A 72,089-nucleotide genomic window follows, 5' to 3' on the forward strand; every position below is an offset into this window, starting at 1 on the left:
AGAGCCATAAGATTGCTGCCCACTGCCCTTGGGGGACCTTCTGTACTTTACAGGCCCCGTCCAAGGCAGTTATCCATTTGTGGATGTCATCCCCACTCTGGTAGGAAGGGACAATCTCACTTAGGTTTCTATGGTCATAAGACCTCTGCCTATCTCTAGGGAAATGTTTGCCACCAAGGGACTCTAGTCTCTCCTTTTTGCTAGCTCTGTAGAGCTCTAGGGCTTCCCTATCTGGGGCCATCTGCTGCTTTCTGAGGTTAAACATATCTTGCTCATACTTCAGCAGTCGCTCTCTCCTCTCCTGGGAGGTTCCCCTCCCTCTGTGAGAAGAAACAGAGGTCCCTACAGATGAGCTAGACTGAACAGACTCCCTTGAGAGAGATCTATTCTTCTAACCCTACTTTCAACTCTTTCTGGATGAACAAAGAGGGGAGCATTGGGCTCTTCCTCATCATCCTCATCCAGTTGAGATGTGGTCACCAGATCCTGATCATTGTCATCAGTCTGGTCATCAGCAGAGTTTGGGCCAGGGGGAGTTCCACCCCCAGATCCACTCTCAACTGCTGCTCCACCCACTCTGCCTACCCCGTCAGGCCCACTAGGCCCTGAGAGATCATCCAGCCTGAGTATCTGTAAAAGATGCTGGGTGGTTGGGCTTTTGCCTGTCTTCAGCTTCCTAATGGAACATAAGGCCCTAAGCTGTGCAAAGGTGAGATCCTCATATTTATAGGGGAGAAGCCCACTGGCAGGGACCCACTGGTTCCTGGCTGATTAGACATTACTAGTATAGTGTGGTGTATTGCACTACCTACAGTAGTGTGGCCTACTAAACTCTCTTGAGTTGTAGAAAGGGTGTGCTATCCCTTAACACACAACTCTAAGTTCAGTAGAACTTACTGTATACTAAACTTGATATTATATGTACCTAAGGTACCTTTAGTGGTTTTCAGTTGATCAATTCAATTGAGATTATCTGGTAAAACAAAAGCAAGCTGGAATCCCACACGCTGCACACCAATGTGAGAAGTTGGCCTGATATATGCTTTCCACTAGTTATAGTGGGCACCTTGTATCAGTCCAAACAACCCCTTATGGCGATAGGTTAAAGACAACCTTTATTGAAAGCTATCCTAGTGGTAGCTATGGAGAGCAGCCTTCAGACTAAGTCTTGAAGGAATGTAAAGCAGCTTGTTTTACCAGACTATAATCTCTTGAATGACCAAATGAAAGGACAACCACACCAGGTATATATTTAAAATATATGTTTTTATGATAAAACACACCCCTCTAGTCTCTTTATGAGACTGGAGTTCAAAGTACGTAAGTTACAAGTCAGTATTCAACATTAAAAGCACAAATACACGTTTGGGCCCTAGGGGCGTACCAAACCATATACCAAAAAAGTGGTATAAGAACCACGACTGAACTAGATGCAAGGCCTTGAGCCTGTGGAAGTGCTTGGACCAAAATGAACCATCCAAGGTAGTGACACAGGAGAAATGAAATGAAAACAGATTTCTAAAGCGCATGGCTGCCCTTGAGCGTCCCAGCGCTGAGTAATACACTGAGCCACTATCCCAGAACATCAGAAGGAACCTACAGAGGGAAAAGAAGGGTCTTCAGTGTTTTACGGAATTTTGTCAGGTTGGGTTTGTTACGCAGAGCCGTTGGTAAGGTATTCCAAAGTAGACCCGCATTAATGGAAAAACGACGTCCACCCGTTTTCACCTTTTTTGCTCTGGGTATCACTACAAGGTTCCCAGCTTCAGAGCGAAGGGCACGAGAGGGTTTATAGGGGCGGATCAAATCTCTAAGAATGGGGGGGGCGGATCCTTGTAGAGCCTTAAACACCATGCAGAGGGATTTGAATTTGATGCATGATCTAATTGGTAGCCAGTGCAAGGCCTCCAAGGCAGGCCGAGCTGAAGAGCTTTTGGCTGTACCAGTGAGCATCCGCGCAGCTGCATTCTGTGCTCTTTGAAGAACATTCAAAGTCGATTCAGATGCCGCCAGGAAGAGGGCATTGCTATAATCCAGCCTCGAGAGCACCAATCTCTGGATCAGAAGTCTCCTAGAATTATCAGGAAGGAGCGGCAGGATTTTTCGGACTGACCGGAGCAGCCCGTAGCACGTCCCTGCCACTCGCTTGGCTTGAGTGATCAAAGACAACTCAGGTTCCAGCCATACCCCAAGACTTTTTATAGCGCCCTTGGGGGCCGGAAGGGCTCCCATACTGGCCGGCCACATACATTTGGGCAGTGACGAGCACAGATTGCCAAGAAGCATTAGCTCCGTTTTCGACCCATTAAGTTTTAGCCGGGAGTCCGCCATCCATGCCACGATGTTAGTGAGGCAAGCAGCGAACTTCACCCCCTGACTTTCCGAAAGAGACAGGGAAACAATCAATTGAGTGTCGTCTGCATAGGTTGCCATTGTCACTCCAAAGGGTGCCACGGGGGACGTGTGTAGTGTGAGAACATAGCCGCGAATCGCCGTTAACTTCTATGGGGAAAGTCGCGGTTGGAAATTAAGAGTTTAAGGACACTTAGGGGATGACTACGAGCGAACTCTTTTGGACTTAGAGGTGTCTAGGGCCAACACCCACAGGAGCACCGGAGTACTCGAGTTACCTCACCCAGGGAAGCCGGGTGCATAGGTGTCAAATGGTGTCGGGTCACGTCGCTATTTTCAATGGAAGCTGGCAAAGAAGTACTGCTGCAGTGGAGAGGAGAAGTGTCCGAAGAGATCCAAGCCTGGATCTAGGATGGAAGGAACCTGAAAGCAGAGGGAACCGAGTCTGGGTCACTTACCAGTGACCAGGGGCACAATAGTCCAATGGCCACGGATGTCGGGTGCTTCAGGTGAGTTGACGGGAGTCTTGATTCTTCAGCCATGAGGTCCAGGAGGCGTCGATGGCAACCAGGAGCTGGATTCGAGCTGTCCCATAAAGTCTGTCGAGTGTTGTGGTGTCGGGAACTAGATTGGCAACAGCAAGTCACTTGGAAATAGAAAAAGGATGTCGGTGCAGACCAGCAAGGTCTAGGGGACTCACCCAGCAAGGGTAAGTTGGGGCACGTCTGGAGCAACCAGGAAAGCCCAATCAGAAGAGGAGTTGCCTTCATAGGGACCTACTAGCCAATGGGCTAGCGATCACAAAGGAGCCTCGAGCGGTAACACTTTAAACTGGCCCACGGGTCACTCGTGGAGTGAAGGCCAGAGATCTTTGGTGCAGGAGGTGCTCAAGGCTGGGGCTACTCGGAGCCCAAAGCACAACTTCAAGGAAGACCAGGAAGATGATGGATCAGCAAAAGATCACGGTGTCTAGGGGTCACAGTTCCACATCACCCACAATAGCCACAGGCCTAAGCTTTGCTGTGGACTCAGGGTGGCCTCAGGGAAGTCTGGAAATCCACCTCTGGGGATGCAGAGACTTTGGCGTCCGGCGGGAGCTTCAGAATTGCAGACTGGACAGTTTCTTCTTTGGCGCCTGCCAAGCAGGGGAGTCACTCATTGACCCCAAGGGATATTTCTTCAGTCTTCTGGTTGAAATAGAACATTGAAGGTCCAGGATATATGTTGCAGAGTTTCGTCCAGGGTAATCTAAAGTCGCAAGGACTGCGTTCCCATACTTATACTAAGTTTGGGAGTTGGACATACTCTAGGGACCCACCTATGGGAGGGTTTGGAAAAAGGGGTGGTTACACCCATTTCCTTTGTACAGTTTTGCGCCAGAACAGGGGCAGATAGCCCCTGCAACCTGTTTGAACTGGACTATGCACAGGGACACCAAGTGTGCCCCCAGTGCAGGACTTCAAAGCACCAGAGAGTGCTCCCGCCCAGCCCCAATACACATCTGCCTGTCTGGGGAGGTGGTTACACCTCTCTGGGACAGGAAACCTATTGTCTAGGCCTCACCTGCCAGAATTTTGGTCAGCAGCAGGAGGCCAGACCCGTGTCTGTAGCAGGGGCATCCATTTTGTGATGCCAGGACTGTAGAAAGTCCTACCGGGTTAGACCAGTGTGAACATGTCTCTCCCTCTAGAAGGGTGGAATCCTACCCCCGCCGCCAGAACTGGCGGGGGTAGTATTCCAAAGCGTTTGACACCAAACACGACATGTTTCCGTGCAGCCATCCCAAAGTTAATGTTAATGTTAATGTTATCGTGATTTCTAAAGCGCACTGTTACCCTGGGGTGTCCTGGCGCTATGCGCTACCTATCTAAGAAAGCAGAGGGCCGAGAATTCACGAGAAGAGCCAGGTTTTGAGGCCCTTTCTAAATGGGAGTAATCCAGGGGAGTTCCTGAGATTGATGGGAAGGCTATTCCAAGCCTTAACGGCACAGTGGCAGAAACTTCTGCCGCCCCATCTGAGTTTGTGATAACGGGGGAGAATAGCGCGTTTGGATGTCAGAGATCTCAGAGTTCTCCCTGGCACATACCACTGGATAGAATGTTTGAGGAATTCAGGGCCGATGCCATTAAGGGCCTTGAAGACTAAACATAGGGCTTTGAATTGAATTCGAGCTGCCACCGGTAACCAGTGTAGGGATCTAAGCCCTGCCCTTACTGATGTAAACCTGGGTATACCGGTGAGTAATCTGGCTGCGGCATTTTGCACAGTCTGAAGTCTCGATAACTGTTTTGTTTGAATATTGATATAGAGACTGTTGCAGTAATCCAACCGTGATAGGATTAATGCCGTTACTGCGATTTTTAGGCAGTCGTCTGGAAGGAGGGATCTAATTTTGCGTAAGAGCTTCAGGGTGAAGGCGCAGGAAGATACAACCCTACTGATCTGATCTTCGTACGAAAGTTTAGCATCAATGAGCACCCCAAGATTTTTTGCCTTTGAGACTGGGATGGGAGGTCTGCCCATAGAAGACGGCCACCAGTCTGTCGTCCACAGATTGGTCGTATTACCAAAAAGAATGACCTCGGTCTTTCCAGCGTTTAACTTAAGGCAGTTAGCTGCCATCCAGGCAGCTATCGCCTTCATGCAGTCATGACACTTAGAGGCTGTTTCTGCCTCTGCCCCCTTTTTGATCGACAGCACAATTTGAGTGTCGTCGGCGTAAGAGGACAGTTGAAAGCCGAAAGATCTGACCAGGGTGGACAGTGGGGTAACATAGACATTGAACAAAGTGGGGCTAAGCGACGACCCCTGAGGAACCCCACATGGCAGAACAAAGGGCTTAGAACTGTTCCTACCTAGATCAACCGTTTGTGATCTATTGCTCAGAAAGGATTTTAGGAGATCCCAGGCCTTATCTCCGACCCCGACCGCTGTGAGACGGTCCATCAGAACATCATGATGGACCGTATCAAATGCGGCCGAGAGGTCCAGAAGGATAAGGATGGCAGCGCCTCCCTGATCCAAGGCCTCCCTGATCTCTTCAGTGGATTTTAAGTTAGCATTTACCGCGAGGTTATAATGCACTTAAGAGTATATGGTCAGGCTGCACCACAAACAGCATCAGAGGAGGTACTCCGAACGCTGCTGAGGGGCTCTGCTAATGCAGGGGCATATAAAAACCAAGCACTCTGCCTTCAGGATTGTCAAGGCCTGCCATAGGAGTGACTTATAGGTTTTATATGTGTGTGCAATGGTAGTGATATAGGTAGCCTATACCACTGTAAGGGGTGCATGCACCACCTTACCCAGGCTGCAGTAGCAGACCTGTGGCGTCATTTTGGAGTGCTTCCCAGGGGTGGCACAATACATGCTTCAGCCACTGGTAGGCCTCTGAGGTACCTATGCCCTAGGTACATAGTATACCATATACTAGGAGCTTATAAGGCACTCCAGAATCCAATTAGAATTGTACCTAATGTACATGGAGCCATTTTAGAGAGGAATCAGCTAGGCTGGGGTCCTGATTAGCAGGGCCACTGCCAGACTAAGGTCTAAAAACAGTGAAACACCAGCAAAAAGTGGGGGTACCCATGTGAAGCAGATCCTACTCTCCTACTCCCAAAACATCTTCAATTCTGGGCAAGTAACGAACATATGCAGCAGCTTTGTAGCCATCCGTCCACGTTTAGGGCCTTTATTCCTCTCTCCTCTGCCCATCACCTCAGTCCACCTTGCTATTCTATCAGGAGTATAATATAACATACAGACAGTTCTAAATTGCTGTAATTTTAAACGTATAGAATGTGTGACTTCTCCATTGTAAGATTAAATACAAAATAAGACCTTTAATATCCTCTCAGCTCAGATGATGTTTTTTTCTTTCACATCCTTCTCTCTGTCCTGTCCCCTCCTTCCTATTTTCTGTAGTCTTGCAGTACCTCAAGGAAGCCTTTGGTTTGCGTGTGCACTATATGAACATCCACAATGCTACAATGTGTGCTTTCCTCTCCCTTTCTTCTGTCTCGCCCGATCCTGTGTCTGTTCCACTATAGCGCTTTTACCCATCCATTGGATGTATCATCAGTGCTATATAAATAACTAACATGCTCTATTAAAATGCATTAATCGTCTCCTTTCATTCTAGTTTTCTCCTTCCCCTTTTCCTGTCCCATTTGTATTGCTTTTGCCTCATAGAGCAAAGAAGCATGCTTAAGGTAGACTAAGCGCTATACAAGTGACCTGTTAATGGCTGGACCGGAGTTGATTTCCCAGTCCAAATATTAAAACAGTTGCATATTTCCTGTGCAAGTTCTGAATTTGTAGGTTTGTTGTTCAGCAGGTGTCTTTATTTTTTCATAATTTAGAGATGGGAAAACAAAGTACTGCTTTGGTTTCTTTTTACAAGTGGGGGGAGTCAAATACTTCATGCTAAAAGAATATAGTTGTTTACATCACTGCGTTTACAACGCATGGGATTACAACGCGGTCATTACAACGACCGCGTTGTTACATTGCGGTACCACTACAATGAAAGTCATTACAAAGACTTGCTCTAGAGGGCGCTCTAGACTTCGGAAATAGTATACTTTACTATTCCAACTCAAGTGTGCGCAACAGTAGGGAAGGTGTTGGAAGACTACATTATACTATTTCTTAGTTTAGAGCGACCCTTAGAGTGAGTCGTTGTAAAGACTTATGTCGTAATTATTTTTTTTGTTGCATATTTATATAGCGCAAACTCGACCCAAAGGTATTAGAGCGCTTTACATGAGCACCGTATTTACATTACACATTCAGGCACGGGGAGATTAAGTGATTTGCCCAGAATCACAGGATGTGGACGCGACCCCGAGGCTCGAACCCTGGTTTACAGTACCAAAGTCGGCAGTCTAGCCGACGGACCACATCCTCTCCCCATGGTACTGCGATGTAACAATGCGGTTGTTCTAATGATCGGTGTTGTAATTGCATGTGTTATAACGCATGATATGTGGTGGCTGTTTCCCATGATAAATATCTCATATTTGCCATGAAAAGACCTTCGTCCGGTCCTGATTTAATGCACTAGCGGCCGGCATGATTTCACTTGTAGGCCCACTCTTATACTGGGGAAGTGAAACCAAATGGTTCTTTATGTTTGCTAACTGGCCTGAAAGTCACCTTTAAGGTTTTGGACCAGCTTATGGCTATGCTCATTGGAGAGGCTTTATCCGAGAAGCAGATATTGTTTGAGTTTGTCTGAGGCCAATTCCATGAGCTTCAAAAGAATCAATAACCCAGGTATTTTCAAATTGTGTATATCTAAAGCAATGGGGTAACCCAGTATCCCTCAGAACCTGGGCATGTATGATACATATGACAATCGGTTCTGTCGGGTTCAAAGCAATTTCTTTGTAATTTTAAATACACAATACAGTTAACACGTGCACTTGAACACAATAGAGAAAAAAGAAGAGGACATTAATCTCATTATTTCTTTTCTAATGGGATTAATTTCCTCTTCTTTAATGAGATTAATTTCCTCTTCTTCTTTTTTCTCTATTGTGTTGAAGTGCATGTGTTAACTGTATTGTGTATTTTAAACTACAAAGAAATTACTTTAAACCCGACAGAACCGATTGTCATATGTATTTTCAAATTGTGGTCAGCTGTAGCAAACTTTAGGTCCAAAAGAGCCGGGTCCAAGCTACTTCTTTTAACTATTGTGGAAATATGGCATCGATCTGTTCATCACGGAGCTACACTGGACGCCCCTGCCCTAAGGTGATGATCAAGGCCTACACACTTATACCGTTCTGGCTTTTTGACATGGATGAACACTTTTTAACTAACCCTATGCCTATTTTGGTAGGGTCACCAATCAGCTGACACAACTCAAGTACATTTTCATGAAGTTACAAACTTCTGCTATTCTTCCATTGTACAAACTGTATATGTACCATTACTGTATCTCTGCACTGCAGGTGGTACTAGAGTAAAATGTCCATGCCGTCATTGCCATGCTGTGTGGCCATTTTAATTTGTGGTGCAATTACGTTAGAAGATTTGCCTCAAATTGAGTATTGCATGTAGCAAAATTGAATCATAATGGAATTGTTGGAGTTGTAAATAGAGCACATTTTAGAGCCCGTGCTCCTTTGCATAGAGGGTTGCTGCATATTTTCACACACGTAGCCTTTGCTGTGGTGCACAGAGACCTTTCATTTGTACAGATAAAGGAAATAACTTGCAGATATTTTGACCATGAATCACACCAGGCTCACAATAGCAGTGCTACATATTGGAAACATGGGCGCAGCCATTTTACGAGGCTGTAAAAAAGGAACAACCTGTGGAATTTTACAAGAACAGATGGAAATTCTCACAGGGCCCCTCTGTGTTACCAAACAGAGCATGCCTTGTGTGCAACAACACCTACATTTGCTTTATTTCATATAATAGTGGTAGTTCACATAATTGTTGTGGTTGATAAGCTTGCATGAAATAGACAAGCAAGTACAGCACCATGTAGCCTAAGCAAGTAAGTCTAGTTGACATCAGAGTGATTTTATTGGTTTCCCCTCAAGCAAATACAAAGAACTGTGGATATTTTACATTACAATTTCCTAAACACATTCCCAACACATATTATTTACAGAAAACCCTGAGGGGGAACTCATGAACTATTCTCATATTTCAGGGTATGACACACATGAGAAGATTCCCTGGAGCCCAGAAACATGTATTTGCTCATCAAAAAGATATTGGCCAAGGAAAGACAGCGGACGTATAGGATAAAAAAATAATCTTGCAGCACTAAAGCAGGGCCAGATGCTGTGTGTCAACATTCCACCACAATAAAAAATACTAATCTTAACACATATGCCAGTTCAAATAACACCAGTTTGAATGAATGTGCAAAGAAAAGGGATTTGTTTTCTCTAATTTCTGGAATAGGGTTCTGGGTCAACTCGCACAGGTGCTGGACTGGCCTGTCCCCAGGGAACCGAATCTCATCTTCTTACATATCACTGACAACTTACTGGGGAATCGGTATCAGAGGGTGCTACTTAGGCTGGGAATTATAATTGCCATGCCAGACATTGCGAGAGCCTGGAAGGATACTAAGGCTCCCTCTGTAGAGGCATGGGCTAAGAGCATGAATTACCGCATGGGGTTGGAACACCCAATTTACCTAGCAAGGGGGTGTCCCCAGAAGCATTATCAAGTATGGAAAGAATAGGTCAGGTACAGGGGCATTCAGCTGGAGCCCTACCCAGACAGACCTTGGTCCAATTTGGGAAGTGCTCACTACCGCAGCCTCGACCCTATCGGTCTATAATCAGGCTGTGAGATCCAAGTTCTGCTGCATTAGTCAATGAAATTATGACATATTTCATGCCAGTATTGTTTTACTGCGCTGCTGTTGGGCTTTGGATAATGATGTGAACCGTGCTGCTGCAGCGAACACAATGTCGCCTATTATTTTGTTTGTAAAATCAATAAAGATTGAAAAAAAAAAGAATGAGATCTGTTTCTCCGACACTTGAGGGTTGTAAGTGTACTTCTTCAGTGCTGGGATGCATGTGATGCTGCACACATTTTAGTAGAATGGAACAGGAGTTAAAGTGGTATGAAGTTTCTTACAGAGTGTGCCCTCCTACCTTGTCTGGTGCTTACGTTGAGACAGGCAGGCTTGGGCAGGATTCAGTGCCAGCGTGTGCAATGAAAATTCACTGTTTGGACAAAATATTGAGCTTTTAATATTGTGATACCATAATATAATAGCAAGAATATTTTTAATAATAAAATGTTTTTCCTCTTGAAATGCATTCTACCTATGCGTTGTGTTATTTTTGGTCATTAAAATACTATATATACATAATTATACTGTTTATAATCTATTAAAATTGTAAGGTTGGTTATTAATTATATATTTTAATATATTAATTACAATTAAAAGTTACTTTTTTAAACAATACAGATTTTATTCAAACATAATGCAAAAACACAAAATTATTATAAATGTAAAATTTGTTTGTGTTTAGTTTTTAAATTTAATTTATTTATATTTATATTTACTTTGTATTTAATCTTTTTTAAGCATGCAATTGTTTGATATGTGTAATATTTAGGGAAATTATATAAGTTGTTAGGTTGAATATTGTAAGTAATGTTTTTACTTATATTTTGGAGTGAGAATATTAAATATGTCGCCTTTAATAGGTTAAACGTCTATAAAATGGTTTAGAGTCTAGTGGAAATAGTACATTAGATCCCTCTAATGTGTAACACCTTCCTTAAAATGGTTAACATTGGTGTGGCAATAGTTAATATCACCGCTTCTATGTCAACACTTTCTCAAAAGTAGTTTATATTTGAGCTGGAATACTTAATTTTTACCCCTTCAGTGTCCAATTCATTACTTAAAGTGTTAAAATTGGATTGGGAATAGTACATCTGACCTCTTAGTGTCCAGCACCTTCCCCTAAATGGTTTGAAAGGCAACTGGAGAAGTAAATCTGACCTCTTAAAGGTTCAACACTCTCCACAAAGTAGTTTAGATTGGAGTGGAAATAGTAAATCTGAACCCTTCAATGTCCAACACCATCTTCAAAATGATTTGGATTGGAGTGGGAATAGTAGATTTTACTCTTCCAGTGTCCAAAATATTCCCCAAAATGGTTTAGATTGGAGTAGGAATGGTAAGTCTGACCTCTTCAGTGTCCAACATCTTCCTCAAAGTAGTTTAGGTAGAAGTGGGAAGAGTAAATGTTTCCAAAATATTTTTTTTATAATGGGTTCACTATATATTAACATTTTAATGTCTAATTTGAATCTAGACATAGAACTTTGAAAATCGAGATACCCTTTTGAAGGGGGATAAAGATATCGAAGTAATGCATTCAAGATAGTTCTATTTGTATTCATAAGTGAGACATCTTCAATTGGAAGATCAAATTATTGAGCAGAGTGACTAATTACTTCAGAATCTGATCTGTGAGCCCTAAAAAGCAATTATTTGCAAAACAGATGTTGGCGGTTATCAATTACTCTGTATGAGGAATCATGGTTGTCCTGCAACATTTTGTATGCAGAATTGGTCAAATTGGACATTAATGTGTGACAATAAAAAAAAGTCTCAAATTGAACATTCATCGGTGACAATAAAAATAAATTTCAATGAACTATCCACAGGATAAGGACTTTATATTTTCTCTCAGTTAATTAGTAATATATTTTTCTTGGTTACATAAAGCTTTGCCACTGGAAGGTACCCAGAAATCTGAGAGTTTAGCATCGGGTGAGATTTCTGGTACCTATTGAATGCGAAAGATGGGAAAGGACAACTTTTCATCAGAACTAAACTCACCAAATACAAACAACAAAGGAACCTACACTCTACAATGACATCCGACTCACAGAAAAAACATTGCATCCAAATTATGGAATTCATTATCCACAAACATAAAATCCACTGCCAATCATCTAAGCTTCAGATTAGTCAGCTGGTTCTTGTTTACATGACTACTGTACTCACAACATATTAGTGTACCCCAATGGTCTGTACAAGACATATAAAACATCTGCTGTGTGTGTATTTGTGTGTGTTTGTATGTGTGTGCAAAATGCACAAGTGTTTGCACCCTTTGCACCCTATCATGTATATATAGATATTTATCAATTGAGACATCATTATGGGTATGTACATATATGGAGATATTGGTCTAAAATTTGAATAGGAATGGCACTGTTATCAGTATTTATATGTACATCCAAACAAACCCCTGCTCCAAATGGAAGAAGGCATGCACACGAAGAATGCTGGGTTTTGAGGCATTTATTGTTCCATAGGGCCTTCTCCGACCCGGCAAGACAAGAGAGCCGCGTTTCGGCTGTCACAGCAGCCTTCCTCAATCTAGTGAGCGCAATTTTACTTAAAACATGTACACTCAATCATATTCATAAACATAGAAAACATTTCTAAGTTGCACTTTAAAAAGACATAAACCATGAAAAGGGTGCACACCAATTTGTTCACGTATAATACAATGAATAACAAATAACGTGGTCAAATTTGAAAACGTAATATCCCATAAAAATATAAATGCATAATGCATTAACGTATGCCCTTTAACTGCACAATACATCGTCTAACCACTGTAATATACATGCTCTGTATACACTTCGTCCTTATACCACAGATGTATCTTGTATAACTATGCTAGTACATATATAAAATTATCGCATATTCAAATGAATAGCGCTTACTGTGACTCGTTAAAAAATAATGAAACATGCTGCGTGAACAAAAATGTGCCCAGGAGATCAAATTCCAAACAGCTGATTCACTGGTTGCCCTGGAGACCTCTTGAAGCTATGCCAGTGAAATTCACCCATAGTGGAGATAAAATTAACAAACAAGACTAGTAAATGCCGAGTTAAATGACAGTCATGAACACACTTGGAGCAGGAAATCATTAACGCGTCAGCCCAAACGTTGAAAAGTAACACATCGTGTGTATACGTGGCTCTAATGTCGACATGGAAACAGCCTGTTGAAATAAACGGAACTACTAGTCCCATACTGCCCCATCGTGATCACATGAAAAACTGATACACAGGCCCACAAGTCCAAGACATTAATGGCGTATATGTCAGCCAAATATCCCACTACCGCATAGCCTGTAAAGTTTAACTGGTGCTTGGAAAGGTTCATTGCCTGGCGAGAGAGTAATAATCCTTCCGCCACTTCACCATTGAATTCAGGATATAGGCTCCAAATATAGGCTCCATATGGATTCTGTGAGTGGAAGCAAACATCCCAATAATGTTTATGACAAACTGCCTCCACTGTGAGTAAAACACACAGTTTATGCATATTGATCGTTGTGCAGGGTCGGGGGAGATCATTGCTTAAAAATCCACAAGCCTAGCAAACTTCACCAATACAGCATTGGCTGACTAGGTGCCCAGTCACCAGTAAGCAGCCAGTCTGATGAGGGAGGCATTTCGAGTCTGGGGAAAGCACAAACCCCGGACTGAATGCCAAAAGACCTCCTCGCGTCAGGCTCTCCACCTCCCACTCTGCTGTCATCCTCTCTTCCTCCTTTTGTCGGACTCCCTGTGGGATAATCAGTATAGCAGTCGCCATGCTCCTTACTCCAATTTAATATATATTCACTGAAAAAAACAGGTCTCAGGGACATTATAGTTAGGCTGACATTTCACTCGTACAAAACCAGAGAAATTCAGCCATTATAGTTAGCTGAGCTAACTATAACTCGCGCCCCCACAATGCATGCTGATGGCGTCACATATTACATCACTCATGACATGGTCAGTGACAACATTGATGACATCACTGATGACATCTCAAATGACATCACTGATGACCTCACTGATGAAATCATCCACTTAGTATCTAATGCACCTCTTCATACCCTAATATAGCCTTTCATGCACCCACTCTAAAATACAGACTAACATTCTTGAAACCATAGACACACCAATACCAGTTAGAACATATCCACTCACTGATTCATAGGTGTACACACATCCACCCACTCACCCATACAGTCACTGATTCATGTAGTCACTCATCTATACATTCACTGATATAAGCAATCATATACCCATACAGACACTCACACTCTGCTACTCATCCATAGAGTTACACACACACCTAGTCAGTCACCCAAAGAATCACTCACACTGACATTTACTCACCTATACAGTTATACACATATCACCTCACTTATTCATGCAGATACTAAGACATTCGTACTCTCTTATACAATCACTGACACAAGCACACACTTATCCATACAGCCTGCAATCACTCACTCTTACATATAGTCACTTATATACTCCAACACTCACATATACTGCCTTTCAGATATGTAGTTACTCACACATATACCACTGAGACATCTATTCACTCACCAACACAGCCATACACACATTCACTCACCCATTGAGCACCTCTCAGATGCACTCATGAACCCATACACCCAGTGAATCACCTACTCACACATCCATGCAGAGAGTCAAACACCCCCTCACCCATCCACACAGACACTCAGGTACCCATACAGGTACTCAGACAACCAATCATTATCCCAAATAGATACTCATGTAGCTACTTACCAACCCATGCAGCCACTTACAAACCAACTGACAGATTGATACATACATTTGCACAGATTAGTCATTCTACCATGCATTTACTAAGACACGTTTAATCACTCACTCATACAGTCAGTGACGCACCTAGTTAATCATCCATTCAGACACCCACAGAAACACTTAGTCGCTGGATAATGTCATCAGTGATGTCACTGACAATGTCATGAGTGATGTAATATGTGAGGTCATCAGCAATGCATTGCGGGGTGCGAGTTATAGTTAGCGCAGCTAATTAAACCTGCTGACAATCTCTTTTTTGTATAAGTGAAATGTCAGCCTAACTATAACGTCCCTGAAACCTGTGTTTTTTTCAGTGAATTGCTAAGGTTTTTTTAAATGCTAATTTCTAACTTTGCCTACATAGGTAGGACATGTGCAGAAAGAGGAAGGAAGGCACAGAAAAAAGCAAGAGAAGTACAGAAAGAGGCAGTTGAGGTATGCAAAGAGGGAAGAAGGGTGCAGAAAGAGGCAAGAGGGGTGCAGAAAGAAGCAAGTGAGGTGTAGAAAGAGGCAACAGAGGTACAGAAACAGGCTAGAGAGGTGCCGAAACAGGCAAGAGAAGTGCAGAAAGAGGCAAGAGAAGTGCTGAAAGAAGCAGCAGAGTTGTAGAAAGAGAAGTGATGAAAAAGACAAGAGAGTAGGAGAAAGAAACAAGAGACTTGCAGAAAAAAGCAAAACAGGTGCAGAAAGAGGCATTTGAGGTGCAGAAAAAGGGAAGCGAGGTACAGAAAGAGACAAGAGGGGTGCAGAAAGAAGCAATGGGGTAGAGAAAGAGGCTAGAGGGGTGCAGAAAGAGGCTAGAGAAGTGCAGAAAGAGACAAAAGAAGTGCAGAAAGAGGTACCAGAGTTGCAGAAACATGCAAAAGAAGTGCAGAACGAGGGAACAGGGGTGCAGACAGAGGCAAGAGAGGTGCAGAAAGAGGGAAGAGGGATGCAGAAAGAAGCAATGGGGTACAGAAAAAGGCTAGAGGGGTGCAGAAAGAGGCTAGAGAAGTGCAGAAAGAGACAAAAGAAGTGCAGAAAGAGGTACCAGAGTTGCAGAAACATGCAAAAGAAGTGCAGAAAGAGGGAACAGGGGTGCAGACAGAGGCAAGAGAGGTGCAGAAAGAGGGAAGAGGGATGCAGAAAGAAGCAATGGGGTGCAGAAAAAGGCTAGAGGGGTGAAGAAAGAGGCAAGAGAAGTGCAGAAAGAGGCAAAAGAAGTGCAGAAAGAGGAACCAGGGTTGCAGAAATGTGCAATAGAAGTGCAGAAAGAGGGAACAGGGGTGCAGACAGAGGCAAGAGAAGTGCAGAAAGAGGGACGAGGGATGCAGAAAGAGGCAATAGGGGTGCATAAATATGCAAGAGAAGTGCAAAAAAAAGCAAAAGAGCTGCACAAAGAGGGAAGAGGTTGCAGAAAGGGGCGAGAGCTGCAGGAAGAAGTAAGAGAAGTGCAGAAAAAGGGAAGAGGTGTGCAGAAAGAGGCAAGAGAGGTACAGAAAGAAAGAACAGGGGTGCAGAAATAGGCAAGAGAGGTACAGAAAGAGGGAAGATGTGTGCAGAAAGAGGCAAGAGGGGTGCAGTAAGAAGCAAGTGAGGTGTAGAAAGAGGCAACAAAGGTGCAAAGACAGGCAAGAGAGGTGTTGAAACAAGAAAAATAAGTGCATAAAGAGGCAAGAGAAGTGCTGAAAGAAGCAACAGTGGTGTAGAAAGAATACAGAGTAGTGATGAAAGAAACAAGAAAGTTGCAGAAAGAAACAAGAGACATGCAGAAAAAAACAAAAGAGGTGCAGAAAGAGGCACGTGAGGTGCAGAAAGAAGAAAGAGAGGTATAGAACGAGGCAAGAGAGGTGCAGAAAGAAGCAATATGGGTGCAGAAAGAGGCTAAAGGTGTGCAGAAATAGGCAAAAGAAGTACAAAAGAGGAAACAAAGTTGCAGAGACATGCTAAAGAGGTGCATAAAGAGGGAAGAGGGGTACAGAAATGAGCAATAGGGGTTCAGAAATATGAAAGAGAGGTTCACAAAGAAGCAAGAGCATAAGCAATTGCAGAAAGAACAAACAGAGGTGCAGAAAGAGGCAAGAGGGGCCCAGAAAGAGGCAAGATAAGTGCAGAAAGAGGCAATAGAGCTGCACAAAAAGGGAAGAAGGGTGCAGAAATGAGCAATAGGGGTTCAGAAATATGAAAGAGAGGTTCACAAAGAAGCAAGAGCATAAGCAATTGCAGAAAGAACAAACAGAGGTGCAGAAAGAGGCAAGAGGGCAGCAGAAAGAGGCAAGAGAAGTGCAGAAAGAGGCAATAGAGCTGCAAAAAGAGGGAAGAAGGGTGCAGAAAGAGGCAAGAGAAGTGCAGAGAGTAGCAACAGGGGTGCAGAAAGGCGAGAGGGGAACATAAAGAGGCAAGAGAAGTGAATAAAGAAACAACAGATGTGCATAAAGAGGTAAGAGAAGTGCAGAAAGAGGCAAGAGAGGTGCAGAAATAGGAAGTAGATGTGCAGAAAGAGGAAACAGGGGTGAAAAAAGAGGCAAGAGAGGTGCATAAAGAGGGAAGAATGGTGCAGAAAGAAGTAAGACGGGTGCAGAAAGGAGCAAGTGAGGTGTAGAAAGAGGCAACATAAGTGCAGAAACAGGCTCATAGAAGGGCTAAACTGGTAAGAGAAGTGCAGAAAGAGGCAAAAGAAGGGCTGAAAGTTCTAGAGTTCTAGAGTTCTAGAAACATGCAAAAGAGGTGCAGAAAGAACAAACAGGGGTGCAGACAGAGGCAAGAGAGGTACAGAAAGAGGGAAAGGGGTTCAGAAAGTGGCAAAAGGACTGCAGAAACATGCAAGAGAGGTGCACAAATAAGCAAGAGCAGTGCAGAAAGAACAAACAAAGGTGCATAAAGAGGCAAAAGGGTTGTAGAAAGAAGCAAAAGAGGTGCAGGAAGAGGCAAGAGGGGCGCAGAAAGAGGCAAAAGAGGTGCAGAAAGAGGCAAGAGAGCTGCTCAAAGAGGAAAGAATGATGCAGAAAGAAGCAAGAGGGTTGCAAAAAGAAGCAAGAGAGGTGCATGAAGAAGCAATGAAAGTGAAAGAAAGAAGGACGAGAGGTGCAGAAAGAGGCAGGAAGGGTGCAGAAAGAGGCAATAGAAGTGCAGAAAGAGGGAACAGACATTCAGAAAGAGGCAAGAGAAGTGCAGAAACAGGCAAGAGAGGTACAGAAACAGGCAGTAGAAGTGCAGAAAGAGGGAAGAAGGGTGCAGAAAGAGGAAAGAGGGGTGCAGAAAGTAGTAAGTGAGGTGCAGAAAGAAGCAACAGTGGTGCAGAAACAGGCAACATAGGTGCAGAAACAGGCAAGAGACATGATGAAAGAGGCAAGAGGTGTGCTGAAAGAAGCAACAGAGGTGTAGAAAGAAGTAAGGGAAGTGATGTAAGAGACAAAAGAGTTGCAGAAAGAAACAAGAGAGGTACAGAAAAAATCAAGAGAAGTGCAGAATGAGGCAAGTGAGGCACAGAAAGAGCCAAGAGAATTGCAGAAAGAGGCAAGAGAGGTGCAGAAACAAGCAACAGAGGTGCAGAAAGATGGGAGAGGGTGCAGAAAGGAGTAAGAGAGGTGCAGAAAGAGGCAAGAGAAGTGCAGAAAGAAGCAAGCGAGGTACAGAAAGAGGCAAGAGGGTTGTAGAAAGAGGCAAAATAGGTGCAAGAAGAGGCAAGAGGGGTGCAGAAAAAGGCAAGAGAGGTGCAGAAAGAGAGCTGCACAAAGAGGAAAGAAGGGTGCAGAAAGAAGCAAGAGGGTTGCAGAAAGAAGCAAGAGAGGTGCATGAAGAAGCAATGGAAGTGCAGAAAGAATGAACAGAGGTGCAGAAAGAGGCAGGAGGGGTGCAGAAAGAGGCAAGAGAAGTGCAGAAACAGGCAGTAGAAGTGCAGAAAGAGAGAAGAAGGGTGCAGAAAAAAGAAAGAGGGGTGCAGAAAGAAGCAAGCGAGTGTGAGGAGTTGGCCTGGTATATGCTGGTCACTAGTTAAAGTGGCCACCTTGCACCAGTACAATTTGACTCTTATGGTAGATCGGTTTCACCCCTTCAGTGCCCATGACGAGCTGGACTCGTCATGGGCTGCGGTGGCGCTGTGCCCATGACGAGTCCAGCTCGTCATGAACTCCGCCCGCTAATGGAAGGCGCGGCACTGGGCGGGGAAAGGGGCGGGCATGCAAGGGGTTAAGACAACCTTTTAAAGAAAGCTATCCTAGTGGTAGCTGTGTAGAGCAGCCTTCAGGCTAAGTCTTTAGAGGAATGTAAAGCAGCTTGTTTTACCTTATAATCTCTTAAATCACTAAATGAAAGGACACCACACAGTTATATATATAAAATATATATGTAGTTATTTCTAACACACTCTACTAATCTCTTTATGAGATTAGAAGTCAAGGACATATGAACAAATCAACATTTCACAACAAGTTAAGCTCAAATATGGCTGGGGCCCTAGGGGCGTACCAGACCATATACTAAAAAAGAGGTTGAAGAATATCAACTTAAGAAGAGACAAGGCCTAGGGCCTTCAGAAGCGCTGAGGCCTCACTAATCCACCCAAGGCAGATAAGTAAAGGACCCATGGGAGACGCCTGCAGTGTGAGAACACAGCCGTGGATCCCAATGGACTTCAACGGAGCAAGTCACGGTTGGAATTTTAAAGGTATGGCTACTTCGGGAGAGTCTACAAGCGAGTCACTTACAGGGTAAGTAGTTCTACCCACAGGAGCACTGTAGTGCTGGAGTTACCTCAAACAGGGAAGCCGGGTGCATAGGTGTCTTTTGGTGTCGGGTAAGTGAAGAAAGTCAGCGGTGCCGACCAGCAAAGTCTGAGGGACTAATCCAGCAAGGGTAAATCAGGGCAGGCCTGGAGCAACCAGGGGAGCTCTTTGGTTCTGTAGAAAAGTCTTCTGGGGACCCACAAGCCAACCGGCAAGGGATCGCAAAGATGCCTCGGGAGGAATCACTCACCAGGAGCCCACGGTCACTCGGGATGAGGTAGGCCTCTGATCTTCGGAGGAAATTGTGCAGGAGGCTTAAACCACATGTGGTCGAATTCACTAGTTCGAACAAGATTGAGAAGGGGTTGCACTTGACAATAGTGCATAGTACCCGGGTATTGCTGTTCCTCGTCACTCGTGGGGTCCACTTGCCTCAGAGTCACAGGAGACTCACAACGGCCTTGGAGAAGTCAGGAAATCTACTTCCGGGGCTGCAGGGACTTCAGATTCCGACGGGAGTGGGAAAGTTTGCGACTGTTGATACAAAGTTTTGGTGCCTGCCAAGCAGGGGAGTCACTCCTTGACTCCAAGGGAGATTCTTCAGTCTTCCAAATGTAATGGAACATCAAAGGTCTAGGATTCTTCTTCAGAGCGTCGTCCAGGGATATCTAGTTTGCAATGGCAAGGGTTCCCTAACTTATACTAGAAGGAAAGGAGGGACTAGCTCTATGACCCCACCTATGGGAGGGTCAGGGGAGTGGGTGGATACACCCACTTCCCTTTGTCCAGTTTCATGCCAGAGCAGGGGCTGGTAGCCCCTGAACCGGTTTGAGCTGGCATATGCATAGAGGAGCCTACTGCTCCCTCAGTGCAGGACTTCAAAACACTCTAGGAGTGCACCCACCCAGCCCCAATACACTAAACCCTGTCTGGGAGGTGACCACACCTCCCTGTGACAGGATGCCTATTGTTGGGCCTCCTCCACTCCGAGTTTCGGTCAGCAGCAGGAGGGCAGCCCAGTGTCTGTGACTGGTGGCATCCATTTTGTGATGCCAGGGCTCTTCAGGATTCTACCATGTTTCCACAGTGGGTACATGTCTATCCCTCTAGAAGGGTGGGATCATACTCCCACACCAGTTCCTGGTGTGGGGGTATGATTCCAAAGTGTTTGACACCCAACACAACATGTTTTGATGCAGCCATCCCAAAGTTAGCATGTACCGCAAGGTTATAATGCACTTAAGAGTATATGGTTTAACCGCATCCACAAACAGCTACAGAGAATGGACTCTGAGAGCTGCATAGGGGTCCTGCTCAGGCAGAGGTTCCCCCTCACATGGAAACCAAGCACCCTTCCCTCAGGATTGATAGGACCTGCCTTAGGGGTGATTGATAGGTTTATATGTGTGTGTAAGGTGAGATATAGGGAAGCTATCATTCAGTGAGGAGTGCTAACACTACCTCGCCCAGGCTGCAGTAGCAGGCCTGTGGTGTCAGATTTAGTCTGCTTCCCAGGGGTGGCATAATACATGCTTCAGCCCCTGGTAGGCCTGTGAAGTACCTATGCCCTTAGTACCTAAGGTACCATATACTAGGGGCTCATAAGGTACCACAGCATCCAATCCCTGGTGCATCTAATATGCACTCCAAGTTGTTTAGAGAGAACAGAGAGGCTGGGGCCCTGATGAGCAAGGACCCAGCTAGACTATAGCCAGAAACCAGTGTAAACATCAGAAAAAAAGTGGGGGCAACATATGTGCAGATCCCACTCTCCTAGAGTGAGGTGCAGAAAGAAGCAACAGAGGTGCAGAAACAGGCAACATAGGTGCAGAAACAGGCAAGAGACATGATGAAAGAGGCAAGAGAAGTGCTGAAAGACGCAACAGAGGTGTAGAAAGAAGAGAAGCAACAGAGGTGTAGAAGGAAGCAAGGGAAGTGATGAAAGAGACAAAAGAGTTGCAGAAAGAAACAAGATAGGTGCAGAAAAAATCAAGAGAAGTGCAGAAAGAGGCAAGTGAGGCAAAGAAAGAGGCAAGAGAAGTGCAGAAAGAGGCAGGAGAGGTGCAGAAATAAGCAACAGAGGTGCAGAAAGAGGGAAGAGAGGTGCAGAAACAAGCAACAGAGGTGCAGAAAGAGGGAAGAGGGTGCAGAAATTAGTAAGAGAGGTGCAGAAAGAAGCAAGAGAAGTGCAGAAAGAAGTAAGCAAGGTGCAGAAAGAGGCAAGAGGGTTGCAGAAAGAAGCAAAAGAGGTGCAGGAAGAGGCAAGAGGGGTGCAGAAAGGGGCAAGAGAGGTACAGAAAGAGGCAAGAGAGCTGCACAAAAAAAGAAAGAAGGGTGCAGAAAGAAGCAAGAGGGTTGCAGAAAGATGCAAGAGAGGTACATGAAGAAGCAATGGAAATGCAGAAAGAAGGAACAGAGGTGCCGAAAGAGGCAAGAGGGGTACAGAAAGAGGCAAGAGAAGCGCAGAAAGAGGTAGCAGACATGCAGAAAGAGGCAAGACAAGTACAGAAAGAGGCAAGAGAGGTACAGAAACAGGCAGTAGAAGTGCAGAAAGAGGGAAGAAGGGTACAGAATGAGGAAAGAGGGGTGCAGAAAGAAGCAAGTGAGGTGCAGAAAGAAGCAACAGAGGTGCAGAAACAGGCAACATAGGTGCAGAAAAAGGCAAGAGACATGATGAAAGAGGCAAGAGAAGTGCTGAAAGAAGCAACAGAGGTGTAGAGAGAAGCAAGAGAAGTGATGAAACAGACAAAAGAGTTGCAGAAAGAAACAAGAGAAGTGCAGAAAAAATCAAGAGAAGGGCAGGAAGAGGCAAGTGAGGCACAGAAAGAGGCAAGAGAATTGCAGAAAGAGGCAAGAGAGGCAGAAACAAGCAACAGAGGCGCATAAAGAGGGAAGAGGGTGCAGAAATTAGTAAGAGTGGTGCAGAAAGAAGCAAGAGAAGTGCAGAAAGAAGCAAGCGAGGTGCAGAAAGAAGCAAGAGAAGTGCAGAAAGAATAAACAGAGGTGCATAAAGAGGCAAGAGGGTTGCAGAAAGAAGCACAAGAGGCACAGGAAGAGGCAAGAGGGGTGCCGAAAGAGGCAAGAGAGGTGCAGAAAGAGGCAAGGGAGCTACAAAAAGAGGAAAGAAGGGTGCAGAAAGAAGCAAGGGGGTTGCAGAAAGAAGCAAGAGAGATGCATGAAGAAGCAATGGAAGTGCAGAAAGGAGCAAAGGTGCAGAAAGAGGCAATCGGGGTGTAGAAAGAGGCTAGAGAAGTACAGAAAGAGGGAACGGACATGCAGAAAGAGGGAAGAAGGGTGCAGAAAGAGGCGAGAGAGATGCAGAAACAGGCAGTAGAAGTGCAGAAAGAGGGAAGAAGGGTGCAGAAAGAGGAAAGAGGGGTGCAGAAAGAAGCAAGTGAGGTGCAGAAAGAAGCAACAGAGGTGCAGAAACAGGCAACATAGGTGCAGAAACAGGCAAGAGACATGATGAAAGAGGCAAGAGATGTGCTGAAAGAAGCAACAGAGGTGTAGAAAGAAGTAAGAGAAGTGATGTAAGAGACACAAGAGTTGCAGAAAGAACAAGAGAGGTGCAGAAAAAATCAAGAGAAGTGCAGAAAGAGGCAAGTGAGGCACAGAAAGAGGCAAGGGAATTGCAGAAAGAGGCAGGAGCGGTGCAGAAACAAGCAACAGAGGTGCAGAAACAGGGAAGAGGGTGCCGAAAGTAGTAAGAGAGGTGCATGAAGATGCAATGGAAGTGCAGAAAGAAGGAACAGAGGTGCAGAAAGAGGCAAGAGGGGTGCAGAAAGAGGTAAGGCATGTGCAGAAAGAGGCAATAGAGATGCAGAAACAGGCAGTAGAAGTGCAAAAAGAGGGAAGAGGGGTGCAGAAAGAGGAAAGAGGGGTGCAGAAGGAAGCAAGTGAGGTGCAGAAAGAAGTAACAGAGGTACAGAAACAGGCAACATAGGTGTAGAAACAGCCAAAAGACATGATGAAAGAGGTAAGAGAAGTGCTGAAAGAAGCAACAGAGGTGTAGAAAGAAGCAAGAGAAGTGATGAAAGAGACAAAAGAGTTGCAGAAAGAGGTGCAGAAAAAATCAAGAGAAGTGCAGAAAGAGGCAAGTGAGGCACAGAAAGAGGCAAGGGAATTGCAGAAAGAGGCAGGAGCGGTGCAGAAACAAGCAACAGAGGTGCAGAAAGAGGGAAGAGGGTGCAGAAAGTAGTAAGAGAGGTGCATGAAGATGCAATGGAAGTGCAGAAAGAAGGAACAGAGGTGCAGAAAGAGGCAAGAGGGGTGCAGAAAGAGGCAAGGCATGTGCAGAAAGAGGCAAGAGAGGTGCAGAAACAGGCAATAGAAGTGCAAAAAGAGGGAAGAGGGGTGCAGAAAGAGGGAAGAGGGGTGCAGAAAGAGGAAAGAGGGGTGCAGAAAGAAGCAAGTGAGGTGCAGAAAGAAGCAACAGAGGTGCAGAAACAGGCAACATAGGTGCAAAAACAGCCAAAAGACATGATGAAAGAGGTAAGAGAAGTGCTGAAAGAAGGAACAGAGGTGTAGAAAGAAGCAAGAGAAGTGATGAAAGAGACAAAAGAGTTGCAGAAAGAGGTGCAGAAAGAGGCAAGAGAGGTGAAAAAGAGGCAAGAGGTGCAGCAAGGGGGAAGAGGATGCAGAAAGAGGCAAGAAAAGTGCAGAAAGAATCTATAGAGGTGCATAAAGAGGCAAGAGGGTTGCAGAAAGAAGCAAAAGAGGTGCAGGAAGAGGCAAGAGGGGTACAGAAAGAGGGAAGAGAGGTGCAGAAAGAGGCTAGAGAGCTGCACAAAGAGGAAAGAAGGGTGCAGAAAGAAGCAAGAGGGTTGCAGAAAGAAGCAAGAGAGGTGCATGAAGAAGCAATGGAAGTGCAGAAAGAAGGAACAGAGGTGCAGAAAGAGGCAAGGCAAGTGCAGAAAGAGGCAAGAGAGGTACAGAAACAGGCATTAGAAGTGCAGAAAGAGGGAAGAAGGGTGCAGAAAGAGGAAAGAGGGGTGCAGAAAGAAGCAACTGATGTGCAGAAAGAAGCGACAGAGGTGCAGAAACAAGTAACAGAGGTGCAGAAAGAGGGAAGAGGGTGCAGAAATTAGTAAGAGAGGTGAAGAAAGAAGTAAGAGAAGTGCACAAAGAAGCAAGCGACGTGCAGAAAGAGGCAAGAGAAATGCAGAAAGAGGCAAGAGAGGTGAAAAATAGGCAAGAGGTGCAGCAAGAAGGAAGAAGGTACAGAAAGAGGCAAGAGAAGTGCAGAAAGAATCAACAGAGGTGCAGAAAGAGGCAAGAGAGGTACACAAGAAAGAAGCAAGAAAGGTGCAGAAAGAAGCAAGAGAGGGGCAGAAAGAAGCGAGATGCAGAAAGCAGAAGAGATGTGCAGAAAGAGGCAAATTTAACACCCACATTTAGCAATAAGTAACATGAGTAATCGGTGACCATTCTATGTTTGCAAAGGGCCTTCCATCACGCTATAACATTTGTCGCTGCATTTTTGGTAACGTTTGAGATGTTTGAGCTAAAAACAAGGTTTTGTTTTGTTCAAATCGGCAGATAATGCAGCAGATTATGGATTATGTGGTAAATGCAGAAAATGTATAATTGTGCGAAAGTTGGTGCAGTAAAACAGTCGCATAATTCCAGTGGCCCTGCTCATACCTCTGACTAGGTCCAGAAGTGCTCGTCAGTGGTTCCTTTTTTTTGTCTCATTGAGTTTATAGTTTAGTATCTATGGAAATGAGGAAGACTAAACCTGAGTTTACCACTCCACAACACAGACCGCCACCCACTGGGGCTTTAATTTTTAACATGGGGGGGCATCCAAGCCCCCCCAAGCCCCGAGGACCGCCACCTTCCGGGGCTTTTTAAAAAAAATAAACCTGTGTGGGGGGAATGAGCCCCCCCCCCACACGCCCCGGGGTCCGCCAGCTCCCCGGGGCACTAAGTATTGAAATTTGAGGGTCGGTCACGGACCCCCAAGCCCCGGAGACCACCACCCCCTGGGGCTTTGTAAAAGGTGGGAGGGGGCCGCACTGCCCCGCTCCTGGAGCCGTGTGATGGCCCTGGGGACCGCCGACCCCCAGGGCCAGCTCCTGCAGTGTCCCGGGGTGCCCAACTCTGTGGTACTTACTGGACATACCTGGTGGGTTAGTTGGCCCCCAGGGACCCTCAGGATTCAAGGTGACTTTATCCCCCAATTTAAAACGCCCACAGGTCGTGTTTGCACACATGTCCTCTCAGCCCCCCCCTCCCTTCCCCAGTGTGCAATTGCACCCCGTGGCGGGTTTTAAGGGGTAGTTTGAATCCCCCTGCACTATTATATACTAGGGGCTTACAGAGGAGGTCATGCTAATCACAGGGGGACCCCAACGCATACTGTTCCCTATTGTATGTAGATGTTTTCACTGTATTCTAAGTGTCTTTTAACGTAGCACTGGCTCTAGGCCTGGTTAGTCAGACTCAGTTACCACCAGTACCTGTCTGAAAAAGTTGAGGGTACAGGATAATTTTGCAATAAGGCTTCTTTCTGCGCCTCTGTTTGTTCTTTCTGCACGTTTTCTTTCTTCATGCACCTTTCTTCATCTTTGAGGACTTCTGTTGCTTCTTTCTGCATTTCTTTTTTTTCTTTCTGTGCATTTTTTCTTCTTTCTTCACATGTCCTACCTCTGTCGGCATAGTTAGAATCTAGCATTTAAAAAACCTTTGAAATTCACTTAACCCCTTCAGTGCCACGCCCTTTCCCCCTCCTGTGCCGGGCGTTGCACTAGTGGGTGGGGTTCATGACGAGATAGTCTCGTCATGGGCACAGCGCAACCGTGCTCCATGACGAGACTATCTCGTCATGGGCACTGAAGAGGTTAAAAAACCATAGGTTTCAGTCACTTTAAAGTTAGAAATTATCATTTCAAAAACCTTTGAAATTCACTGAAAAAAACATAGGTTTCAGGCACGTTATAGTTAGGAATTTGCATTTAAAAAACCGTAGAAATTCCCTGAAAAAACCATAGGTTTCAGGGGTGTTATAGTTAGCTGGACATTTCACTCATACAAAACCATTGAAATTCCCCTGTTATAGTTAGTTCAGCTAACTATAAATCGCGCGCCCGCAATGCACTGCTGATGACGTCACATATTACATCACTCATGACATGGTCAGTGAAATCACTCATGACATCACTGATGACATCATCCTTGTGATAGAGTGGCAGACTTCCTCTCACCCTAATATAACCTTTGATACACACATACAAAAATAGAAACTAAAATTTTCAAATCAATGGACATACCAATACCAGGCAGTTACAACAACCTATATAGTAATTATAAGATCTACATATACATCCACTCATTCACCAACAGTCCTATAAAGTCACTCATACATGTACTCAGTTACTCACACACATAGTCACTCATGCTAATAAAGAATCAAACATCCATTTACTTGCATATACAGTTATACACACACCACCACACTTACTTCTACAGAAACGTACACATACTTACTCTGTTGAGCAATCATTTATAGAAACACATACTTATTCATACAGGAAGTCTTCCAATCTCTCACTCTCACATATACTCACTTATATACACCAATACTCACATACACCAGTTTATAATATATGTAGTTACTTATAAAGACATTATTGAGACAGTCATTCACTCACTAACACACCCATTCACACACTCATCCACCCATACAGTCCTGCAAACATACTGTCTTTAACACATACAAACAGTGACGCACTCATTCATGCATCTAGGCACTAAGAAATACCCCCCACTGAACCATACAGACACTCAGACACTCATACTGATACTCAAAAAACCAAGTAATAACCCATATAGACACTCATGTAGCTACTCACCAACCCATGCAGTCACTTATACACAAAGTGAGAGACTGATACAGATATTTACATATTTAAACATTACTCACTAACCCATGTATTCACTAAGATACAGTTAATCAGTCCGTTATACAATCAATTTTACAAAAAAAATTCATCCATTTAGACACTTATATACCCATTTAGTTTTCCATCGAACTTGAGATATACATATATAAAACATATTTAATTTTCAGAAAAACACACATTCACTGGATGATGTCATCAGTGATGTCATCAGTGATGTCATCAGTGATGTCACTGACCATGTCATGAGTGATGTAATATGTGACATCATCAGCAGTGCATTGCGGGCGCGCGAGTTATAGTTAGCTGAACTAACTCTAACGGGGGAATTTCAATGGTTTTGTACGACTGAAATGTCCAGCTAACTATAACGCCCATGAAACCTATTGTTTTTTCAGTGAATTTCTACGGTTTCTTAAATGCAAATTCCTAACCATAACGTGCCTGAAACCTATGGTTTTTTCAGTGAATATATATATATATATATATATGTTACCTACTGGCGGTCGCCAGTAGGTAGTTATAGTTAGGACCACGTTTCCATAGGAAATCCGCAACATTCTATTTTGAATAACTTTGGCGCCGGGCGACGAATCCTCGCGAATTTTTCAAAATAGGTGGGGCGCTACGCTCCGCTGCTACCCTGAAAGTCTCGGGGGGATTCGTCAAGCGGGGGCTGAGATAAAAGGGGGTCCCAAAACGCGTTTTTCCCATGCATTTTTCCATAGGACCTTTAGACAGGGCTACAGCCCGAACGGCTGAACAGAATTACTAGAAATTTGGCAGAGAGGTAGTCCTCAGGTCAAGGAAGTGCCTTTTGTAGGTTTGGTGTAAATCTGTTCAGTAGATTCTGAGAAAATAGCCTTTAAATCAATATATATATCTGAGCCAGCTTACGGTGCGCTTACGGTACGCTTAACGTACGCGTACGGTGGCGTGCGCGAGCGCGATTCTGATTGGCTCTTAGATCTTAGTAAACATTCGAATCGGCCGAAACGAGGAAGCGGCGGCCGCCATTTTCTCTCTCGCACTGAGAGTGATTTCTAAAATATAAAGCCCAAAAACATGTAAAGGGGCTGTTTAGACAGCTCCCACACACATAGCCATGTTGAGGGAGTCCCCAAAGATCCACCAAGGCCAAAAACGGAATTTTTATTTTTTCGGTAATTTCGCCGATTACGCTTACCATGCGCGTACGGTAAAAAATTTATAAAAAAAAAAATTATCCACACTCTCTCCACCCCGTGTGCAATTGGTGCCCGCAGGGCTCCCATTTTGCATGGCTTATTACCGATGTCATAAACTAAAATATTTTTTTAAAAAAATAATAAAAAAAAAAATTATCCACACTCTCTCCACCCCGTGTGCAAATGGTGCCCCAAGGGGACCATTTGTGCATGGGTTATAAAATATACGAAAAATTAAAATATTACCTTTCAAAACGAAGTGCATCATATGTCCTCCATGTGCGCACGGTGCGCGAAGCGCATCATGCGTACATGGCCCATCTAGCGTAAAGTGGGCACGCGGTGCGCGTAGCGCACCGCGTGCCCACCGTGCGAGCACGGCACTAACTGCGTAAAGTGGGCGCGCGGTGCGCGAAGCGCACCGCGTGCTCAATGTGCGCGCACGGTGCGCGAAGCGCACCGTGCGCGCACGGAACGAACTGCGTTAAGTGGGCGCGCATGCCACGAATGGCGTAAAGTAACTTAGCATTTAAAAAACCGTACAAATTCACTGAAAAAACCATAGGTTTCACACACGTTATAGTTAGGAATTAGCATTTAAAAAACCTTGCAAATTCACTGAAAAAACCATAGGTTTCACACATGTTATAGTTAGCGGAAATTTTACTGATAAAAAACCAATGAAATTCCCCCGTTATAGTTAGTGCAGGCAACTATAACTCACGCAACCGCAATCTTCTGCTGATGACATATGTGTCTTTATGAAAAAAAAATATTTGTAATATATGTATAGCTAAAAATGTATGGAAGAAGACATGGGCAAATAAGTGTCTAAATACAGTATTAGCATCAGCAGAGGATTGCGGTTGCGTGAGTTATAGTTGCCTGCACTAACTATAACGGGGGAATTTCATTGGTTTTTTATCAGTAAAATTTCCGCTAACTATAACATGTGTGAAACCTATGGTTTTTTCAGTGAATATATATATATCCACAACTTTCGTCGCATATCCTTCATGAGAAGAACGAGTGCAGACCACAAATAGGTGAAATCATCTATTTTTGTATTTTATTGAGTTACATCTGCCATGACGGGTTTCTGTCATTACCTGCCTTGATCACATGACAATGCTACAAATGATGATCGACTTTCTTAAAGTGTCAAGTGCTCCACATGTGTTTAGCAGATATGGTTGAAAGACTTTCCGACTGCGCAAATAATACATGATATACATATAAATACTCATTTTAATGCACCTCATTAATGATCCCATGCTCGTATTAACATTAATGCAGTATAAATATATTGATTGTTCATTCAAATTTTTTACTGCATGAAACAGTACATTTTCATTAATATTACATTTATTCACAAAATCTCTAACCTTATGTGCAAATAAAATAAGTGAACATTTTTACTGTATTTTCCCCAAATCCTTCGCAGCCAGGATTTATTTTCAAGTAATCTCCATTAAAGTGACAAGTGCTAGCTAACTACCGGACATGATCAACATATTTCCAATGTATTCTATAGCTCATAATACTTGTATAAATACTCTTTTCTTCCCCTTATGGATTTGACCTCAACGGATTGTCCAACATGTGTCTGATATACAAAATGTCTAATGGTCATTCGATTACATTATACCGATTACCATGCATTACCAATCCTGTCACATTTGTTTCATATCTCAATCAAATTTTTATGCAAAAGAATTAAAGTGGCTATGTTCCTTCAAGTGAAAATCCTTCCCAGCCAGGATTTTTTTATTAAGGTACGTAATGCTTAAGGTGCTTAATTCGTGCAATTTATGTTAATAGTGACAGTTCCAGATTATGTTCTTGAATTCCATTCAAGGCAATATATATTATCCAATGTTTCATGGGTCCTTTATAGAACAGTTTAAAGTGCATGGAGTAGATTCATATCAAGGTTTCAAGATAGCTAAAGTGCATATTTTGGTGGATAAAATTAAACCTTCCAAAAGTTGTTATGAAAGTTGTTACAAAAGCACTAGCAAAACCCTAAAACCTTATAAGATATATATATATATATATATATATATATATATATATATATATATATACATACATACATACACACTTTCAAAGTATTTAACAGTTACAGACACCTCCCCCAGACCATTCTTGTTACCCGCTTCATCACGACCAATCTTGTTCACAAATATGTATTAAGGTCCTCACTTGTATTTAACCCTCCTGGTAACCTCGTATCCAACTCCAAAATATACCTTGTTTCCAATCTCCTCAGCTTCTCCTCCCGGTTCCCTCCTCTTTTTGTGCAAAGACAACATCAATTATAAAATATTTGAAATATTTAAGATCGCAATTGTGAATTTCTCTAAAATGTCTTGTCACCGGGTTGCTGGGATCTTTGTAGACTATAGCCCTAGTGTGCTGTAAAATCCTTTTATGTGCTTGCAGTTTTGTGCTACCTACATACTGTAAGCCACAACTTCATTCCAGTACGTAGACAACATGATCTGTTTTACATGTGAGATGTTTATTAATCACCTGTATTTTATCACTAAATGCTGTCTGGTATATGGTCTTATTAATGCCATATTTGCAAGCTTTGCATCTTGCACACTTAAAAAAGCCCTTTCTTGCAGTTAGCCAAGAGCCTGTTCATAGATCCTCTGGGCTACTCTTCACTAGGGCATTTCCCATGGAAGCTGTCTTTCTATAGGAGATGGGTAACAGGTGGACTATTACTGGATCATGCAATACAATGGAGTTATTTTTCCTGCTTGGTATATGTTAAAATCAATCTCGTAGGTTAATTCATGTGTGCACCCTGTATCGTCTCATCTGTACCTCTTTTATTGATGTTACACTGTAGAAGGTCAGACCTGGCCCGCAGTCTAGATTTCATTAAGGCGGCTTCTATGATTTTCGTTTTATAGCCCCTTGCCAGACATCTCTCCTTGCTTTCCTGGTGTTTTATGACCAGATCTTCCTCATCACTACATACCCTCCTAATCCTTAACATTTCTCCGTCAGGGATCCTTTGTATATGGTGTGCAGGGTGTGAACTCTTGGCATGTAAAACAGTATTATCTTCAGTTTGCTTACGATGCAAAGATGTTTTGATCTGTTTGTTCACTATGTGAACCTGTACATCCAAAAAAGTTACCTTTCTGAGCTGATGGTAGCAGTAAAATTCAAATTGATATTATTTACATTGATTTGTGAGATAAATTCCAACGCACTTTGCTCTGTTCCACTCCAGAATATAAATAAGTCATCAATAAACCTCAGCCAGGTTATTACTTTTACCTGGAGTATGTGGCCAAATTGTTGCTTGAGGACCAGCTCCTCCCACCAGCCCATATGTAAGCAGACATAGCTGGGAGAGAAGATGACCCCATTGCCACACCGCGACCCTGTTGGCAAATCTGTTTTTTAAACATAAATAAATTATTTCAAAACAGAACAAAAGCATGCTGATCAACATTTGGCTGTGCTGTGCATGTTTTAAAGGATGATTATTGAGAAAGTGCTCATATATATCTTACCTACTGGTGGTTGACAGTAGGTAGTTATAGTTGGGACCTCATTTCTATCAAAAATCTGATTTTGATTTGCCAATAACTTTGGCATCATTTGACGAATCTTCCCGAAATTTTCAAATCTAATTTGACGCTCACTTCATCCACTGTCTTGGAAATTTTTGGGAGATCAATCAAGTGGAGGCTGAGAAAAAGTGGGGGTCCCAAAATGCTTTTTCTCCATGTTCATTTCCATGGGAAACTATAGACACAGCTACAGCCCGAACAGCTGAACGCAATTACTCCAAATTTGGCAAAAATGTAGCTCTTGGTTCAGAAAGCACTCTTTTTGTTAAATGGTGTAAATCCGTTCAGTAGTTCCTGAGAAATGTAAAGATTTCTCAGATATACAACAGTGGCTGGGGTGGATTTGCGAATCCTCCCGATCTCAAGCGTGAGATTTGGTTGTCTGCCAAACACTGCAACCCAGGACGTGTTCTCAGCCATCTTGTGACTCGGTTTAGCCTAGTCACAAGCAAAAATGCAAAAAAAAGAAAAGGGGGCAGGGTGGTCCCACAAGAACACCCCCCCCCCCCCATAGCCCACAAAGCATTTTTTTGATTTTTTTTGCGAGAGTCGCAGTGGATTTGCAAATCCCTCTGAAAAAATCAAAAAACAAAGTGCGTGCTCTTGCGCTTCATTTAATTAGGCCCCTGGGTGTGCCAGGTCCTAAGGGGCAATTTGAAATATTAATGTGGGGTCCCCTCAGGCCCCTGCAGCCCCAGAGACCGCCACCTCCCTGGGGCTATATGCATCTTAAAATGTGTGGGGGTCTAAAGCCCCCCCACACAGCCTTGAGGACTGCCACCTCCCTGGGGCTACATGACAACAGTGCGTGGGGAGCTCTGGCCCCTCCACACAGCCTTGGGCCGCAACCCCCCTGGGGCATGAATTAAGTAAAGACAGGAGTCTGATGCAGACCCCGACACAGAGGACCACCACCTCCTCGAAGCTATAGGCCTCCAGGAGCCCTCCAAGGCCTTGGGGTCTGCCACCCCTCAGGACCAGTTCCAGCACTGTCCCGGCGTGCCCACCCCCTGGACATTGCAGTTTGGTATGCCGGAGCACCACTCCCGCCATGCCATAGCAAACTCTGCTCCGCTTTATGGAAGTGAGAGCAGTAAAAATGCTCTCGCTTCCATGAAGTGCAGCAGAATTGCTTTGGGCAGAGGGAACTTCATGTAAGCAACTCTCCCTGCCTAAAAGTAATGCTGACTCCCACAGGAGGCGGGGAGCCAGCAGGGAGGATGGGGGCCTTGAGGCTCCCCCCGTGGTCCCCAACTAGAGGCTATGCCCCTGGGGATTGGGTCCCTGGAGCAATATCTGCCTGGGTAGGGGAGTCACGCAGGCCCCCCACCCATTTTTATATTTTAATTTAAGGCCTGGTCCTGTGGTATGGGGTCCCCGGGGCTGAAATTGTCCTCTGGAGGGGGGCTGCGGGGCCCCCACAAATATTAAAAAATACAATTTAAATACAGGGCAGGCCCCAGAGATGGGGTCCTGTTAGAAGGCCGCCTCAGAGGGGCCCGGAGGGGGCCCTGACTGCCCTGAGACCCACCCTCGAGGTATCGTAGCCGGGCACTGGCGGGAGACTCCTCAGGGGAGGAACCTCGTATCTAGGATCGCACACTCGGCACCACACGACAGAGAGACACCACACGAGGATGTTAGACGGACCGGGAGGGTCGGCCGAGGACAAGGGGAGAGGTCTCCGGGGAGAGCCGTCTCCAGCGATCGTACAGATGAATAACTTCCCCCCCACAGATATACACCACACAAGGATAAGATTTAGCGTTCTTTATAGGTGATTTCTTAAGGTACGATGAAATGGTACAAGGAGGTCTGGACTCAGGGGTCCCCTCGATTCGAGTCTCTTGGTTTGGGGAAAGGGGGTAGCGGGACAGTCTGGTTACCAGTCTGGTAGTTGAGATGGTATGGTGGATAGCTCACAATCCTCGAGCTCGGTGTTCTAGCTTGGACGGGCCGCGGCAGCGCCAGCAGGTCCCGGTGAAGATGGTCGTTACACGGTCCGCGGCAGCGCCAGCAGGTCCCGGTGAAGATGGTCGTTACACGGTCCGCGGCAGCGCCAGCAGGTCCCGATGAAGGTGGTCGTTACAATGGTCCGCGGCAGCGCCAGCAGGTCCCGACGAGGATGGATGTTGCAGAAGGCCGCGGCAGCGCCAGCAGGCAGGGCGATAGTTCACAAGGCAGGGCTATGGCAGCGCCAGTAGTCCGTCAAGGATGAGTTCTCTCGGTGTCTCTCGACTCCAGGATACAACTGCCTTCCTGCTCTGGAGCTGCCCTAGTTATAGGTCTGGCGCCCTTTGATGTCCGGACCCTCGCACTTGGAGGTCGGGGGGTCCGGGATGAGGGAGTCCAGACACCCAGCAGGGGGTGGAGCCAGCGCCTGGGGGAGCTGGAGGGTGATCGGCACCTGGCGGGGGAGAGCCCTCGACGCTTCTTTCTCCCATTGACCTGCCAAGTGGTCCGTTCACCTCCTGGGTGGATGGTGGTGCCGGGATGTCGGGGCCGGCCAGGCCCAGGGTTAGGGTCGGGCTGAGGCCGCGCGGCCTCGTGGCGCAGTGTCCAAGATGGCGGCTGATCCGGCCGGGGGAGCTGGTAGTGGTTCGGCCCCATGATACATGGATGTCCGGGGGCAGGAGTTCCGTTGGGAGACGGGGTGCGGGTTGCCCTTGGGGGTAACACCTGGGAGTCCGGGGTTTGGGCCCTGTCGTGCGGGGAGGGAGCAAGCCCTTCAGGTGGCCTGTCCAACATGCGTCCCCCCCAGCTGAAGGCGGGGAGAGTCACCCATCCTCTTGGGGACTCTCCTCGTCGAGGCGGAAAAAGCGTGACAGGCCATCTGCGTTGGCGTGGTCTTGGCCCGGTCGATGTTCCACAGTGAAGTCCATTCCCTGCAGGGAGATGGACCAGCGCAATAGTTTTGGGTTTTCCCCCCGCATCTGCATTAGCCACTGCAGGGGTCGATGATCGGTTTGCACCCGGAAGTGGGTACCGAAGAGATAGGGCCGGAGCTTTTTGAGGGCCCACACCACTGCGAAGGCCTCCCTCTCGATTGTGCTCCAGCGCTGTTCTCGGGCCAGGAGGCGTCTGCTGATGAAGGCCACCGGCTGGTCAAGACCCTCGGGGTTCAGCTGGGAAAGAACCGCCCCGATGCCGTGGTCGGAGGCGTCCGTTTGTACAATGAATTCCCGACTGTAATCGGGGGCCTGGAGCACAGGGGCGGTGCACAGGGCGGCCTTCAGCTTCTCGAAGGCCGCTTGACAGTCGGGGGCCCAGTTAATCTTCTTCGGGTGGTTTTTGGACGTGAGACCCGTGAGGGGCCCCACAATGCTGCCATAGTCCATCACGAACCGCCGGTAGTAGCCGGTGAGTCCCAAGAAGGCTCGGACCTCGGTCTGCGTGGAGGGGGGTTGCCAGGACTGGATGGCAGCAATTTTGAGTTGCAGAGGGGCCACCAGACCGCTTCCCACCTGGTGTCCGAGGTAGGTCACGGACCCTTGACCAATTTGGCACTTGCCGGCCTTAATCGTGAGGCCGGCCCGCTGGAGGGCCTGCAGGACCTCTTGGAGGTGGTGGAGGTGGTCGGACCAGTGGCGGCTGTACACAGCGATATCGTCCAGGTAGGCGGCGCTGAACTCTTCGAGCCCCGCCAAGACCTGGTTCACTAGACGTTGAAAAGTAGCTGGGGCATTCTTCATGCCGAAGGGCATGACCTTGAAGTGGTAGTGGCCATCGGGGGTAGAAAAGGCGGACCGTTCCTGGGCCCGGGGTGTGAGACCGATCTGCCAGTAGCCCGCTGTCAGGTCGAAGATGCTGAGGTAGCGGGCGGCCCCCAGGCGGTCGATCAATTCATCCGCTCGGGGGATAGGATGAGCGTCGGTCCGGGTGACAGTGTTCAAGCCCCGATAGTCGACGCAGAATCGGAGTTCAGGAGTGGTGCCGGGGGCAGCGGCTTTGGGGACCAGCACGACCGGGCTGGCCCAGGGGCTGTCCGAGGGTTCGATGACCCCGAGCGTGAGCATCTTGGATACTTCCTCTTGGATGCAGGCCCGCACCCGATCTGGTACGCGGTAGGCCCGGTGCCGGATAGGGGGACTGTCCCCGGTGTCCACGTCGTGCAAGCACCAAGGGGTGATCCCTGGGGTGAGGGAAAACAGTGTAGCAAACTGCAGCAGGAGGTCCCGGCAGCCCTGGCGTTGCTCTGGGGTGAGGGCATCGGAGAGCCGGACCCCGTCCACGGAACCGTCGTTCTCCTGGGTCTTCAGGAGATCAGGGAGGGGCTCGGAGTCTTCTTCCGCCCCACTGTCGGTAGCCATCAGGAGGCTGAGTTCTGAGCGCACAAAGTGGGGTTTGAGTCTGTTGGTGTGGAGGACCCGGAGGGGGTTCCGGGGGGACTCCATGTCGATGAGGTAGGTGACGGGGCTCTTGCGTTCGACCACTTTGAAGGGCCCCGTCCACTTATCTTGCAAGGCACATGGTTCGGTGGGGGACATCACCCACACTTGTTGACCAGGCTCGAATTCGACGGAGGAGGCATTCTGATCGTACCATTTTTTCATGTCCTCCTGACTGGCCTCGAGGTTCGCTTTTGCCATTTCCCTGAAGCGCCGGGTCTGATTGCGTAGTGCCAGGAGGTACTTGAAGACGTCTGGGGGGGTCTTTAGGGGGGCCATCTCCCAACCTTCTTTGACTAGGCTGAGGGGCCCTCGCACAGGGTGCCCGTACAGGAGTTCGAAAGGGCTAAAGCCGAGGGACTTCTGGGGAACTTCTCGATAGGCGAAGAGGAGGCACGGGAGTAGTACATCCCACTGGCGACGGAGGGGCTCTTCCAATCCCCCAATCATTCCCTTGAGTGTGCGGTTGAATCGCTCAACTAGTCCGTTCCCTTGAGGGTGATAGGGGGTCGTGAATCGGTAGGTGACCCCGCACTGTTGCCAGAGGGACTTCATATATTTCGAGATAAAGTTTGTGCCTCGGTCGCTGACGACTTCTCGGGGGAAGCCCACTCGGGAGAAGATCCCCATTAGGGCCCGGCCGACCACCGGAGCTGTTACAGTTCGCAGGGGCACAGCCTCGGGGTAGCGGGTGGCGTGGTCCACCAGTACCAGGATGAACCGATGTCCTTGTGCTGTGCGGGGGTCCAGGGGCCCCACAATGTCTATTCCTACCCTCTCGAACGGGGTGGTGACCACTGGGAAGGGTTGCAGAGGGGCTTTGAGCTTACGGCCGCTCTTCCCGCTGGCCTGGCACGTGGGGCAGGACCGGCAGTGGTTGAGGACGTCGTTCCGCATCTTCGGCCAGAAAAAGTGGGTCACCAGGCGACTGTAGGTTTTGTCCTGGCCCAGGTGTCCAGCCAGGGGAACATCGTGGGCCAAAGTTAGTAGGAAGTCTCTGAAACGGAGGGGCACCACCAGCACTCGACCGGCCCCTAACTCCGCGATTCTTTGTTCACTGTATAGCAGGTCGTTATCCCAATAGACCCAATGGGTTCCGGTGGAGTCCCCTGCGCTCTGGGCGCTGGCTTGCTGGCGGAGTCCCTCGAGGGAGGGGCAGGTCTTCTGTTCCTGGCGGAACTGTTCCTGGGTGGGCCCCCCTTCTTGACGCCACTGAGCCAGGCCGGGAAGGTCCTGGGGCTGAGCGACCCCTTCGGGTGTTGGCTCCGGGGGCTCGGTATAGCCGTTGTCCTCTACTGGAGCGACCGGGGGAGGAGGTGCTGGCCATTCTGGTTCTTCTGGTCGGGGGACGGCACGGGCGGCCATGGACCGGGTGGTTACGCAGGCCCAGTCCGGGAGGCCCAGCATCCCCAGGTGCTCTCTTCTTTCGACGGCAGCCCACGGGGAACTCTCAAGGTCATTCCCCAGGAGACAGTCCACGGGGGCATCATCCCGGACCGTCACCTTCAACATGCCGGAGACCCCTCCCCATTCGAAGGGGACGCAGGCCATCCGACACAGACTTTCGGAATTGTCGGCTGAGCGGACGGGGCAGAGAATGTTCGGCAGGATCTGCTCTGGTTTCACCAGGTGACAGCGGACGGCCGTCACACTGGCCCCTGTGTCACGTAGGGCTTCGGCCCGGCGCCCATTAATGTTCACCCACTGGCCATATTTCCGGGTGTTGGCGGGTAGGGGAGCCCGCAGGGCCATGTCTTTTCCCCCTAGGCACGCTAGAACCATGGCGGCCGGTTCCCACTCTTGTTGTGCCTGCTCATATTCTTCCTGTTCCTCGGAGATTTGTTCTCCCCCCAGGGCGGCGGCAGCTACCTGGCGGGGCTTTGGCGGTTGGTTCTGCGGGCAGCTCGGGTCATTGGCGTAGTGGCCGACTCGCTGGCATCGGTGACACGTGACGTTGGCTCGGAACCCCGGGCGCATCGGGGGGTTGCCCCGGCCGGCCGGGGGCGGGGTGCTGGCCGCGGGAGTGGCCGGGATGGTGTCTCTCCCTCGCCCCTGGCCTCCTCCTCCTCCTCAGGGACGGTGCTGACCTTGGTGGTTTCGGTTTTGCTCGTGTGGCCCTCTCCAGCCCACTCGGGTGCTTTCCCACCGGTCAGCTTCGGCGGCGAGTTGCAGTGGGTCAGTCAATTTACTGTCGAGGAGGTGCTGCCTGAGCTCGACGAAGCAGTTGTTAGACAGGTGCTCCCACACCATAAGATTAAAGAGTTGCTCGTAGGTCGTTACGTGGCTTCCCTTGATCCAACCCTCGAAGGCTCGGCTGAAATAGTTGACGTATTCCACCCAAGTTGTACCCGGGATCCGGGTGCAGTCTCGGAACCTCTGGCGGTACATTTCGGGTGTGAGCCCATATCGGGTGAGGAGGGCAGCCTTCATGTGGTCATAGGATGACATCTGATGATCTGGGAGCTGTAGTAGGGCATCGCGGCCTTCGTTGACGAACCTCCCCCATAGGCCGGCTCCCCAGTCACTCCGATCGATCCGGTGGGAGGTCATGGCGATCTCGTAGGCTTTGAACCACTGTTGTATGTCGTCCTCTCAGACATACTCTCGGACAACATCCTTGGGGATGTGGACTTTCTTCTCGGTTGCTCCCGGGGTGTGCGGTCGCTCAGGCACCCCCGGTTCTTTATTCTGTTTCCAAAGTTCTATTTCCGCCAGTTTGCGCTCGTGTTCGAATGTTAGTCTTTTTTCTTCGAGCTCTCTCTGCCTCTGTTTTTCTTCCCGTTCTTCTCGGAGCCGCAGATGTTCTAGATTTAGTTTTTGCTCGGCTAACTTTAGTTCACCGTCCATCTTGAGTCGTGCCATTTCCAACTCATGTAATCTGGTTCTTTCTCTTTCTTGGATCTCTCCCTGCGAGAGGCCCGTTCCTCGCTCCTCGGGAGCTGTGGCGTTCCCCTCTGGTGCTACACCGTTTTGGTCGGGGGATCCGGCGACCCCGGTTTCCGCCCACGACTCAAGGGCGTGCTTCAAATCGTCTTTGGTACTCAGGCCGGTGGTAGCAATGCCTAGTTCCATGCAGAATTGTTTAGGTTCGAGATGGCTATACTCTTCCAATTTATCCATCTGGAATTTCTCGGTGGAACCGCTCTCTTTGGTTGACATCGTGGTTTTGTCGTGGGGTGAGCTACTCTCTGTACGATTACGCGTTGATTCGGATCGCGCCGCTGGCCACCAATGTTAGACGGACCGGGAGGGTCGGCCGAGGACAAGGGGAGAGGTCTCCGGGGAGAGCCGTCTCCAGCGATCGTACAGATGAATAACTTCCCCCCCACAGATATACACCACACAAGGATAAGATTTAGCGTTCTTTATAGGTGATTTCTTAAGGTACGATGAAATGGTACAAGGAGGTCTGGACTCAGGGGTCCCCTCGATTCGAGTCTCTTGGTTTGGGGAAAGGGGGTAGCGGGACAGTCTGGTTACCAGTCTGGTAGTTGAGATGGTATGGTGGATAGCTCACAATCCTCGAGCTCGGTGTTCTAGCTTGGACGGGCCGCGGCAGCGCCAGCAGGTCCCGGTGAAGATGGTCGTTACACGGTCCGCGGCAGCGCCAGCAGGTCCCGGTGAAGATGGTTGTTACACGGTCCGCGGCAGCGCCAGCAGGTCCCGATGAAGGTGGTCGTTACAACGGTCCGCGGCAGCGCCAGCAGGTCCCGACGAGGATGGATGTTGCAGAAGGCCGCGGCAGCGCCAGCAGGCAGGACGATAGTTCACAAGGCAGGGCTACGGCAGCGCCAGTAGTCCGTCAAGGATGAGTTTTCTCGGTGTCTCTCGACTCCAGGATACAACTGCCTTCCTGCTCTGGAGCTGCCCTAGTTATAGGTCTGGCGCCCTTTGATGTCCGGACCCTCGCACTTGGAGGTCGGGGGGTCCGGGATGAGGGAGTCCAGACACCCAGCAGGGGGTGGAGCCAGCGCCTGGGGGAGCTGGAGGGTGATCGGCACCTGGCGGGGGAGAGCCCTCGACGCTTCTTTCTCCCATTGACCTGCCAAGTGGTCCGTTCACCTCCTGGGTGGATGGTGGTGCCGGGATGTCGGGGCCGGCCAGGCCCAGGGTTAGGGTCGGGCTGAGGCCGCGCGGCCTCGTGGCGCAGTGTCCAAGATGGCGGCTGATCCGGCCGGGGGAGCCGGTAGTGGTTCGGCCCCATGATACATGGATGTCCGGGGGCAGGAGTTCCGTTGGGAGACGGGGTGCGGGTTGCCCTTGGGGGTAACACCTGGGAGTCCGGGGTTTGGGCCCTGTCGTGCGGGGAGGGAGCAAGCCCTTCAGGTGGCCTGTCCAACAGAGGAGTTCTTAAGAGCAAATCTTTCTCAGATCGAAGTGGTAGGATCTTTATGATCAGCCAGGCAAATATGTACAAGCAGAGCGGGGGCTCACAGAGTCTTGGAGGGGGTTAGGAGGTAGCGGGACAGTCTTTGGGGATATGGATCAAATGCAGGAGCGTACCCGGCGCACAGCTCACAATCCTCGAGCTGGGGGATACGCTTGTCGTCGTGGGGTCCGGCGGGACCAAGAGAGTCGGTGGGAGCCGCGAGTCACTCAGCAGGGCTCGGTTACAAGTTCGGTGGTCTTACGATCTTCGAGGAGCCGCGAGTCACTCAGCAGGGCTCAAGCACAAGTTCGGAGGTCTTACGATCTTCAGGGAGCCGCGAGTCACTCAGCAGGGCTCAGGTACAAGTTCGGTGGTCTTACGATCTTCGAGGAGCCGCGAGTCACTCAGCTGGGCTCAAGCACAAGTTCGGAGGTCTTACGATCTTCAGGGAGCCGCGAGTCACTTAGCAGGGCTCAGGTGTTCCAAGGCGAATCTGCCGGACAGTCCCAGAGCTCCCCTTGTTATAGGGCGACTCCTCTTTGATGTCCGGAGTCTGTGCAGGCAGGGGTCTTGTCACCTGGGGGTCGCTTGTTGGGGTTTCCTGCCATTGTCTTTTGATCCTTTCAGGGCTGGGTCGGGAGGAGTCCCAGACACCCAGCAGGCGTGGAGCCAGCCCTCGGGGAGGCCGGCAGGTCGATTGAAACCCACCGTCCCAGGGAAGCGCAGAGGTGTGATCGAAACTGCTCCTCCCTCTCTCATCCCAAGGGGAGCGCGATGTCCTCCAGCCGGAGTGGTGCCTCTAGGCCAGGGTCGCGCTGGGGCCGGGCGGCCATCTTGGTGCATGAAGTGGGCACGCGGGCCCGGTGTGGCCGAAGGGAGGAAGACCACGGATGGGGAAGCCCGGGTTGGGTGCGTGTGAGTTCTGGTGGGAAGGATCAGCTAGGCCGTGGGTTTGGGGGCTGGTGTGAGGTGCAGGGGCCAGGTCTAGCTATGTTACGAGGGCCGGGTCTAACACGCGTCCCCCCCAGCTGAAAGCCGGAGAGAACTACCCATCTTCTTGGGGGTTCTCTTCGCTGAGGCGGAAGAACCGGGAGAGGCCATCGGCGTTGGCGTGGTCAGCCCCAGGGCAATGCTCCACGGTGAAATCCATCCCCTGGAGGGAGATTGACCACCGCAGTAGCTTGGGGTTTTCCCCTCGCATCTGCATGAGCCAACGCAAGGGGCGATGGTCGGTTTGGACCTTGAAATGGGTGCCGAACAGGTAAGGGCGTAGTTTCTTGAGGGCCCAGACTACGGCGAATGCCTCTCGCTCGATGGTGCTCCATCTCTGTTCCCTGGGCAATAGTCTTCGGCTGAGGAAGGCTACGGGCTGGTCTAGGCCTTGGTCATTTACCTGGGAGAGGACTGCCCCGATGCCATGCTCGGAAGCATCAGTTTGTACCACAAACTCTTTGGAGTAGTCGGGGGCCTGGAGGACGGGGGCAGTACACATGGCCGCTTTCAGGGCCTCGAATGCCTCTTGGCAGGCAGGGGACCATTGCACCTTCTTGGGCTGCTTTTTGGACGTGAGTCCCGTGAGGGGACCGACCAGGCTGCCGTAATTCCGGATGAATCTCCGGTAGTAGCCCGTGAGGCCCAGAAAGGCTCGGACCTCCGTTTGGGTAGTGGGGGTTCCCAGGCTAGGATGGCGTCGATTTTGGGCTGTAGAGGGGCGACCTGCCCGCTTCCGACCTGGTGCCCCAGGTAGGTTACCGAACCTTGCCCAATCTGGCACTTACTGGCTTTCACGGTGAGACCTGCCTGGTGCAGGGCGGTCAGCACCCTCCGAAGGTGCTGGAGGTGCTCACTCCACTCGGAGCTAAAAACTGCGATATCGTCGAGATATGCGGCACTGAATTTTTCCAGCCCGGCCAGGACTCTATTTACCAGTCGCTGGAAGGTGGCCGGGGCATTTTTCATCCCGAAGGGCATCACGCGAAAGCGATAGTGCCCATCCGGGGTGGAGAAGGCGGACCGCTCCTTGGCTCCTTCTGTGAGCGCAATTTGCCAGTAGCCGCAGGTGAGATCGAAGGTGCTGAGGAACCGAGCAGCCCCGAGCCGGTCAATGAGCTCGTCGGCTCGGGGAATGGGGTGGGCATCGGCTCGGGTGACTTCATTGAGTCCCTGGTAGTCCACGCAGAAGCGGAGTTCTGGTGCGACCCCGGGGGCAGCTGCTTTTGGGACCAGGACCACGGGGCTGGCCCAGGGGCTGTCTGAGGGTTCGATCACGCCTAGGGTCAACATTTTCGAGACTTCGGCTTGGATACAGGACCGGACCCGATCAGGGACTCGGTAGGCCCGGTGTCTCACTGGCGGACTGTCCCCGGTATCCACGTCATGGACACACCAGTCGGTGACCTTAGGGACCAGGGAGAAGAGGTCTGAAAACTGCCCTAGGAGCTGGCGGCAATCTTCACGTTGCTGGGGAGTGAGAGACGGGGAGAGGTTCACTCCCTCTACGGAGCCGTCCTTCTCTTTGGTGCAAAGGAGATCCGGGAGAGGATCTGACTCCTCCTCGGACCCATCATCAGTGGCCAGTAGGAGGCTCAGCTCCGTTCGCACAAAGTGGGGCTTGAGGCGGTTCACGTGGAGGACCCGGAGGGGGTCCCGGGGGGACTGGACGTCCACCAAGTACGTGACCTGGCTCTTCCGCTCAACCACCTTGAAGGGCCCAGTCCATTTATCCTGGAGGGCGCAGGGTTTCACGGGGGCCATGACCCATACCTGCTGGCCCGGCTGAAACTCGACCAGAGTGGCGTTCTGGTCATACCAGCGCTTCATCTCCTCCTGGCTCGCCTCCAGGTTGGCCTCGGCCATCTCTCGGAACCTCCTAGTCTGGTTTCGGAGGCTCAGGACGTAACGGAACACATCTCGGGGGGGGCCTCAGGGCGCCGCCTCCCAGCCTTCCTTGACCAGGCTGAGGGGCCCCCTGACGGGGTGCCCGTAGAGTAACTCAAAGGGGCTGAACCCCAAGGATTTCTGGGGAACTTCGCGGTATGCGAATAGGAGGCAGGGGAGCAGGATGTCCCACTTACGCCGGAGGGGCTCTTCCAGGCCCGCGATCATCCCCTTCAGAGTCCGATTAAACCGCTCTACCAGGCCGTTTCCTTGGGGTTGGTATGGGGTGGTGAACTTATAGGACACCCCGCATTGTTGCCATAAGGACTTCATGTATCGGGAGATAAAGTTGGTACCGTGATCGCTCACGACCTCGCGTGGGTAACCCATGCGGCAGAAGATTCCCATCAACGCACGGCCCACCACGGGGGCCATGACGGTGCGCAGGGGGATGGCCTCAGGGTAACGGGTGGCATGGTCCACCAGGACGAGGATGAACCGGTGCCCTTGGGAAGTTGGGGGGTCCAGGGGCCCTACAATGTCGATCCCGACCCGCTCAAAAGGGGTACTGACGACAGGGAAGGGTTGGAGGGGAGCCTTGCTCTTCCCTCCACTCTTCCCACTGGCCTGGCACGTGGGACAGGACTTGCAGTGGGCTCCTACATCTGCTTTCATTCTGGGCCAGTAGAAGTGGGTCACGAGGCGACTGTACGTTTTGTCCTGGCCCAAGTGGCCTGCGAGGGGAACATCGTGGGCCAAGCCCAGGAGGAGATTTCGGAAGCGTAGGGGTACCACCAGCACCCGGCCGGACCCTAGCTCCACCGACTTCTGTTCGCTGTACAGAAGGTCATTCTCCCAATACACCCGGTGCGTCCCCGTCTGGTAGCCTGCGGCCTGGGCCTCTGCCTGTTGCCGGGGCCCGACCAGGGAGGGACAGGTAGCCTGTTCTCGGCAGAACTCTTCTCGGGAGGGGCCCCCCTCATGGCGCCAATGGGCTAATTCGGGTAGGTCGCCTACCTCGGTGACTGGGGTGGAGTCGGAAGGCGGGGGTTCGTCACTGGCGATCGGCTCTTCTGGTGGGGGAATGGGGGACCCTCGGCTGGGACCATCCTATCTTCAGGGATCGGGGCGTCGTCGCCTTCCCTCAGGGGGGTTCAGTCGAGCCGCCATGGATCGAGTGGTGGCGCACACCCACTCAGGGAGGCCCATCATCCCTAGGTGGGTCTTGCGCTCAACTTGTCCCCAGGGGGAACTTTCCAGGTCGTTCCTCAGGAGACAGTCGACGGGCTGGGAGGTTCTCACTGCAACCTTTAGTTTACCGACCACCCCTCCCCACTCAAAGGGCACCAGGGCTACCTTACATAGGCTTTCTGTGTTGTCGGCTGAAATGACAGGGCAAAAGACGTTGGGGAGGACCTGGTCTTCGTGTACTAAATGGCTGAGGACACCGGTGATGCTGGCCCCGGTGTCACGGAGGGCTTCTACTTGGTGGCCATTGATCGTTACGAGCTGCCCATATTTCTTTGTGTTAGAGGGCAGGAGGCTCCCAGGGACCATCTCCCTATCTCCTAAGGATACTAGGGCCATAGCTGTGGGTTCCCACTCCTCGGCCTCCTCAACCTCCTCCCCCAGGGCTACATTGGCTATCTGTCTGGCAGGGAGTGCTGCCTGGGTGGTGCGTGGGGCCATGGGGCATTCAGGGTCGTTGGCGTAATGCCCGGGCTTCTGGCAACGGAAACAAGTGATGGTTACCCGGTGCCCCCGTCTAAGGGGGGGGCCGGATACAGCTGGTGGGGGTGCCGGGAAAGGTGGAGGTTGGGACTTTGTCACTTCGGTGGACTAGCTTGGGACTCTCTCTGCCCTCCCTGGTTTCCCCCCCTCTCTGGCGGGGTGGCCCCTGACTGGCTCGGGGGTACTCTCCTACAGGGCCCCGGGAGACCCGGGTGTTGGTCCAGCGATTCGCCTCGACAACCAGCTTTCTTGGGTCCGTGAGCTTGCTGTCGAGCAGATGCTGGCGTAGTTCCACAAAGCAGTTGGCCGCCAGGTGTTCCCACAACATAAGGTCGGTTAGTTCTTCCATGGTGGTTACCTTGCTGCCCTTGATCACCCATCGAAGGCGCGGCTGAAGAAATTCACATATTCCACCCAGGTGGTACCCGGGATCTTCCTGCAGTCCCGGAACCGCTGGCGGTACATCTCCGGGGTGAGGCCGTACCTTGTGAGGAGGGCCGCTTTCATGTGTTCATAGGAGGTTTGCATGGAGGTGGGTAGGTCGAGCAGGGTGTCTCTTCCTTCGCTCAGGAATCGTCCCCATAACCCTGCCCCCCAATCCTTCTGCGGGACCCGATGGGAGGTCATGGCGACCTCGTAGGCACGGAACCACTGCTGAATGTCATCATTCTTGTAATATTCTTTGACCACATCCTTGGGGATGTGGACCTTCTGCTCCGTCGGGGCGGCCGCCTCCCGGTTCCCCGGGGGCCGCGTTTCCTCGCTTCTTGCTTTCAATTCTATTTCCTTCAGGCTGCGTTCATGTTCCAGTTGAAGTCTCCTTCCCTCGTGTTCTCGTTGGAGTTTCTTCTCTTCTAGTTCTCCTTGTACTCGCAACTGTTCTACTGCTAGCTTTTTCTTGGCTAATTTCAACTCGCCCTCAATTTTGAGTTTGGCTAATTCGAGCTCGTGATGGCGACTTTTTTCTCTGTCTGCGAGTTCCTCCGGGGATAGGCCCCCGTCTGGTACGACGCCTCGCACCTGGTTGCTGCTGTGTTCTCCTTTGGAGGGTCCCGCTTCGTCGTGGGGCTCCCCTGCTCCTTCTGGGCGGGAGGCTCCAGAATCCACCCAAGCTTTCAGTGCCTTTTGCATATCTTCTTTGGTGTTGAGACCAGTGGTAGCGATTCTGAGCTCCTTACAGAATTGTTTTAGTTCCTTGTGAGTGTACTCTTCCAGCTGTTCCACCTGGAACACGGTACTGGCGTCGTTTTCTATGAGAACCACGGCGTTTCCTTCTGCCATCTTTGTCGGTAGTGCGTCAGCCATTCACGGTACGATCTCTAGATTATGGGCCCGAATCCCGTCGCTTGCCACCAATGTTAGAAGGCCGCCTCAGCGGGGCCCGGAGGGGGCCCTGACTGCCCTGAGACCCACCCTCGAGGTATCGTAGCCGGGCACTGGCGGGAGACTCCTCAGGGGAGGAACCTCGTATCTAGGATCGCACACTCGGCACCACACGACAGAGAGACACCACACGAGGATTTCTTAAGAGCAAATCTTTATCAGATCGAAGTGGTAGGATCTTTATGATCAGCCAGGCAAATATGTACAAGCAGAGCGGGGGCTCACAGAGTCTTGGAGGGGGTTAGGAGGTAGCGGGACAGTCTTTGGGGATATGGATCAAATGCAGGAGCGTACCCGGCGCACAGCTCACAATCCTCGAGCTGGGGGATACGCTTGTCGTCGTGGGGTCCGGCGGGACCAAGAGAGTCGGTGGGAGCCGCGAGTCACTCAGCAGGGCTCGGTTACAAGTTCGGTGGTCTTACGATCTTCGAGGAGCCGCGAGTCACTCAGCAGGGCTCAAGCACAAGTTCGGAGGTCTTACGATCTTCAGGGAGCCGCGAGTCACTCAGCAGGGCTCAGGTACAAGTTCGGTGGTCTTACGATCTTCGAGGAGCCGCGAGTCACTCAGCAGGGCTCAAGCACAAGTTCGGAGGTCTTACGATCTTCAGGGAGCCGCGAGTCACTCAGCAGGGCTCAGGTGTTCCAAGGCGAATCTGCCGGACAGTCCCAGAGCTCCCCTTGTTATAGGGCGACTCCTCTTTGATGTCCGGAGTCTGTGCAGGCAGGGGTCTTGTCACCTGGGGGTCGCTTGTTCGGGTTTCCTGCCATTGTCTTTTGATCCTTTCAGGGCTGGGTCGGGAGGAGTCCCAGACACCCAGCAGGTGTGGAGCCAGCCCTCGGGGAGGCCGGCAGGTCGATTGAAACCCACCGTCCCAGGGAAGCGCAGAGGTGTGATCGAAACTGCTCCTCCCTCTCTCATCCCAAGGGGAGCGCGATGTCCTCCAGCCGGAGTGGCGCCTCTAGGCCAGGGTCGCGCTGGGGCCGGGCGGCCATCTTGGTGCATGAAGTGGGCACGCGGGCCCGGTGTGGCCGAAGGGAGGAAGGCCACGGACGGGGAAGCCCGGGTTGGGTGCGTGTGAGTTCTGGTGGGAAGGATCGGCTAGGCCGTGGGTTTGGGGGCTGGTGTGAGGTGCAGGGGCCAGGTCTAGCTATGTTACGAGGGCCGGGTCTAACAGGTCCCCAGGGCCAAAATTGGTCCAGGGAAGGGGGTCATGTGGCCCCCCTTCATTTATTTAAAAACAATTTGGGGAAAATCCGAGCCCCGGGGGTGGGGTCCCTGGGCCTGAATAGGCCTAGGGAGGGGAGTCACGCTGCCACCCTCCCTTTAAAAAAAAAATATATATATATATATTGACTAACAAAACCATAGGTTTCAGGCACGTTATAGTTAGAAATTAGCATTTAAAAAACCTTTGAAATTCACTGAAAAAAACATAGGTTTCAGGGATGTTATAGTTAGTTGGACATTTCACTCATTGAAAACCATAGAAATTCCCCTGTTATAGTTAGTTGAGCTAACTATAACTCGCGCCCCCGCAATGCACTGCTGATGACGTCACATATTACATCATTCATGACATGGTCAGTGACATCACTGATGACATCTCAAATGACATCACTGATGACATCATCCAGTGAATGTGTGTTTCTATAAAATGTAAATATGTTTTCTATAAATATGCCAAGGTGTATTGAAGAATGAATGGGTGTGTAAGAGTCAGGATTGATGATTAAGTAGGTGTGTGACTGACTATATAAGTAAGTGATTAATTGTGTCTTGCTTAATTTATTTATTTATTTTAGGAGTTTTATATAGCGCTAGCTGGACCCGAGGGAATCAGAGCGCTTTACATCAAGTAAATTATGTGCAAATAGGCAGTACAGAGTATAGTCAAACATGGGGATCAAGCCGGGTATAGGGCGAAAAATGGTGCAGTCGCGTAGAGGGGCATGGAGGGTGCAGTTCAAACAAGACGGGCCTCCAAAAGGCTTCTTTGTTCACACAGGACGAGTGTCCAAAAAGTTTTCTTGATCCGAGTCAGTCTCACTGGTAAAAAATTAAAGTTAGAAAGAGTGCAGGCTAGGGTGCATCCTTGTATATATGTTAGCGACTGATACAGACATTCACACAGTTTAGGTTGTGAATTGGTGTGTAAGCAGTTCCATTGTTTGTTTAGCAACTAAATGAGGATCTATATCAGCTATTGATTGCTTGTCTGAGTACCTGTATGGGTGCCTGAGACTCTGTGTGGGTGGGTGGGGGGGGTGACTCTGTGCATAGATGTGTGAGTGGATAATTCACTGGGTATATGTGTTCAAGTCTGTATCTGTGAAGGTCTGTATGGCTGGGTGAGTGTGTGTATGAGTATCTTGGTGAGTGAATGGATACCTCAGCGGTACATGTGTGAGTAACTCCATATGTGAAAGGCAGTATATGTGAGTGTTGGACTGTATAAATGACTATTTGTGAGAGTGAGTGATTGTGAGAGTGCCTGTATGGATCAGTGTGTGCTTGTATTAGTTATTGTATTTGAGTGTATATATGTGTTAGTATATGTTTAAATAAGTGACGTGGTATGTGTATAACTGTACAGGTGAGTAAATGAAAGTGTGATTGATTATTTCCATTACTGACTAGGTGTGTGAATAACTCTATAAATGAGAGGTGGTGTGTGAGTGTCTGTATAGATATGTGACTGGATATGAAAATGCTGTATTGATGGCTGACTGTATGAGTGAGTGTATGGGTGGATGAATGGATGTGTGTGCAGACCTACAAATTAGTGAGTGGATATGTACTAACTGGAATTGGTGTGTTCATGGTTTCGAAAATTATAGTCAGTATTTTATAGTGGGTGTATCAAGTGTTATATGAGGGTCTGATGAGGTGCATCAGATTTTGACGTGGATTATGTCATCAGTGATGTCATCAGTGATGTCATTTGAGATGTCATCAGTGATGTCACTGACCTTGTCATGAATGATGTAATATCTGACATCATCAGCAGTGCATTGTGGGGTCGCGAGTTATATTTAGCTCAATTAACTATAACAGGGACATTTCTATGGTTTTCTATGAGTGAAATGTCCAACTAAGTATAACATCCTTGAAACCTATGGTTTTTTCAGTGAATTTCAAAGGTTTTTTAAATGCTAATTTCTAACTATAACATGCCTGAAACCTATGGTTTTTTCTGTGAATTTCAAAGGTTTTTTAAATGCTAATTTCTAACTATAACGTGCCTGAAACCTATGTTTTTTCAGTGAATTTCTAAGGTTTTTTAAATGCCAATTTCTAACTATAACGTGCCTGAAACCTATGGTTTTTTCAGTGAATTTTAAAGGTTTTTTAAATGGTAATTTCTAATTATAATGTTCATTAAGCCTATCTTTTTTCTGTGCTTTTTAATTATCATCCCATTCTCAACTTGGTGAAAACTGCAAATCTCACCACTCTTCCCTCGATACCTTACACCAACAAAATTGCCACAAACGAGAGCCACAACTAACGCTAATGAAGTGCAAAGTAGGCGTTCCTGTGCAAAAAAACATGAAAACCACACTTCCCCATATTTTCAGCGAACAGCCAAATCTGCAATGCGATCCAAAAAGCAGGCGATAAGCCGAGTTAGCAGTAACAAATTAACATCAACCTTTAACTGGTGTAAGGAGGTCGGCTATCTACTCCGTGAATTGGAACCAACTCACAGCCACATCTAAAGACCAACACGTGATAGACCTACTGATCATGCAGCTCCGACACCCAGCAAGGCCATAACACCCAGCGCCACCACCACCAGAACCTGCCCTCCACACCACCCCACCTACTACCACCGAGGCAGCACAAAACAGGACAACGGACCTTCCCAAAATGCCATACCCCTCAGCCACACAATAGCTGAATATTGGGAGATGTGGCAACCAACTATATATGAAGGAGGCAAGGCACCCATCAACAATAAAGCACACAATGCCAAGTGTAATGCTGATGTGCTGCACAGACCTCACTATGCAAAGCACAAACCTCTCCATGTGGAGATATACTATTGATACTTGTAGTGTAGTGCACAGTAGACGCAACCATGTTACCTCAGGCAGTGGGGAAGATCTCGGTCATGTAGCTGTGTTGTCCCCCCCTGGAAGCGGAAGAGGAGTGGGCTGCTCCAACGTACGCCACTCCAGCGTAGGAGTATGAATAAATAGGCCAGGCCCAATGCGTGGTTCACTTGTGTTAAGACCAACGAGTCTGTCACAGCGGCAGCCCTCACCCTGGCACGTGGCTGCCACCATAACCGTGGGCCTCCTTGACACAGGCCCCCTGCGAACCCAGCGGCACAGCACCGCAGACTTATGTCTGTACCGACTACTGCCTTCGATCTACACTGCGGACAGCAGCGCTCACAATTCAGATGCAGTGGCGACCGCAGATGTTGCAGTCCAGTTCACAGGACACGTTGCTCCCAGTGCGGCCACGGACCACGCATGATCGCAGGCTGCACACACCCTGTGTGCTTCAGGTGCTAATAACTTACTGCACCATAAGTCATCGCCACGTGGCCTCATCGAGGCAGAATTCATTAGATAAAACACATTGCTCCCAGTGCGGCCCACCGGAACCACGTATCATCGCGGGGTGCGCACACGCTGAGTACTCCAGGTGCCACTAACTGTGCAGCTCAACTCAATGCCACGTGGCTATGCGCCCATCCTGACCGCTGCCTCCGCCCTACACTGGGGTTACACGGTTCACAATTCATGATTACTAGCGACGCAAATTGTGTAAAAGACTATAATGGGTTAAGAAGACCAAATGCTCCGAATCTGTGCAGCTCTACTCAACATCACCTGCCTGTGGGCCTTTGCTGACCGCTGCCTCCGGCCGACACGTGGTGCCAACTAACCCTGTTCAACACAAGCCGATCCCACATGTGTAACTGTGTCCTGAGTCCTGAATGGCAGTGACCACAGCACCAGACTCCGTTCGATCAGTGAGGGGTATTTCCATATGGAAGGCCGGCGACACGTGGTGCCACTGAACCTGCACTACACAGGCCGGAGGGCCACCAACGTATGCACGTTGCTGTGAGCCCTTGCTCACCACTACCTCTGGCCTACACTGTGGGAGACCGGCGACAAATGGTTCCACTAACCGTCTTCAACACAAGCCGATCCCACATGTGGCACTGGATCACTGACGAAATATCGAGAAGAAGAATATCGAATTGCCAAAATATCGAAGGAAAAATATAGAATGCCAAAATATCGAAGCCCTATTTCCAAACAGGTAAGTACAAAAATATAGAATCCTAAATATCGTTGTAAAAAATATAGTCAATATCAATTTTTTTTTAATGTCTTAAAATTAATGTAACATTAATGAAATAAAACATATAATTAACTGAAACATACTTAAAAATACTTAAATTAGTTTAAAATTAATAAAGAAGTAATGTAAGTAAAAAAATATTAATAATACATATATATTAACGTAATATTTATTACAAAAATGCTATATTTTTTGCGTAGGATAGCGGACGGGTAAAATGTACTATTACCACTCCAGTAAGTGCAATAGTAGGGAAAACGTTGGATAGTGGTAGGGTAAAAATTACTATTCCCACTGCAGAGAGTGCAACAGTAGGGAAAGCGTTGGATAGCGGGAGGGTAAAAATTAGTATTCCCACTCCAGACAGTGTAATAATAGGGAAAGCATTCTATGGCGTAGGGGTAAAATTTAATATTCACACTCCAGAGAGTGCAACAGTAGGGAAAGCGTTGGATAGCGGGAGGGTAAAATTAACTATTCCCACTCCAGTGAGTTCAACAGTAGGGAAAGCATTGGGTAGCATAGGGGTAAAAATTACTATTCCCACTCCAAAGAGTGCAACAGTAGGGAAAGCGTTGGATAGCGTAGGGGTAAAAATTACTATTCCCACTCCAGAGAGTGCAACAGTAGGGAAAGCGTTGGATAGCGTAGGGGTAAAAATTACTATTCCCACTTCAGAGAGTGCAACAGTAGGGAAAGCGTTGGATAGTGGGAGGGCAAAATTTACTATTCCCACTCCAGTGAGTGCAACAGTAGGAAAGCGTTGGATAGCGTAGGGGTAAAAATTACTATTCCCACTCCAAAGAGTGCAACAGTAGGGAAAGCGTTGGATAGCGTAGGGGTAAAAATTACTATTCCCACTCCAGTGAGTGCAACTGTAGGGTAAGAGTTGGATAGCGTAAGGGTAAAAATTACTATTCCCACTCCAGAGAGTGCAACAGTAGGGAAAGCGTTGGATAGCGGGAGGGTACACATTACTATTCCCACTCCAAAGAGTGCAACAGTAGGGAAAGCGTTGGATAGCGTAGGAGTAAAAATTACTATTCCCACTCCAGAGAGTGCAACAGTAGGGAAAGCGTTGGATAGCGGGAGGGTAAAATTTACTATTCCCACTCCAGTGAGTGCAACTCTAGGGTAAGCGTTGGATTGCCTAGGGGTAAGAATTACTATTCCCACTCCAGTGAGTGCAACAGTAGGGAAAACGTCAGATGGCGTGGGGGTAAAAATTACTATTCCCACTCCAAAGAGTGCAACAGTAGAGAAAGCGTTGGATAGCGTAGGGGTAAAAATTACTATTCCCACTCCAGAGAGTGCAACAGTAGGGAAAGCGTTGGATAGCGTAGGGGTAAAAATTACTATTCCCACTCCAAAGTGTGCAACAGTAGGGAAAGCATTGGATAGCGTAGGGGTAAAAATTACTATTCCCACTCCAGTGAGTGCAACTGTAGGGTAAGCGTTGGATAGCGTAGGGGTAAAAATTACTATTCCCACTCCAGAGAGTGCAACAGTAGGGAAAGCGTTGGATAGCGGGAGGGTAAAAATTACTATTCCCACTCCAAAAAGTGCAATAGTAGGGAAAGCGTTGGATAGCGTAGGGGTAAAAATTACTATTCCCACTCCAGTGAGTGCAATAGTAGGGAAAATAATAATGTAATATTTTATTAAAAATAAATAAATTATTAATACCAAATAAAAATATTAAAATTAATTACCAATGACTCAATATTTAAAAATTACTTTATTATAAATACCAATGTTTTTTTTATCAATAACCTATTAATAATTAATTAACAACCAATTAATTTTCAATACCAAAAATTTATAAATAAAATTAATACCAATTAATAATTAATTAAGAATAAATTAATTAGCAATATACAAAAATTATTTCAATAATTAATTATTTACAATTAAATTAATTCCCACCATATTCCCCTATAAACCCACAAACCGCTACAAATAATCAATTAATACAATTAACATCATTATCAATTAAACAATGAATACTAATTAATTACCAATTAATACAAATTTTTTACCAATTAATAATTAATTAACAACCAATTAATTTTCAATACCAAAAATTAATAAATACAATTTATACCAATTAATAATTAATTAAGAATAAATTAATTAGCAATATACAAAAAAAAATTCAATAATTAATTATTTACAATTACATTAATTCCCACCATATTCCCCTATAAACCCACAACCCGCTACAAATAATCAATTAATACAATTAACATAATTATCAATTAAAAAATTAATACTAATTAATTACCAATTAATACAAATTATTTACCAATTAATAATTAATCAACAACCAATTAATTTTCAATACCAATTAATAATTACCTAATAACAATTAAATTACTTCCCACCCTATTCCCCTATAAACCCACAACCCGCTACAGAAGTAAAACGCAAAATTAAATGAAAAATAATTAATAAATCCTAAAAATTATTATTTAATGTACTATAATTAAATTACTTCCCACCCTAATCCCCTATAAACCCACAACCCGCTACGGAATTAAATTACACAAAAATTAAATAACATAAAATTCATTACTTTAAAAATATTCAAACATACATTCAAAAATGTATACATACTTTTAACACATGTACTAACAATTAAATCACTATAAAAAAATCGATATTTTTAACAACTATATTATGACTGTCGATATTACTTCTATATTATTTAAATTGATATTTTATTGCTTACCTGATTTTCGATATTCTTCACCACCACATTTTGGCAATTCGATATTCTGTCCATTCTATATTAAAAAACTCGATATTCTGTCCTCTCGATATTATGAATTCGATATTATGTCTGTTTACCGTGGCACTGTGTCCTGAGTCCTGAATGGCAGTGACCCCAACTCCGTGAGACAACCACAGCACCAGACTCCTTTCGATCAGTGAGGCATATTTCCATATGCAACAGCGGCAACATGTGGTGCCACTAACCCTGTTCAACACAAGCCGAACAATCCCACATGTTGAACTGTGTCCTGAGTCCTGAATGGAAGTGACCCCAGCTCTGTGAGACAACCACAGCACCAGACTCCCTTCGATCAGTGAGGCATATTTTCATATGCAACGGCGGCGACACGTGGTGCCAATAACTCTGTTCAACACAAGCCGAACAATCCCACATGTGGAACTGCATCCTGAGTCCTGAATGGCAGTGACCCCAAGTCCATGGCAGCGACCACAGCAACATACTCCCTCTGATTAGTTAGGCATATTTCCAAATGCAACGGCGGCGACATGTGGTGCCAATAACTCTGTTCAACACAAGCCGATCCCACATGTTTAACTGTGTCCTGAGTCCTGAATGGCAGTCACCCCAAGTCCGTGGCAGCGCCCACAGCACCACACTCCCTTCGATCAGTGAGGCATATTTCGATATGCAAGGCCGGCAACACGTAGTCCCACTAACCCTCTTTAACATAAGCCGATCCCACATGTGTAACTGTGTCCTGAGTCCTGAATAGCAGCGACCACAGCACCACACTCCCTTTGATCAATGAGGGGTATTTCCATATGCAACTACAGACTCCAGTAGGCAAGTAACTATCACAGTCCTACAAACTACATATTATCCTTTTAGTATCCTTGCTTCAAGAACTTTTTTTTTATATCAGTTATAGCTTTACTACCATGACCAAAGTAATCTTCAAATGCAAACTAACATGGAATAGCAGTTTATACTGCAGGCAGTACAGCTCGCAATTCCAATTTTAAATGCTAATTTCTAACAACAAGATTGTACTCAGAAAATACAACACTGCATCAGTGTATTCTATACTTATTTCATCTTTTCATCATACGCCTACACTGCACTCAGTAGGGCTCACAATGAAAATTATTTCTTCATTCATTAACTACAGAGTCCACTAGGCAAGTAACTATTACAGGCCTCAAATCTTCATAATATTCTTTTAGTATCCTTTCTTCTTGAACATTTTTTATATCAGTTATAGGTTTAGTACAATCACCAAATTCATTTTCAAGTACAAACAAACACTCAGCAGTCTACACTGAGGGCAGCAGACCTTGCAATTTGAATTTTGGACATGTGGTGCCAACTAACACTGTCCAACACAAGCCGATCCCACATGTGTAACTGTGTCCTGAGTCCTGAATGGCAGTCACCCCAACTTCGTGGCAGCGACCACAGCACCAGACTCCCTTCAGTCTTATTTGTTGTTCTTTTCTTTAAATAATTTTTTTTATATGTAAATCTATACATGACCAAGGGCCAGATGTAGGTATTTCCGAAATACCGAGTCCTTAATAGCGAATTTTATCGATTCGCTATTAAGAAGTCGGTATTTCCGATGTAGGTAATAAATCGCTAAAAATTACCGAATCGGTAAACATCGGTAATATTTAGCAATTACGTAAAAATCGCTAAAAGAAAATACCGATTCCACAATACTGAATCGGCATCACCGATTCCTTAATACAGATTCGGTAATTAGCGATTCGGTATTCTTTAAAAATCTGAAAATTTTGAATCAGCCAATCCTGTGCTACCTCATTACCTCAACCAGGAAGTGGCCACACCCATGCACCTGCACTGATCCTGAAGCTGTGGGAGAGGCAGGGAGCACAGCAAACAACCCAGGAGCAACTCTTCCAAGTTTTTGCTGACATCACAGCCAAGATATGGACAAACAGGAGAGGGAAAAGGAGGCAGCTGAATGCAAGAGGAAACCCAAATTTAGTGAGAGGGAGCTAGAGGTGCTTATTGAGGAGGTTACTAAGGACTATGACAAACTGTTTGGAAAGAACTCCCTGCACGTGCCTGAATCTCAGAAGAGGCAGATATGGCTGGTCATCCAGGAAAGGAATAATGCCATCGGAGTAACCCAGCGCTCCATTGAAGAACTTAAAAAACGCTGGTATGACCTCAGGAAGCGTGCAAAGGAGAGTCTGGCAGAGAGAAGGAAGCAAGCCAACCAGACAGGTGGAGGGAGAAACACAGCACCTGCACCAACTGCACTGGATCTCCTGGTGGAGTCCACCCTCCAGCCGGAGAGTGTGAGTGGGATTGGGGATGCAGACAGCTCAGCCAGAGCTGGCAACAGGCAAGGTAAGATGCATGCACAGCATGCTGTGCCCCCCACTCCCTAACCCCAATCCCAATCCCCAATGAGGCAGTATGAATCCCATGTCAGTACATGTTTTACTACAAACCTGAAATGCATTATGGGAGATGTAGTCAGAAGTAACACATATCAAAACAGTCAGTCCACTGAACCCAAAGGCATGTGACACACATCAGCAATTAGCAAGCAGAGGACAGTCAGTTTGATTGGCAGTCATGAAATGTATTATTACGCAAATGCTGCCAGACAAGTGAGCAAATGTACATTGTGTCTCCACACAGGTGAGCCATCGTGCAGGGCTGCAGCAGGGGACACGGGAAAGGTACCCAGGAGAGAGAGAACACAGGAGGAGGAGGTCCTGTCGCCTGCAGAACACACCACACCACCACCACCATCACCACCACCACCACCACCACCATCACCACCACCACGCCCGAGAGCCAGGAGGCATACTGTGGCTAGCCTCCAGCAGATGGAGGTGCCCGAGGATGACAGCATGGGAGGCCAACAATCCACGGTGGCAGAGGATGCCAACAGTGCATGCACACAGTCCCCCACCGAGCGCGCCCACACAGGTGCCAGATGCCGCAGAGCAAGGGCAGCAAGTCCAGTTTCACAGGGTGATGAACAAAGTGTATTTGCTGGTCTTGAGGGGAACATGCTCAAGGTGCAGCACCTGCAAGGCAAAGCAATAAGATCAGTCCAACGTCAGATGGTACACATGAATAGACACATGCCGCAAATCGAGAAGGACATCAGCAGCATGAACAATACTGTGGCTGACGGCATGAGGGACATGTCCGAGGCAGTGAGGCTGCTGTGCAGCAAAATGGATGAGGACCGTTTGGCGAGGGGCAGGGAGAGGCAGAAACTTGACAACTACACTAAGGCGGTGAACTGCCTCTCCACTGCCACCTCCCTGCTCTGCAGGCACTCGGTGGCCATGCAGGAGGAGATGGCCCACTGCAGCCGTGACGTGGCAAGGGGGCTGGTCACATTGACCAGTGCACTGGAAGTGCTACAGACAAACCAGATAGCCACTACGGGTGCAGGTGATGGGTGGATAGTGAAGAGGCTACTAGCCGCAGTAGCATCACGCCCCCTATAACTGAGTCCAGGAGGTGCAGCGAATGGCACAGCACTGCCACAGGACAGACTGCCAGTGAGGACAGTGTGCCCAGGGAACGCAGCAGTGCTGCACGTGGGTGCAGGAAGTAATGCCAGCCATCACATGGTATAGCGAAATGGGTGATGTAACCCATTTCGCCTTTGTAGTCTGCATTGCATATCGGCCTGGCATATTAAGCCTTTCATGTTGCGGCGGGGTGCTATGCTAATAAAAACCGTCACACAATTACAGTAACTGGCTGTGTCTCCTTACTTACTTAGAAATAGTTGCGTGTGATCTCAGCCCGTCTGTGTCTCGCATCTGGTGCTGCTGCCATACCTGCTGCGCTGTGCTCTGGCTGTGGACAATCCTCACCCTCGTCCTCGGAGTCAGTTAGTTCCACTGCTGTTCCTTTCTTTGTGGCAAGGTTATGCAGCATGGCACATGTTGCTAATATTTTACTGCAGATAATGGGGCGGTACTGACGTGCACCTCCACTTTTGTGGAGGCAGCGGAACCTGCTTTTTAAGAGTCCAAATGTGCGCTCCACAACGTTGGGCGTAGTTCTATGTGTCACATTGTATCTTCTCTCACTTGGGGTGGTTGGGTTGAGGTATGGAGTCAGGATAAATGCCCGCACGGCATATGCGCTATCACCTGAGTGAGAAAGGAAGTGCCATTAATAACAGTCACCAACACATTCATCCAAGGAATACATCAGGATGTGTCACATTGATTTACCTAGCAGGTATCCTTCTCCAAATTCGCCCCCAGCCAGATGTGTGTAGATCCCACTGTTCCTGAATATGTAGGAGTCATGGGTACTCCCTGGAAATTTGGCTACTATGTCAGTGATGATGTGGTCCGCATCGCATATTACCTGCACGTTGATGGAATGTGTAGATTTACGGTTCCGATATATGTACTCTGTAGCTGCAGGTGGGCAGATTGGTATGTGTGCCCCATCAATGCACCCTATTACATGTGGGAACATTGCCTTTTGGTAAAAATCCATCTTTGTTTTCTGAAGTTCCACCTGTGTGCTGGGGAAGCGTATGTAGTGATGCATTCTTTGCATCATGGCATCCAGGAAAGTGTTGAAGAAACGGGACAGGCAACTCTGTGACACACCACCTGCCACAGCAATCACCCCCTGGTAACTACCTGATGCAAGTAGGTGCAGGCTACAGAGCACCTGAACATGTGTTGGTATAGCGTGCGCCCTTGGTGTCTGATGCTCCAGGAGTGGGTGCAGGTCCTGTATCAGGTCTAGGATGGTTTGGGGGTCTAGCCTGTGCCTCTCATGGATTTCAGCCTCAGTCAGTTGGAACAGTGTAACGCGCAGTCTGTACACGCGCTCCTCCCGTCTCCAGATCCTCAGTCCTGCTGCTTGCATATGTAGCCGCCTTGCGATGACGTAGAGGGCCGCCATTGTGTTCACACTGTTGCATTTTGGGGCTGTTTAAATGCAGTGCACCTGATTACCACCTGCTTTGAGTCAGTGGTAATTAGCGACTCCTAAATACCGAAAAATTGAAAAATCGGTATTACCGATTTTTGGTACATCGATTTGCGAGTTTTTAAGGATTTCTAATTTAGCGATTCGGTATTTGGGGGTTTCGGTGCCTGTTAATCGCAAATTAAGGAATCGGTAACTGGTTTCCCTTATTTTTACAGATTCCTTATTTGCGATGGCGTTTGGTGCTACCAACATTGTACATGGCTAAATACTGGTCGGTAATGCAGAAATTCGCAGATTTTCTGCGTTACCGACCGGTATTTAGCCACCTACATCTGGCCCTAAGATTCTTCTTTGTCCAACCGCACAGGGACACTTCCGGTCCCAAGAAGGTTGTTGGGGGTATGATGGTAATGTGTGAAGAGGGTGCGTTACCTGCTGATGTGGGGAGAGGCAGCATCAAAGGGGTATCTATCACAGAAGAATTCCGATATGTTTTCACAAATGCCTCGGACAAATGCCAGCTGACGGACTGAATCACAAAATGGTTTTTCAATGCTTATTTAGGTGCCGATTCCGATCCGTTAAAAAACAAATTACCGTACGACTCGTATCCGTATTTTTGTTACGTACGAGTCGTACAAGTACCGTACAAATGGCCAAGTATGATCCGTATGTGAAAAATATTTTGAATAGGGTTGGGAAAAGTCTACGAGAGTGCGCCGGAAATTTTTTACGTCCGAATATCGTCGGGAAAAGTGTACGAGAGTGAGCCGGACATTTGTACGTACAAATCATAAAACACAAGTCCGAGCGCGCAAGTACGATCCCGACCGTCCGTCCGAATACACAATCGCACGGAAAAAGGCCCGAACAGAGCTAATGCAGTAGCACACATGTACACGGGTAAACCTATGCCCGTGTACGAGCCGTACAGCCCCCCCACCCCCAAGTCTGTCAGCACCGTACACCACCCTGTCCGCACTGTACCCCAGCCCCGCAACTGTACGCGCCGTCCCCCCCATGTACGCGCATCACCCCCGCTCATGTATGCGCCGTACCCACGCCGTACCCCAGGGCCGCACGTGTACGCACCGTACCCCCACCGCATGTACGCACCGCATGTACGCACCGTACCCGAGCACCGCATGTACGCACCTTACCCCCTGCCTCCCCCACCGTATGTACGCACCGTACCCGAGCACTGCATGTATGCACCTTACCCCCTGCCTCCCCCACCGCATGTATGCACTGTACCCCCTGCCCCCCCACTGCATGTACGCACCGTACCCCCTGCCCCCCCACTGCATGTACGCACCGTACCCTCTGCCCCCACCGCATGTACGGACCATACACCAGCATCGCATGTATACACCGAACCCCCTGCCCCCCACCGCATGTACGCACTTTACCCCCTGCCTCCCCCACCGCATTTACGCACCGTACCCCCTGCCCCCCACCGCATGTATGCACCGTACCCCCTGCCCCCCACCGCATGTACGCACTGTACCCCCTGCCCCCACCACATGTATGGACCGTACACCAGCACCGCATGTACGCACCAAACCCCCTGCCCCCCACCACATGTACGCACCGTACTCCCTGCCCCCCACCGAATGTACGCACCTACCCAAGCACCGCATGTACGCACCGTACCCCCTGCCCCCCCACCGCATGTACGCACCGCACCCCCCCATGAACGCGCCGTCCCCCCTGTACGTGCAGTACCACGCATGTACGCGCCGTACCCCAGGGATGCCCGTGTACGCACCGTACACCCACCGCATGTACACGCCGCACTCCAACACTGTACCCCAGCACCCACACCCAGCATCGCGTATGTATGGATCGCACCTACGCGAAAAAGACTCATACAGAGCCAGGACACTGTAAAACAGTACAAGGAGGGTCAATTCGATTCGCACAACACCACCAAACACATCCACACGACAAAATACATCTCAATGACTGACCTGGCACATCCAAACAGGCAAACAGAGGCCCCAAATCAAAACCACCTCTTATAACACACCCACCAAAATTCAAACACAGCCACACCCAAAAATGGACCAATAAAAAGGGCCCACACACACAAACCATGAGCCTTTGCAACAGATCCACTGCTGCCAGACTCCACTGAGACACAACTCCACAGAGAAACTACTCCACATCACTCATACCTCCACTACACCTTCACTCACACACCTTCATACAACCTCCTCCACAAACATCCCCCTCTCCACATTCACACACACACACTCACATTCACACCCACACACCCACAACCATCAACACCCACACCCACACCCCACACCATGCCCACAGACAAGAATCCAAAGTTCACTACGGCGGAGCTGGAGCTCCTTGTCAACGAAATCATCAGAGTCGAGCCACAGCTCTTTGGAACATTGGTCAGACAGACCAGCATATCTGAAAAATCTGCCATGTGGCAGAGGATTGTCGACAAGGTGAATGCTGTTGCGCCCGTCCGAAGGACCAGGCATGAATGCCAAGCCAGGTGGTACGATCTGCGCCGGGCGGTCAAGAGGAAAATGAGTGAAGACTATGCCCAGACTAACATCACTGGAGGTGGGCCGCCCCGCAGACCCGTACACTACCATCCCTGGGAGGAGAAGGTGATGGCCCTGCTACTGCCGGTGGGAGTACACGGAGCCGAAGGAGTCGCAGAGCCTGGTGAGTACACAAACAACTTACGTAACATGGGGGCAATGGGGTCCACACCACATATACACCAAATGCACGTAACTACCCCCAAGCACTCACCGTACACAACCACACTCAAAAACCACGCTCATGCCACCAACGTCTCCATCAGAGGTGCAACTAGAGCCAAATTTTGGGGGGCTAAGAAAACATTTCGGGGGGGCTGAATCTTTAAGCAAGAGTGGGGCTGCAGGGGCTCTTAGAAGGGGTGAAACAACAGCGAGGCCTCATTAACATACAAATGGTCTTTTAAAGACCTGTGAAGTGCTCGGGTGTGGCTGTGTGTGTGCCCGGGAAGCTGTCTCATCCCGGGCTGCCACACACGACGGGGGGGTTTTGCGCGCCTGGTCTCCATGCACCCTTCACAAATCAAGGCAAGGCCATGTCCAAGGCTACAACAACCACAAACACAAGACTGGATGTCAGGGAGGCTGGGAGGGTGGGCCCCACACAACACATTGTGGAAATGAGACGCAGACAACAATGCCCTCAGCCCATATGGCATGGGTACATACCCATGCACAATGCACAGGGACTGGCAAACTACTGACAAGGTAGCTGACACCGGGGCCTGCTGTATGCAGCACAAGGCCCCCCTGGGACCACTGTACACTCAAACACCAACTCTACAAGCACACGTATCTAGCACAGGAACTCACACTCACTGTCATTCCAGCATGCACCATGAGGGGACAGACACATCACCTGGGAGACCCAATGGCAACTCACACTACACACAACAGCACGCCCGGTCACACCCCCCACCCCCCTAACACAAGCACACACCCCCGGGGCAGGCAACGGATTCACACACTCCCACAATGGACATGTGACACAACAAGACCAAACCAGAGACAAATAAGCATCAGAGCCAATAATCTACAGGTCAAACACTCAGGAGAACATCCCAATCTGTCCCCCGCAACAGACCCATCCCCAAGTAGACACTGAGAGGAATGCTAGGGACATCCAACTACCTGGAGGAACTGTGTCAACTGGAATATGTATGAAACATAGATGTGGCATGAAACACCATTAACATTGTCTCTCTCTCACACACAGGGCAACGTCGACGATCTCCCCCCAACACTGGGGGGGAAGAATCACAGTCCCAGGCTCCGCGTGAAGACGATCCCACCGGCAGCGATGACTCTCACCACTCCGTGGATGACCCCGACCAACCTGGCCCCTCTGGTGCCCAAGCCCCTGCAGCACCTGCGTCAGGTACATCTTTGCCAACCACCACCCCATTCCTGCCACATCTCAGGACACACCCAGGAGCCCTGCTCACACTGAACAACAGAGCCAGTCTGACCAGTAGGGACAAGGTTCAACGGGCACCCAGGAGGAGGCAGGCAACCCTGCAAATGCCATCCCTCAGGAGTCCCGTAGACCCGATGTGCCCACAAGGGCAGGCCAGGCTCAAGTGCGCAGGGGTGGTGGGAGTGGAGGCAGGCGGAGGCGCGAACCTGACCAGCCAGCTCAGGACACCGGTATGTCACACATACGCAACATCCTGGACTCATACCGGCGTGACACCAGAGGCATCGACCAGGTCGTGTCCAGACTTTCCGGTATGCAGGGGACCCTCGATGAGATTAAGAACCTGCAGGTCGAGCATCATGCCAGTCATCAACAACACCAAGGATGGATGGAGGCAAGACTGGCTGAGCTCCTGGCGGTGCACAGGGACGTGAGCCAATCACTCCGTCAGATCGCCCAAAGCCTGGCAAACCCTCCCTGTACCACCAGGCGTAGACCAGCACCAGACACAGGGAGGGACGAGGAGGAGGAGGATTCGTCTGATGGAGCGTCTCTAACATTGTCAAGGCCTGCATCTGAGGGTCCCCTAAGGAAGGTGGGTCGTCCACGTAAAAGACCGTGAGAGTCAGCGGACCATCCCCATCTCCCAGGTCACCTGGCCTGGCACCTGGCCCTCTGGCGCAACAGCAGCACCTCACCCAATGACATTCTCTGCCACATGGACTTGCTGGTCACAGTCTGACCAATGATGACCAACACTGTGGTCTGGACTCTGATGACTCCAACTGACAAGGATGCCATCTCCCCCTGTGAACTTTGGATTCTAGTCCCCCGGTAGTGCACCTTAGCACACCTACCAAAAGACTCACCCCACCAAAAATACAATCTTAGTTTTCTGCACATGAGATGTTGCTGTCATTTGGCATTATTCAATGACATATGTGTGTGGAAATGTCTAACTATGCCTTTGAGTGTTGAACTAACTCCAGCCATCCATACCCTGAGATCAGAGTCTGGTACAGGACACACATGGGTCACAAGGTATCATACAATGTAGGCATGGAGCACAACATTCACCTGTGATGACCTCTGGCTGCTGAGGGGGTGCTTGCTAAACTGTGCGGAGAGACCTATTTGGGAGATTATCATCAAGACGTAGAGGTCATGGCTCATGTGGAGGTACCCGGGGAGGGAGTCCCAGGTATGTGTGGCCAGGTGGGAGGACAATGTCCTGTATGCTGGAGTACGGTGGATGTGAAGAACGGTGGCCAGGGCAAGGTTGGATGCACGGAGATGGCCCAACGGGATCTAGGATGACAGACGTACAAGGTTGGTGTGGGGTCGGGTTTGTGGACTGCCTCCTGAGTGTGGGTGGAGAGTGTGGAGGTCATCCTGCAGCAGACAGTGATCCATTGCAGCTATCTATGCTGGACGGTGAGGTGGCTGGGGCGCAGGGTGTTGAAGCTGAGGTGTGCAGATGCCCCCTGGAAGTGGACCCGTTTCCTGGGAGTTTGGATGTACTTGCTCCGTAGAGGGCAGGGCAGTATTTGACACGGATGTTGCCATGGAGCTGGGTGATGGTCTGTCTGTACTTGGAGTGGATCTATCTGTGGATCAAGTGCGTAATGCAGAGGGCGTTGCAGCAAGAGGTACAGATGCTGGGGACTAGCATGGCATATGTGAGCGAGCCAAACTTGATGCACACCATCTTGTGTGTGTGGCCACTGGGTGCTTGTGCAGGGCCCGCAGCAGCAGGCGCCATCTCCCTGCAATATGCCACATTTTGCACACAAAGACTAGGATGTCAGAAGGACAACTGCAACAGGCGCGTGTGTAAAGTAAGGAGTGTCCAGTGTCACATGGCACACCCAGCGACAATGCATGCACAATCACCAAAGAGCCATTACACCGGATCAGGAACCTGAAGGCCGACCTGCGCACAGGAGACACACCCTCAGCAGCTGTTGATGGCCCATTGTGTGGTTGACCTAGCCAAAAAACATACACGACCATGTACTACATGCCCAATCTGGAGCCTAATCCATGAGCAACTGCATGCATGTCGCTAAACTACACATGGACTCCTTAGCATTATCTACAACAAGTATGCCAGATATGCCGCATGCTAAGTGGCAAGAGACCTGCATTGACAGAGATGAGGCACCTTGGAGTGTGACGAACACCTTTATTACTCAGCCTCACACTAATGGAAAAGCATCCATTGGAACAGACTCACAGGTCATTTGGCTGAACATGTGTGACCTACACTGGACACCCCCTTCAACACACAGATGTGGTAAATCCTACTGAGCTGGCATACAAGTGAAGGGGTTGAGTCTAACACCCCTTTCTGCACACAGAGAGTCTGCAATTCCACATTGAGGCTGTCATAGGGATGTCCCACACCATGTCCACCATTAGCATCCCGTATGTTCCTGAGGGACGTTATACACACATTGATGCCTTCATCACAATCCACAATCCATGACAGATGACTGTCAGGAAGGGTGACTATCAATTAATGGGAGCCATGCAACACGTCATGTGGCCCATGGTGAGTCGACATGTATGCATGGTAACACAACATGCACAGGAGCAGTCCCCACAAATCACAAACACGTACCACCCACAAAACGCCTTGCTGCACTCCTTACCCCAAATGACTGTTCACCATGTCTGTGCATGTAACTCTGATCCAGCACACGTTGCAATACTCATGAGGAATAGCAGGAGGGCAATGATGACATGAGCAGACGACAGCCGCAGGAACCTGGGGAGGACAGACACACAACAAGTCAGCGAAGAGCTAGTAATCCGCAGACATGTACATGTACTCTACAGGAATGATGTCGTCACCATGCTATTAATGAATCTTTTGTTCCCGCAAAAATGTGTGGAGTGACATCATCACTTGAATGACACATCAGAACACACCTCCAAGTCACTCAGCACACAGTCAGCTCGACACACACATTGCAACACATGCCACACAAGGCTCTAAGCGTGCACACTCAGACACAGGGACTCGCCATCATGAGAAGAAGTTGCGGATAAGCTGACTCCGGATGTCCTCATCCTCATCCTCCTCCTCATCCTCGCTCACCCCGTGCCCAAGCCCTTCATCCTCCACGGGTGGATGATCTTGCTCATCGGGATCCAGGATGAGTGGCACGGCCTTCTCCACTGCTGTGTTGTGCAGCATGCATGCAGCACACAAGGAAGATTTTGCAGACCTTCACCGGGGCATATGGGAGAGCGCCGCCGGTCTTGTGGAGGCACCGGAATCTGCTCTTCAGGAGGCCAAACATCCTCTCAATAACGCGCCTCGTCTGCCCATGGGTGTCATTGTACCGGTGTTCTGCGGCAGTTCTGGGTTTGCGGAGAGGCATCATCAGCCATGGCATGTTGGGATAGGCAGAGTCCCCTACATGGAAACATCATGGGCAGAAGTGGGTCAGGAGAAGCAGTAAGATATTGAGATACCCCAAAACACTGGACTAACAGAGTATACCCACCAACAAGACATGCACGTTCGTTGCGCAGCTGCAGCATCATTTCAGGCACCCTGCTACGCCTCATGATGAAAACGGGCACAGACATGGGATATCAGCATGTTAGCAAGACATACCACAAGGGCATTGATGGAGTGGTAATGTTTGTGGTTACGAAAGGCTACCTCCTGTGCCTGTGGTGGTACCAAAGCCACATGTGTCCCATCAATGGCCCCAATGACATGGGGCATCCCTCCCAGGGCATAGAACTCACCCTTGACACCTGTCAACTGCTCACGAGTTGGAAAATGTATAAATTCATCCAGGTGTAACAACATGGCCTCTAACACATCATGCAGGACACGGCTGAACATGGTCTGGGACATGCCACCAACATCAGCTATGGTCAATTGAAACGTACCCGTGGCAAAGAAATGTAGGGCTGCCATCACCTTCATCTTGGGTGTCAGTGCCGTAGGATACCTGTGTAGCGGTTGGAGCTGTGGTGCCAGCCTTGCGGTCAAGATGTCAATCAACGGTTGGGAGAAGTGGTAGCGGCGTATACAGTCACGTTCCCTCATGGCAGCCAAGTCTGGCATTGGTCGGGGGAGAGGCGGTGCCCTGCAGAAATTTGGAAGGAATAACGAAGATTGAGTGGTTGTTTGGGGATGGGAGGGAGGTCAAGAGCAGGGAAAAAGAGTACATCACTACACCAATGTCAATGAACAGAGCACATGTTCAACAGCAAATACACATATGCTACATACAGAGTCTGTTCTGTGCAATGCATCCAGGCCATGTATGGCAGCCTGGTGATACTCCTACCAAAAGTCAGCTACACACGTGAGTGCTCAAGGTCAACACGACATGCCATGAAACTAGCTGTGGGCCAGTGTAAGTGAAAAGCAAGATGCATTACAGGAGTGACAGACATCCACATATCAGCATTTGAAGGATGTCATCTCATACAGACAGCTGGCGGGAGTCTAGACGCACAGGTCACATGTAATCTTGAAAAGGACAGATAACACACATTACCATGAAGGGGTACATGTCAAAAACTGATGACACAGACATTGAGAGAATGCAGATATTGCCTCATGTCAGGGAGTCAGCTTCGAACCATCATGACACATGTAACGTGTGAGTCCACATGTGGCATGGTGTGCGTATATGTGTGTCATGCACATATGCACACAGACACATGTTGGATGCTGCAACAGCAGATGGAATTGATGGAACACCAACGGAAAGCTCATGGGAACACATGACACACACTTGACATAGTCACATCGTGGCACGCTGGGAGTCACATGTCAGGTGTAATTATCCGTGTACCTGGCATCAGGAGACAGTTGCGGGTGTTGCTGACTGTGTCATACCAGTGATGCAGTGCTTGACACTTGTGTCCTACATGCACACATGTGCAAAGTGTGAATGGGAAGTGTGCCACATAGTGCCCCATCACACATGACATGTGTAAACAGCTCATCACACATCTATTGTGCCACAACATGAGGAGACATGTGCCACATCACTGCCTGACACACCTAGGCCCTGCACATGAAGGACTGCACTGACAATGACTTGATGTACAGCCTTGTGCGAGTCTGACGCCTCCATTCCTTACGTGTGCGCCTCCTATCACTAGTGTAAGCTGTGAAAGGCAGTCCACACGCTCTGAGGGCGTGTGTATGGCACGTGTGAGTACGGCCCGTATCACTATAGTTGGGGTTACCGTAGGTCCTAGTGATACGGGCCGTACTCACGCGTGTACGGCCCGTACACACGTGAGTATGGCCCGTATCACTATAGTTGGGGTTACCGTAGGTCCTAGTGATAGGCACGTACTCACGCGTGTACGGGCCGTACACGCGTGAGTACAGCCCGTATCACTAGGACCTATGGTAACCCCAACTATAGTGATACGGGCCGTACTCACGCGTGTACAGGTCGTACACGCGTGAGTACGGCCCGTATCACTATAGTTGGGGTTACCGCAGGTCCTAGTGATACGGGCCGTACTCACGCGTGAGTACGGCCCGTATCACTGTAGTGATGGTGCCCTAGGGGTACGTGTGAAACGCGCCGTACCTGTGTGGGGAGTTAAGAATTACAATAGGGACACATGAGGGACAAGTATTAGGGCCTAAATGCATGCAGGTTGTCATGGATACCGAGTTTCACATTCAAAATTGAACATCATGTGGTCTGGAAAATCAGTTGGCCACATTTAACAATGTTTCAAAGTGGTTGTTGACTTGACATCATGCTGCAAAATCGAAAGATGCAGAGTTTGTCACTGGTGTCTGTTTAAAGGGATTGGAGGAAACGTAGGATGCAAATGAGTCTGACCAATCACTCTGTCCTCCTATAAATGAAATAGGCCAGCAAGACAGATATAAGGCAGCCAGAACCCATGAGAGGGCACTTGCCTGCACAACATGTCAGTCGATACCACTGCTGCTGTATTGTCTCCCTCTGGCACCATGTCAAGGACTGTGGAGAGGGCCCAGCCTTTCACCCAGGAGGAGAACCAGGCCCTGCTGGATGTGATCCTCCCACAGTACCCCATGCTGTATGGTCGACCAGGGGAGCAGGTGAGTGCTGACTCCACTACCTTTGCCTGTGCACCTTTCTTGTGTCTGTCACTTCTGGCATTGTGGCCAGGTGTGACAGACATGCAATGTTGGTTTGAGTGAGTCCCGGGGGAGGGGCTTATGTCTCTCATGCAGGGCTTCATGTAGTTCATGTGTGCACTCCTCACTTGCATTGTGCTTACTGTGACATTCACTGCATAGTGCATGGCACATTCCGCCAGCCTAATGCTCTTGGGCATTCTTGTTCTATTGTCCTGCGGTGATTCAGTGGTCACCGCGGTGTGACAGGTGACTGCACCCACAGATGTGTGTGAGAGTTGAGTGGAGCTGTGGTGAGAGTGGTGAGAGTGTCCAAATGATGTGTATGCCCTCTGGACATTGATGTGTGTGAATGTTTCTTGTCATGTGGGTGAGTGTCCATGTGGAGTGTTGCACCACAGCTGCATGGAGGGGGCAACTGCTCAATTCATCTGATGTGTGATGTAAGCCGTGCTGTGTTTCTGACTTGCTGAGCTAGCCCCACACCTGTGACCCCCCCTGGCAAGTGGCACATGTGCAGAGTGAGGTGTGCATCCGCAGTTGGCAATGGCAGGTGATTGATGTGTGCCAGTGTGTGTCTGTGTACTCTGCTGAGGTTCAGTCAGTGGCCTGGGGCATCTGACTGATTTTCGGTGCTGTCCATCAGCCTTGTGTTGCTTGGGATGCACAGTGTGTGCCATGATCAGGGATTGGTTCGCACTCCTCATGCCACCTGTGTACTTACTATGCCATGTAGTGCATTGGTGCGCCCACAGTGGAAAAAGTCCCTATGACTAAGGTGCTATTACTTGCCAGCATACTATGCCCTGTTCAACAGATCAAAGATGTTCAAATGTGTGTCTCTGTGACATGGTGCAGGTGTAGTGATGTTGTCCCACTTTGTCATACACACAGGTATCCCCCTACCACAAGGGGAAGATCTGGAAGGATGCCATCAAGGCCGTGCAATCGGTGGAGGGTCGCAGGCGGCGCCTGCCACAAGTGAGGAAGAGATGGCAGGACATCCGGTGCTGGACCCGGAGGATCGCCCGGGTCATGCTGAACGACTCACCTCCTCGCAAGCATGGCGGGCGCCGGCGCCTGACCCACCAGATGTGGCGTGTCCTGGCGGTGGTCTTCCCTGACCTGGATAGGCGGATACAGGAGTTACAGCAGCAGGTAGGGGGTAGGTACATGTGTGTTTGTTGTGTGTCGCCAGCTTTTGGATCTGCTCAGTCGCCTGGATACACTGCCAGGCTATATATGTGCAGTGCATATCCTGTTCCCCCATGTCAACCTGTGCTGTTCTTCCTCCCTTCCCCTCCTTGACATGTGTTACCTGGTCTGTGTGCCATCACGATTGCACATGGTCATCTAGGCTGCCAGTTTATCAAGGTGCACACTGCTTTCAGCATCATGTCTGGGGGTGGTCTGCCTGTGCCCTGTCCTGTTCGGTCATTTTGGGGTGCATAATATTTGGCACTGATGCTGAGTCTCAACCTAGGAGTGTGAGGGTTCAAATTAACAGACTTGCAGCATGCATTCCCAATGTTGTGGACTCAGACATGATGTGCATGAGTGGGACATATGCTTAGTGCCGGGACGGTTGCTCCTGTGACAGTCAGCTCATTCCAGGACCATGGAGCAGTGTGCACACTACAGTCCCCTGACACAGCCTGCCCTCCTACTCATGTGTGTCATCCAACACTGTGCACATTCACTGTGGGTACATCATGGCTCTGCCTTTGTGGCATTGTTCCCTGGCCTAGTTAGTATTTTTCACATGTGTGATACATTTGTCCACTGAACAGGGATACACCAGTTTGCTTGTGCATACTCACACTGGGCAGTGCCTGTGTGGGAATTCACAACAATCTGTTGATGTTTGTTTCTGACCAATATGTTTTGCCAGCCCTACAAGGTGATGTCGTGTTAATGAAGCTAGTTTTCATGCACAGTTATTGTAACCCTGAATAAGAGGTGTCACTTCTTGATCGGTATCAGTCACATTGACTCAGGTATGCGTGGGTGTGTGCGGGAGGGGCGTACATGTTCAAGCCAGATGTTTCATTGCCAATTCTGACTTGTGTGTGATGAGTCGTAGTACAGACAGTCATCGTGCAGTGCCCCCGTGTTGTTGACCAGTGCTTACTGTTCGTGCGTCATTGCCAGTGTCAGTTTTTGACAATCATGTATCCTGGTTGTACATTTTTGCCACCTGTGTGTGGTTCAGATGCTACACAGTTGTGACTTTGTGTGCTGACATCTGTGGGTACATTCTGGCTTGCCATGAGGGGGAACCCAAAGTACAG

The sequence above is a fragment of the Triturus cristatus genome, chromosome 5_1 (genome assembly GCF_964204655.1).
Source record: "Triturus cristatus chromosome 5_1, aTriCri1.1, whole genome shotgun sequence".
Taxonomy (NCBI): Eukaryota; Metazoa; Chordata; class Amphibia; order Caudata; family Salamandridae; genus Triturus; species Triturus cristatus.